The 60,948-nt window shown below is 33.6% G+C and overlaps 7 protein-coding genes across 8 annotated transcripts in view; 3 read left to right on the plus strand and 4 right to left on the minus strand.

The window, feature by feature from the left end:
• LOC130820286 (small GTPase LIP1) overlaps window positions 1-4,375 on the minus strand; it is a 7,090-nt gene extending 2,715 nt beyond the window's left edge. The window contains exons 1-3 of one of the 2 annotated variants that reach the window (XM_057685605.1): window positions 3,966-4,375; window positions 2,506-2,597; window positions 1,995-2,136 (exon numbers count right to left, since the gene is read on the minus strand). In XM_057685605.1, the coding sequence (XP_057541588.1) occupies window positions 1,995-2,136; window positions 2,506-2,597; window positions 3,966-4,068 (337 nt within the window). In that variant the 5' untranslated portion in view covers window positions 4,069-4,375. The remainder of the gene's footprint in view (window positions 1-1,994; window positions 2,137-2,505; window positions 2,598-3,965) is intronic. The other variant, XM_057685607.1, reaches the window with a different exon arrangement.
• Window positions 4,376-16,967: 12,592 nt separating this feature from the next.
• Window positions 16,968-21,171, plus strand: LOC130820745 (ras-related protein Rab7-like). The gene is made up of 7 exons (XM_057686245.1): window positions 16,968-17,273; window positions 17,379-17,405; window positions 18,129-18,228; window positions 18,395-18,541; window positions 19,177-19,257; window positions 19,741-19,904; window positions 20,618-21,171. The coding sequence occupies exons 1-7, from the start codon at window positions 17,218-17,220 to the stop codon at window positions 20,691-20,693; spliced, it is 651 nt and encodes a 216-aa protein (XP_057542228.1). The 5' UTR covers window positions 16,968-17,217; the 3' UTR covers window positions 20,694-21,171.
• A 1,401-nt stretch (window positions 21,172-22,572) lies between these two features.
• Window positions 22,573-30,070, minus strand: LOC130820746 (probable ATP synthase 24 kDa subunit, mitochondrial). The gene is made up of 7 exons (XM_057686246.1): window positions 29,886-30,070; window positions 28,590-28,683; window positions 28,305-28,449; window positions 26,156-26,266; window positions 25,873-26,019; window positions 25,082-25,204; window positions 22,573-22,900 (listed from the first exon to the last, which is right to left on the minus strand). Exons 1-7 carry the CDS (start codon window positions 29,922-29,924, stop codon window positions 22,837-22,839), a joined length of 723 nt encoding a protein of 240 aa, XP_057542229.1. The 5' UTR covers window positions 29,925-30,070; the 3' UTR covers window positions 22,573-22,836.
• LOC130821662 (protein BIG GRAIN 1-like B) lies at window positions 29,927-32,440 on the plus strand. The gene is given in 3 exon segments (XM_057687451.1): window positions 29,927-29,974; window positions 31,637-31,847; window positions 31,935-32,440. Coding segments are annotated over 3 exon segments (765 nt in total).
• Window positions 32,441-32,796: 356 nt separating this feature from the next.
• On the plus strand, window positions 32,797-39,251 carry LOC130820748 (protein SLOW GREEN 1, chloroplastic). Its single transcript, XM_057686248.1, has 5 exons — window positions 32,797-33,617; window positions 34,701-34,847; window positions 37,715-37,795; window positions 38,347-38,559; window positions 38,869-39,251. Exons 1-4 carry the CDS (start codon window positions 32,991-32,993, stop codon window positions 38,527-38,529), a joined length of 1,038 nt encoding a protein of 345 aa, XP_057542231.1. The 5' UTR covers window positions 32,797-32,990; the 3' UTR covers window positions 38,530-38,559; window positions 38,869-39,251.
• Window positions 39,252-39,282: 31 nt separating this feature from the next.
• On the minus strand, window positions 39,283-40,974 carry LOC130820747 (glucan endo-1,3-beta-glucosidase 8-like). The gene is made up of 3 exons (XM_057686247.1): window positions 40,637-40,974; window positions 39,882-40,458; window positions 39,283-39,804 (listed from the first exon to the last, which is right to left on the minus strand). Exons 1-3 carry the CDS (start codon window positions 40,972-40,974, stop codon window positions 39,283-39,285), a joined length of 1,437 nt encoding a protein of 478 aa, XP_057542230.1.
• Window positions 40,975-45,584: 4,610 nt separating this feature from the next.
• LOC130820749 (ubiquitin carboxyl-terminal hydrolase 17-like) lies at window positions 45,585-55,222 on the minus strand. The gene is made up of 11 exons (XM_057686249.1): window positions 54,544-55,222; window positions 51,379-52,156; window positions 51,193-51,281; window positions 49,301-49,386; window positions 49,052-49,202; window positions 48,830-48,944; window positions 48,581-48,738; window positions 48,323-48,407; window positions 48,017-48,229; window positions 47,707-47,768; window positions 45,585-46,696 (listed from the first exon to the last, which is right to left on the minus strand). The coding sequence occupies exons 1-11, from the start codon at window positions 54,816-54,818 to the stop codon at window positions 46,324-46,326; spliced, it is 2,385 nt and encodes a 794-aa protein (XP_057542232.1). The 5' UTR covers window positions 54,819-55,222; the 3' UTR covers window positions 45,585-46,323.
• Window positions 55,223-60,948: the final 5,726 nt, after the last annotated feature.

Genomic DNA, 60,948 nt, shown 5'->3' on the forward strand with positions numbered 1-60,948 from the left:
AAGATCAAAATGAATTTAACAAAACAGACAGTTGTCTTATTGCATTTTGTGCTGGAAAAATAAATAAATCAAGCCATATGATTTCCTCCATGGGACTAACATAAGTCCTACTCATGTGTACTGAGGACTTTGAAATTATTATGGTTGGATTGAAGAGTTAAAAATTCTTGAGATGTAGGCCTTGCTTTCCCATTTGGTAAATGGCGCATAATTAATAATGTAAACTGATCCAACCAAATAAGTCAATTTGCAGAACAAAATCCAACTTTTTGACTTTTGAAGGATTGAAGAAGCTAATAAGCTATTTTGATATTCCATTCAACAAATACTAGCAAGAGCGGATTTGACAACAAAGTGCTTCAAATGAGCAATTATTTATTCCAAATCATCCATAAAGGAGTCCTCTTAATAATGGTATTGACTAATTGGAAATTAATAACCCCAACAACCAAACAACCTTTATGCTATTTTGTAATCATCAAACAAATTGCTTCTCTAATATCTTATTTGTCAGTACTTGAACTAGAGTTGCTTTGTAACTGAAAAACAATTGAATTCAATATCGCTTTTACATTCCCTAAACAATTGAACTAAAAACTGAGTCTAACATCCTCTTTTCAGTTCTGATCCAAAAACTAAAGAATTCGTAAACGAACCACTCATAAATATCATCATATCCAACATAAAACTTCACATATAACATTTCTCAATCATAAAATCATCCTAATCTTTTAATATAATCTAGGAGAAGGTTTAGTTTCCTACTTTTGAGATGTGAATCTTGTCTACATGAACTAGTCTCGTGATTTGCTAAAAGAACCAAACCTTCCAGATATTGGAAAACGAAGAATAATTTATTGATTTGGCAAAAGCTAAATCGTCATACTTAGACTATATACTAATGTGGAACATGAATAAGGCGCAACGAATTTAAGAGGGAAACCCAATAGCAAACTATGTACATGCGTGAACCATTAAAAAGTTGACCAAGAATCGGGTCTTGTCTCAGGAGCATGTACCACTTTTCCTGAGTAAGATCCTGTATTGGATTCTCGTTGCCCCCTCCCTAGCCCTTTCTTTCCCTTCCCTTCGCATAACCTATACTCATAGAAAAAAAGTTGAGCTGAAATCATTTGGCGAGAATTATTACAAGGATAACTTCAAGAAGATAAACATTATTAACACCAAAAAGGCTCAAACTTGGATCAATGGTAATTGCAATGGTTACAGATATAATGTTTCAAAATAAATAAGAAAAGCTATTTACAAAGTTTATGTTAATGAATCATAATGTTCAGTAAAGCAATGGTGCAATCCATATAAGCATTTTGAGAAAACCAACACTTATAAACAAAACTTGTACAACTAATGACCAAGACTCTTACTACTGAATAATATGAACAATGTTCAGTATCCATATAAGAAAGCAAAGGGACATTGGTGGTGCCAACGTTCTAGCCCTAAGTATGAAAAGACAAAAGGCATACTGAGGCACTAAGAGTTGTGTGCCTCACCATGGGGGTGTTCACAGGATGCTTGATGAAAACCAAATTCTGGAATTTATTTCTTTAAATTAATTTGTAGAAGTCTTGCCCAACACAAAACCAAGGTCTAGAAGAACCAAATGTTCACCCAGCTCAAAACCAATTGTCCTTCTATTGCTCCTCAATAACAGAAGAAAGCAATTTTTTTCATTACTCAAATGAAGAAAAGGGCTGAGAAGGGTGGCTTCATCATCAAACAACACAACATTTTATTGCCCCAATGTCATTAAGTGGCTCTACTTAGGGTGAGGTTTTGAGCATTCGGATGTACAAAACCTTACCATTGTTATAAACTTGTTAGTAAACATCATCCGCAACTACACATACATAAGATGTCCACATGATTTGATGGGTCATTTTACTATTATCCATCATAATCCAAAACCAAAGAACTATAAATTTTGGACTTCATCATCAATATAAAAAAACATTTTTTATTACATATCTTACCATTAATTTGTGTATAGAAAAGAGATCGACAATCTTTATAACGATCATGACCTGAGATATCCCATAATTCAACAAAGAAATCTCTTTCAGCATCACCTTTAATGCTATTTGAAGAGCTGCTAGGACTTCCATAAGTAATGTGCTGAAAGGAAGAAAGAAAAGAATATCAACAATGACAAAATCTGGATTTCAAGTTTTACTAATTGGTTGAGTTCTTTGTTTTCTCGTTTCCTTTCTTTTAGTTCTTTGTTTTCATTTTGTAGTGGGTTCTCCTTTTATTTATTTATAGGCCCTTAAGTTATCTTTCACGTGTATCTACGTCTTTTTATCTTCCTCAAGCCGGGGGACTCCTTTGGCCGCGCTCTCCTTTGTGGGTATGAGTTGCCGCCGCCTTTCCCTCCCCAGACCCTGTCCTTAGTTTTCTATGAGCGGGAAACACTGTGTAGGATGATGATGATGACGACTAATTGGTTTATAATGCATAAAAAATGCCAAGGAAACTCAAAGTAACCTTCACATTTACAGAACATCCAATCGTTTGAGAAGGACGGGTGACGGTGGAACCCTTTGTGATCAAATGTACAAGAGAGGTTTTTCCCACACCTGAACAGAAGTACAAAATTAGTTCGAAATATTTCGTTTGGGTATGAACCAATTTGTATACTGGCATCAGATATTAATAAAGCCTTAATCTAGAATTTAAAATATCCAAACCAACGACTACTTTCACGGTTCATACCAATGTCACACGATTCGCGATTCAGTTTGATTCGTTGTAGGGATTCAAAAACCATTTCCTACGATCTCAACCCTAGTTTATTTTCCAAATTAATTTCCCCCTTGCTAGATTTTATTGTTACGAACAAATTTAACATCCAATTTAAAAACTGAGAATATCTTTTAGGTGTACAGGAGCCTAGCCTACTAATCAAAAAAAATGTATTATATAACCTAAGTACATCTACAAAGTATAGGCATACCCTCTAGGGGAAGAAACACACTCTAGTGTGGGACTCAAACTTTCATGGAATTCTGCCACACACTCATTAGGACAGACTCTTATACACGAAGCTCTTATAAGTCAAAATTGAGGTTAAAATTGAGGTTACAGCTTTGCTCACAACTCTTAAAACACATTACAACTCTTTCGATGTGGCTTGCCACAACAACAACAATGCACTTGTTTCAGAACACCCACTTGCTTCATTACTTAGCTTGGCTTCACTTGGCTACAAATCTTTGAATACATGTGAGAAGCACTCAAAACCACTTGTTATCAAACACGACAAAAATGACCAAGCACCTTGTCTACCATACTCCTTCATCCCTTTGAATTTACAAAACTAGACCAAAAAGCTTGCCACCATTTGGATCAAGTGTTGCAAACTCAAAGGATAGAATATATTATGTTAATGGCAGCTAGAAGGGCAGCAACACCATGATTTCAAGCTTCCTATAATGTCGGTGCATAAAATCCAACGGTTAAAACTATCCACTTCCTTCTAGACACTTTAAGTAGTATATCATTGATCTAAAATAGATGGCTGCAATTGCTAGGAAAATATATCTCTAGAGTTTTTCTTTTGCTTTCCATCATTTACTTTTTATACCAATTTTATTCATTAAACTGACATTTTAAAAAATGCCCAATGTTTCCAAGAGATGTAAACAAATTTATGTTTCTCATCATACAAATCACAAGAATAACCTCTAATTAAGTAGTAACCATTATGAATCAAGAACTCAAATCCAAACAATGCCCAAAATTTTCCAATAAATGTGAACAATTTCATATTTCTCATCGTAAAAAGTCACAAGAATCAACTCAAATTCAGTAGTAACCAATATGAATCAAGAAATCAAATCAATATCATCAAACAAACTAACAATGCCCAGATCATTATGTAATGAAGGTCATATAAATGAAGAATTGATCATTAAAAGTAATACAACGAAAAAGAAAATGAATACCTGAATCTCCAACAACAAGAACCCTAACCTGCCCACAAAGTGGCCCACCATTCTGATCCTTGCTATTACTATTATCTCTCTCACGATCTCTCCAAAACATCATCTTCCAAAAAACTCAAATTGATACCTCTCAATCACATAAAAAAATAAATAGTCTGTTTAGTAGATCAACTGCTGGAACCACAATATATCGAGATGACAGACCAAATCCCAGAAAATCAAATTTCATGAACTATTACATAAAGTTAATACCCATCAAATCAAAAGGATATATAATGTATTTACTAGAAAATGCTGTAGATCTGGGTATATGGGAATTTGCCTAATTATGAGGAGTTTGCACTAAGTAAAATCTTGAACATGAAGATATTGGGCATTTTACAGTGAATGTGAAATCACAATGGTAAGTTCCAGCAAAATTGTTTAAATTTAATTAAGCTTATTATATGGATTATACAATAATTAATGGTAGTGTGAAGAGATTAATGAAAGCTAGTAAATTTGAACCAAAATCCGATGAAAATAGTGGGTTATTTACTGAAATTTGACATTAATTTGGAAATGATTTTATTTAAAGCAATCAAAAATAAATTAGGTTAAACCCGACTGTTTTTACTAATTTGTATTTGCATAAATTTTCTAGTTTCACCAAATGTTTTTTTGTTGTAAATCACTCTTTATTGTCTATTTTATGCTTCCTCTGATTTTTAATAAATGCTACAATTTTGTTTTTCACGCTATTTAATGCACGATTTTAATCTTTAATATCATTAATTTCATATGATAAGAAATTCCAAAAAGTTAATATTATGAAAATATGCATTTTAAGACGAATCAAACAATATCCCACTTGACTATATTTTACATTATATATGGATATATATATATATCAAATAAGATCAGTTGATGAACAGTAGTTGCTACAAGAAGTCAGGTTCTATAGCAACTATTAAAAATCGGAGAAAAATTTGAGTCCGTATAAGTTTTTCTTTATTGAAACCTAAACATGGCATATATTGATCTATGTCCTTTTTATAGGATACTTCTTTTATATTAAAATTAAAAATAAAAATAGTGATAAGAAAGTATTTTTAAAAAACTCTTACTTGTTAGGTTAACCAAATGGATCGAATTAAAAAATACTCCCTCCTATTCACCTTAGGAGTCCCATTTGACTTTTCACGGATTTTAAGGAGGGTCAAAAGTGGGACCCTAAGGGTAGGAAAGAGAGTAGTATTATGGGTTTTTTAATGTAAGGAAGGAAAATTAGTATGGGTAATGGAGGGTATAATTGAAAATAGGTTAAAGTTACTAAGGGCATAAAAGTTATAAAACCCATACCAAAAATAGAAATGGGACAATTAAAGTGACTTGACTATAAAAGAAAATGGGACACATAAGCTGAATAGGAGGGAGTACTTTATTGGAAAATAATCAGACTTAAAATTGATCTAATTTAAAATGACTTAGCTGAATACTCTACTAGACTGATATGACGAGTTTAGTTGGGGAAGCTATATGGGTGGTGAGAGACTCAACTCCCAATACAAACGCTCACCCTATCATGTTTTAAGCCTAATCTCCATATCAATAAATAGTGTTATATTTCTTATATCTATATGACGTTGAACATTTAGAGTATATAGATCTAGAATTGTATATACCTACATACTTAGTATAGTAGATGAGACTAAAATAAATATATTACAAGTCCATTTAAATGCCTAAAGAAAAAATACAAAAACATAAACAGAAGAAAGCGACGACTCGTCGTTGGCTAAGCGACGACTCGTCGTTGGCTACTGGTGTAACAAAATTAGGCAGAGAGTAAAGTCGAGTCGGCTTTACAGGAAATGTCGAGTCGGCGTTTTGGGCGGCGACTCGTGGCCAGGCCTCTGTCCTGATTTTTCGTGGTTTTGTCAGTTTTTTCCAGTTTTGTTTGATAGTGTTGCTTTGATCAAATCACCATTGATGCTTAATTAACTTCTCGTTGGAAGTTAATTGGATTGCTTTGCTTTGATGAATCATTATTTTGATTCATAAATTTCGCTTGGTGAAACATATTTGTTTCAAAAAGAGGTGTTCTTTGATGCATTGCTCTTTTAATAGAGGATGCATAACAAGGGATAATCTATCCATTCTCCAAAATCTTTTCTGGTTTCCCTCTTAAGAATTCTCGTATTCTTGTTCTTTATCACATGAGATAATATTGAGAGAGTAATTGACTCTCTATCTCATCAAAGTCTTTAATCCATCACAACATTTGTATTTACTATTGCAATTTCCTTTGTGCAAGGATTTTGTTGTGTAGATTGTATCTCATTGTGAATTTCATTATCATTCCAAGCATCTTTGTAGAAGAAATATACAATAGGAAAGAGTATCAATGCCTTTTACTCATATCAAGTTTCCAATCAACTTCTTTGATTGTCACAACTCACAACCATATCTTCGTTGTTACTTTGGTAATTCAAGAAAAGTTTGGTGCCATAAACAAAGGATTACAAATAGTGGAAATTTGAAAAAAATAAGACGTTTTAATGAATTTATTCAAAAAACAAGCTTCGTTCAAATTTTATTCCCAAAATAAGCTTCCGTGGATCCAAAGCTAGGCTTGGTATATACTTGCACTTACTAACAGCGAATTAAAAGAAATAGTCAAAATTTTAGTCAAACCTCAAGTCGCTATTACTAACAGCGAAATAAAGGTTGATTGGTTAAACCCTTATGTCGCGGTTACTAACAGCGACTTCAGGCGTGCCTAAATACAACAGTCTTCTTGTTGATCTACAGCTTATTGAGGTACCTTTTTATCATAAATTTTTTAGTTCTTGTTGTTTTTAAAATGTATGTCATTTATAGTGGTCATATAATATCAAACTCTATGAATATGTCAAATGTACTTGTTATTTGCCATGATCTTCATAATGAAGTTGTTTGTTCATGAATTTAATGTAGAAAATGTTTGAGTTTAATGTAGAGAATGTTTGAATCCAAACCCTAAATTTAATCAATGTTGTTATATATGTATATATTTATGAACTTGATGGTGATGTTAATTTTGTACGTATTGTTGTAGAAATGGCTTCATTTCGTGTGACTGTTGTATGTTTTTGGAATGGTTCAAATTCGATCAAGTAGTAGCAATGTTAAGTATGTTGGGGGAAGACGTAAATTGTTTGCATGCAACTCAAACACGATTTGAATGAATTTAAACATCTTATATGCTCTAAGATTGGCATTGACACTACAAGAAGTACTGTTAATGTAAGTTTTAAATACAATATGAGTGGAGAATTGTTAGCTCTTTCGGTTGAGGATGAGGAGGCTATAGATGCAATGTGGGAGTATTCAAAGTCTACCTCTATTCCTTCTTTAGAGTTATATGTAGAAGAGGTACCCTAGGGAATCAAGATGTCAATGTTGTAGAAACAAATACATTCCTGAATGTAACTTCTTCTGCTCCTTCTCCTACGCCCTTCCCTACCCAAGAAACCCAAAATCCCATTATGCCATCTTCCTCTTCTTCTTCTAATGACGATACTTTTAACTTAGAAGATACAAATGAGCCTTGGGATGATGTTAATAGTGAGAGTAATGAATTCGTTGAAGCTCCTTCTGAGGACGAAGTGGGTGTTGATGAGGAGGCTCTAGCTAATGACATGACCTTAGGCAACATTCCAACAATCGTTGCTCCTACACCTTATGCACTAGTTCCCCCTCTAGATGACACGTTGAGGACAACTCTTGGAGGTCTTGGGTATGTGATACAACCTACACCGATGAAAGGGAGATTCAAAAGGGTATGATGTTTGATAACAAGGATACCTTGTTGGCCGCTGTTAGATTGTATCATATTCGTAGGAATGTTGAGTACTGAACTGAGACTTCGAATCAAACCGTGCTCACCTTGAAGGGTAAGAGAGGTTGTGCTTGGAGGCTAAGGGCTAGGAAGAGCTCCTATTCACCTTCATGGGAGATTGTTATATATAAAAAGAAGCATGGGGGGTATTAAGTATTGAAAATGTGTCAACTGGACACATTCATTTGACATCTTCCGTGATTAATAATGTTATTAGAAATTGTGTTGCTAAAGACCCATCAATTAAGGTCTCTGTGGTGTGAAAAATGGTGAAAGACCAATTTGGTGTCGAAGTGACCTATAGGCGGGCATGGTGTGCTAAACAGCAAGCCCTTCTCTCCATCTATGGAACATGGGAAGACTCTTAACCTTCCACGCTTCTTGAAAGCAATGCAAGTTTCTAACCCCGGGACTGTAGTTGAGTGGTTTTTTAAGGAAAATAATGATGTTGGTGTGTACGTACGTCCTAGTATTAAAACTTTCCAACGCGTATTCTGGGCTTTTAAACCAAGTATTGAGGGGTTCAAGTATTGCAAACCCCTTATTGCCATTGACAGATTACACTTGTAAGGTAAGTATCACGATACATTATTGACTGCGATTGCTCAAGATGGCAACAACGGAATCTTCCCGCTTGCCTTTGCTTTTGTAGAGAAGGAATGCATAGTTGCGTGGTCTTGGTTTATGGCGTGTATTCGTAAGCATGTGATGCATAGTTCAGGTTTATATATTATTTCTGATAGACATGCGGGCATTCTAGCAACAATGGAGGAGCCGGAATGGCAACCTCCAAATGCCCATCATAGGTTGCTGCATTTGTTAAGTAACTTCAACCGTCAAATGGGTAACGTGAAGCTGAAGAAGATGTATGGAAGGACTGCAGAGTAAAGACAATCACATAAGGTCATCGAGGGATTGAAGGCTATTGGTGTTGCTAAACGAGAAGCTCTTTTTTAGATTGATCAAGTTGGTGGTATGTGTAAATGGTCAATATGTCATGATGGAGGGTATAGGTATGGTGTTACTAACTTTACATTTTAACGATTTGTTTCTTAATTTGTTCTTATGTTTCGTTTACTTACTTAGATCTGTAATTCATAGCTTTGGGCGTGGGAGCACATTCTCATTGGGCAACCGATGAGGACTGTGGGACGTGGTGCATTTGCGCTACCAATTCTTCCACCCCCACATGTGCCGTATGGATCGTGGTGGTCCTTTGATAGACGTACAAGGACCCACACAGGATCTGGCGTGGGGTTCTACCGTGATCAATTCGATCTACTTTGAGCTGACCAGGTAAAGACTTCACTTACTAGTCTTGTAACTATCACATTGCGTAATTTATTAATTACATTTTCACGTGTAGTTTCGATGGGACCCTTACCCCACTGAGGCATACGCTGCATTGCCTCAGCACTCAGGGATATTGTCAAGGGCGTGGAGAGCCTCTGTACCTTTGATATGCTTCGACATAGTCGAAGTGCATCTCCCTGAGTGCGTACTGCGCCAATTTGGGATGGTACAGGGCATCCGGCCGCCTTGTGACACAATGGCAGATCTCCATCATAACTCACGCAAGGGTCGGGAGCTCAAGAACTGGTTGGAGATCAACTGGCGCCATATCGCTCGTTGGGATCACAGGCTAGAGCTGTTGGCCCAAGGTGCGCCGATCGAGGCTGTAGGTGCATCTACTTCGGTGGATTACATATTGTGGTTCCTCTCCATCACTCGTCAATGGATGGCACCACGAGGTATCATTGCGGCCGCCCAGTACGCTCCCGCAGCACCGACGATGACACATTTTGTAAGTATTCTTCAACGTTGATTATTATCCATAGAACTTACATGTTGTAGATTTCATTAATACTTCAGGCTTAATACAGGCACAGGGCATTGTAGCTGTCATCAGCTCCACCCAGGAGGAGCCTATACGGGAGATTGCCTAAGGCATACTGCTAAGAACACAGTTTTAGCACTTCATTCCAGAAGCCGTTGTGCCTGACACCACTATGGACGAGCAGGGGTCATCTCCTCATCATGCCGACGTTCATCTTAAGGAGGTAGACTTAACGTGCCCCGACTATGGTGTCGGGTTCTCACAGGGTGCTGGATCATCCCAGTATCAATCACCTCCCCTACCCGAGCGTCATGCAACGGTCTCTTACTATCGTAGGAGGCGCGTAAACCGTCACAGTTAGACAGGGTACAGGAGGAGGATTAGCATTAATATAATGTTTGTATATATTGAACATTAGTAACATTTTGTATATATTGAACATTTGTACATATTGAATATTTGTAACATTTGGACTTTTGGGTATAATTTTTAATATATATGTAGATGTACATATTTTTATCGTATTATCACATGTTTATTATGAATGAAATGATGTTAATTACTCAGAGTTTTCGGCGATGAATCATTCCGCCAAGAATTAAGTATGAATTTAATCAAAATCAAACAGACAATCATATTAAAAAAGGGAAAATGCTCTCGAAAATTCAACACAATTTCATTCATGTTCAACGAATCCATATCAAATTACATAGTTCATTCGTTAAGTTAAACCACCGCCGCTAACTAAGATTGCTTCTTCAACTTCCTCATAATCCTTTCAGTCTTTTCTTTCCTATGTTCCATATCATCTATTTGTCTTTTGAGATTAAATATCTCATCTTTTAGCTCTTATTTTTCTTTTTCAAGCCATTTGGTACCCTTCGGAGCAACCCACCTAAAGTAGGTGCAACCGAATCCTTCATCCAAGTAGAATGGACAAGCAATAAAATCACGGCCAGGATCGATGTCGCTCCAATCTGTATTAATCTCAACTTCATAACCACAATCACAAAGCTCTTCAATAGAATGCTCCTGTGACATCTACGGAACACATATGATATAATAACATAAGCAAACATTCAAAAATAATATTAACATTTATAAATTGAGAATAATACTAACATAATACTTTATGTTACCTTCAAAATCGATTAACTAGAACAAGAATGATGGAGTTTGGATACAATGAAGTAGAAAAATGATGGAGTTATTTATAGAACATAATAACAACGGCTATTTTCAACTTCATAATAGCTATTTTCAATTTTACAACGGCTAGTTTAAATCATACAAAAAAGTCAACAAAAGTCAAACCAGGTCAAGAGTCAAGTCGCTATTAGTAACAGCGACATATGAGCTGATCAGTCAACTCCTTAAGTCGCTGTTACTAACAGCGACTTGACCCTTGACTAATTTTTTGACCATTTGCTTTAATTCGCTGTTAGTAAGAGCGATTTTACACGGAGCCTAGCTTTGGAGCCAAGGACGCTTATTTTGGGAATAAAGTTTGAACGAAGCTTGTTTTATGAATAAATTCATTAAAACGTCTTTTTTTTCAATTCACAAATAGTGTAGATTTATCTTGTAAGACATTTGTAATACATTATTATTGTAGTATATGATATAAGTAGAGGTGTACAATGGAATGTTCAAAGAGTTTTGGGTATGATATTTTGGATCGATTAATTTAAATATTTGTATCTATGTCAATATCTAGATAATCTGATTTGTTTTTTATATGCAAGTTATTTCGAGTCAAGTCATACCCGTTTTCGATTAATTGGGACAATTTCAAACAACTTTGGATAATGTAAAGTTTGATTGATAATTTTAGCTGATAAATAAGACAAAACATACTCTCTCCTATTCAGCACATGTGTCCTATTTCCATTTTGAGTCAAGTTATCTCAAATGTCTTATTTTTATTTTGGGTATCTTTTTTTTTTACCATAATTGGACACTCTCTCCTACACATGTGGTCTCAATTGACTACAAATTGGACTCTCTCACCTACACATGTGGTCTCAATTAACTATAAATTGGACTATTTTTCTCTCCTACACATGTGGTCCCATTTGATTATAAATTGAATTATCTCTCCTACATATATGTGTTAAACCTAACAATAAATTGGAATCTCTCCTACATATGTGATCTCATTTGAATACCTAAAAATAATAAAAAGACAAATGACACAGTGATGAATATGAGGGAGTAACGAAGATAAAAGTTGAGAATTAGTACTATGAATGTGAATTGAGATTAAAAAGAATGGGGAATCATTACCAACTAAAGAAAGTGATTAGTTCTTATTTATTAAATTTTAACTTTTGTTTACTTCAAAAAAATTCAAAAAATTGTATTATTATGCATGTGTAACACCCCTGAATTTTCAGTTTCCTTACACGAAACAAGAAGTCGTGAAGGAATGGAGGAAATTTGGGTGTTACATAAAAAGAAAAGGGGAAGATACTTAAAATAAACGTTAAACATTAATTAAGAAGGTAAGTAAGTGGAAATTTCGGCAGCATGAGGATGTGACGAGAATATATAAATGGATAACATAACAAAAATAATCTAAGGCCTTTAATGCCTTCAAGAATACGTCACGACGGAAGGAATCATCGTTGGCTTCTCAAATCATCAATTCTAATGAGGATCGTGGTTCTAGTGTTAACGCATCGATCTGACGGATACCAAAGGAGTATTCCCACTACTATACATCCAAAAACTACGCAGCGGAATTATGGATCATACAAGGAGTCACATAGCCCCATACAAAAGAATTTATACAATCCCAAAGGAGAACTTTACAAGTAATATAGAAGCTACAAGCATTAGAAAATTTGTACACAATCGTTACGATCGTATTCCACTCTTTGCCCCAATGCAAAGCAAAAGAAGCTTCTATACCTGTCATGTCAAGCTATGATCCTCCAGCTGCTCAACATAATGACCATAGTCAGATGTGTCATAGCAGGAACATCATAGAGAGTCATGAGCAAACAACAACAAACACATACACGTCAGTAATTAATGAACTTATAACAATTTGAGTCATCGAACAAAACTATAGACAACAATATAGTATGGCAATAGCAGGTCTAGTCATCTGTCTAAACACCTCTATTTACTTATAATTCCTCTTTCAAACTACTATTCTCTCGAGTATATTCAAAGGTAGTGGATCCTTTCTCTATTCATGGCATAGTGACACGACCAAGGGCGTTATCGGCCATCCGGCGTCCATGGCAAAGTATGAGCCCATGCCCCCTCCAGCTGACCCTCTCGGGTCCTAGCTTCGGGAAAAACTAACACACTGGGGTACTAACCAGTGAAGAGGCCACCATATTGGGGTTTGTAAGGCCCGCATGGTATCGCCTCGGTCAAGGGGCGGTATCGGCCATCCGGCGCCCAGTGATCCAAGCATGCTCATACCCTCCCTTACGGTGGTCCCGTCAAACCTCACATAGGGGACTATTAAATCAACCGACATAATCCAGTTGAGTCACGCCAACTAATCATACATCAAGGCTCAATAAGAAGGAAATCACTTTGATACCACACACAACCATGGTGCGCTCTCTACTATTTAGAAATTTGTTCTCATAATCTCCTAATGTTTTCATTCTACTTGTCTATATCACTATTATGACTATACGCTAGCATAGTTTACTTTCTGGCGCTCTATAATTCTAATACGATGTATATAATCATGAAATATTGATAATACTTTGTAACGATAACATGATAATAAATTACTGCGTGTACGTACCTGCAAGCGTCACTGCACGACCACAATTTACAAAAATCACCCAACTAAGGGTCTACTTTCCTCTTATAAACAGGGAACCTATACAAGTTAGGAATAGAACTTATAAGTTCTCTTAACTACTTTGTCATACCAGCTAGAAACCAGAGTAACCACTATCATCCATTCACGACAAGTTTTCAATTACTTCTAGCACGTACGCATCTCATTCAACACCAAGCATAATCGTCAATTCAACAATAACACAAGTTTTTCCATCGACAAAGAATAAAAGGATTATGTCGACTGTTTCATTACGCCAACTAACTTTGAGTTATAACGGTTCACATCATAAGGCGACGATTCACACTTAATGTTGATGTAGTGCTAATATGACGACAAGGACGAATCTTAAAGTTATCATATTACAGTATTATTCATTATATTCTCTAAGGTTAGAAAGAACTAAAATCAAGACATCATAACAAGTGACTTTAATAATTCTCTACAGTTGACACTATGTTCATAGCCTTACTAATATCATTTAATTAATTCTTACCCATAACAAGATAATTACTTAGAGTAAACTTGAGAGGCTTACAATGGTGTAATTAGAAAAGGAGTGAAGACTAGATGGTTAACACCACGCGGCTGGACCGTGGCTGCTGGAGGCGGCAGCCTTCACAGCAAAAGGGGAGGAGCAGGCTGGCGGTCGTGGCTGCAGCAGACGCGGAGCATGTGGTGGCCTAGATGCTGGCCGCTGCTGTTTAGGGAAGAAATCGCAGCCCTTGCTGCTGCTTGCGAGGGAAACGAGGCGGCTGCTGCTGCTTGCGAGGAGAAACGAAGCAGCTGCTGCTGGTTGGGGAAGTGAGGAGGCGCAACTGGTTGGGGAAAGAAGAATTAACGCAGAGGAGAAGGGAGAAAGAAGGAGAAGGAGGAGAAGGAGGGTGACGACTCTTACTTGAGCATTTAGGGTTTTCACGGGTTTTATACTCGTTATTGCTATTATTATTATTATTATTATTATTATTATTATTATTATTATTATTATTATTATTATTATTATTATTATTATTATTATTATTATTATTATTATGTTTATTTATTTATTTATTTTTATCTCGATTAATTTCTTGCGAGACCCAACTAAGAGACTCATCTTCGCGGCCTCACACTTTTTAATAAAATAATCATTTTGATTCGAACCTCTTTATTTTAAGAAATCGTAACTATATTTTTGATATATATATATATATATATATATATATATATATATATATATATATATATATATATATATATATATATATATATATATATATATATAAGTTAACATTTAAATTCATGTATGCAAGAAATTTATTAAAACTAATTTCAGAAATAATTAAATATAATCGTAAAATCTTTAAAAACTATTAAAATATTAAATAATTACGTCATTAAAATCTCGGGGTGTTACAGCATGATTAACAAATGAGGTATATTTTATACTCCATTATCTTTCTTAGTACATAGTTTTAGTTCATCTATTTGAATGGTGAGTACCAAATATAATCTCATAATACAAATTTTTGAAATTCGAATTACAACAATCATTCAAAATAAATTTATATTAAATTATTTGTCCAACATATTACGTTAATTATTTTAAATATTGAGTTAAAATAAGATCGACTCACTGATAACTATGATAACTATGATAACTAACAGGTCACGTCATTTCATAGACCAAATTTTACTCCCTCCTATTCAGTTTATGTGTCCCATTTCCTTTTATGGTCAAGTCATCTTAACTGTCCCATTTCTATTTTTGGTATGGGTTTTTGACTTTTATGCCCTTAGTAACTTTATCATATTTTCAATTATACCCTCCATTACCCATACTAATTTTCTTCCCTTATATTAAAAAACTCATAATATCACTCTCTTTCTTACCCTTATAGTTTCACTTTTAACTCTCCTTAAAATCCGTGAAAAGTCAAATGACTCTTAAGGTGAATAGGAGGGAGTATAAGTTAAAATATGTCATTTAAATTTTTTAACACAATACAATACGACAAATTTCAACACTAGAGATAAGTTACGTACTCTGAAACCTATTATAATTAATTTGAAAATAGCATACTAGTGTATACTTCTTCTGTTCCGTTTTAGTTGCTACATTTGTATGGGCACGGGGATTAAGAAAAATGATTGACCTACACTGTAGCTGATTGTTTATTTTATAGAGTATAGTATTTTATTATTATTAATTGAAAAAGAAAAAGGAAAAATAGATTGTTAGGTTACTTTATAGAGTATAGTATAATAATATTTTATTATAAAATATAGAGTATAGAGTAGGATAAAAATAAGGATAGGTAAAACTTTAAATAATTGTTTTATTACTAAAAAGAAAATGTAGCAAATAATATGAAATTGCCAAAAATAAAAAATATAGCAGGTATTATGAAACGGAAAAAGTAGTACTGTAAATGGTACATGTTATTGGTAATACACCATCCATGACTGGAGACTGGAGTAATAATTAATTAGAAACATAAGAAAGTGGAGAAAGATCGGTTATGGAATGAAATGTCGCACTCTAGCCATTTGATCATAACACCCAAACAATGATTTTTTTAAAAAAACATCAACAAGAAAGAAAATCTGATCCCACATTAATTCGATTTTATATAATTAAATTTAACATTAAAAATAAATTTACAATTATATAAAATATATAATAGATTTAACATCCGATTTTAATTCAAACCAAAATATATAATTTAAAATCAATCTAATAACTTGAGTCAACCCAATAAATGACAAAACCTTATTTTAATTTTTAATTTTAATTTTAATTTTAATTTTTTCCAATGGCAATGACAACTCATAGATGTTTAAAGGGTCCTACAAATACAGATGTACCAAATCAAAATCCTTCAAAGTATGGTCATCGACTAAGTTATAAAGTTGAGGATAGCACGACCAACAAACAACTAGTACTACACAATCCATAATAATCAAGCCCCTCCTCTCATATTCAATTTTCAAAATTTAAAATATAATAATATTCTTCGAATTTACTCAACTTGCCTCATTTATTATTATATAATTCATTGCAATAAATTTTTCTGATTTCTATTTTTTTATATAACACCACCGTTTTTACTCGTTATATTTTTTCTTATTTTTAAAAATCCCACTACTTTAACCCATTATACTCAATTCTTAGTCTCTATGTCAGAAACAAAATAACCAAAATATCTCAAACAAACTATGTATTAATAATACAATTCATTTTGTATAAGATCATCTCACCATGAAACAGACCTATATATTTACTTATTTTTCTATTTAATCACTTTAAAATTATAATTAATCATTCTAACACACTAAATATACATGAGTTAACTCAATAGAGACAATCACACCATAAGATTGTATTTTTTTTGTATTAATAATAATGATAAATGGTATCACATCAACATTTGTGAAGTCCTTTAATTGTATGAGTGAGTAGCAACAACAACAAGAAGAAGCTTTCTATTGATCACAAGAAAGTCTACTTTTTAAGCCATTGCTCCCCATCTTAGCTTGTTCATACCAACCAATCCATAAAGTTACCCTCTTTTTTTTTTTTTGCTTTTTAATATTTAATATATTTAATAATAAATATCATCACCTTCCATTTATTTCCTTCATCTTCTTTGTTTTCATAAGCTTAAACCTACCTAGCCCATCAATATATACATACAACTATATTTTAAAATATATATACATAAATATATATATTTAGTTATATACATATATATATAATATGACGTCGCCTTTGCAAAGAACATTGCTTAAGGTTATAGTGCTTGGTGATATTGCGTAAGTTTTAATTTGTATTTCTTTGATTTTGTTTCTTTAATTTGTTTATAATAATGTTGCATTATATTGTATTAATGCTTGCCCAATCCTTTTCTTTAATTTCAGGGTTGGGAAGACTTCTCTAATTACAAGGTATCTATATATATTGAAAAAATTATCCACAATAATCTAATATTTTATTGAATTTTTCTCATAATAATCTTAACTTTTAATTAAACATGAATAATTTCAACTATAAGGGATACGCGCTAAGAATGCATTAAGATAACTTCTTACCAATACAACAAGTCATTTTGTATAAAAAAAATTAAAACGTAAATACAAAATAAAATTATGAGAAAATTGGAAAATAAAAAATAAAAAAGTGAAATCAAGTAAATTAATTTTTTTATTTTAAATTTTAACGTTTTTTGTTTTTATTTTTTTAACAATTAATCTGCAAAAACCAATCACCATTTGGACAACATGTTCTTGGGTAAATGATCCTAATATTGGAATTATTTATGGTTAATCAAAAGTTCGAATTATTATTGTAGGAAAATCAATAAAAATTTGGATTGTTTTAGGTAAATTTCTTATGTAATATTAAAATGCATATAATGACGGATTTTTTATCTTCTTGAGGGTTCGGCCTCTTGAAAATATTTGGGTCGTTTTATATCAAAATATTGTGTTTTTAAACATGATAAGGGGGGATTCGAATCTTAATCACCTAATTTTTTTGGATTATAACTTTAAACCCTGTTAACTTACGACTCAAAATTTACTACTATATAGTATATAATATTTATAATTTTTCATGTCCTTATTATTTGTAATGCTTGACTAATCATATTCTCACATAATTTATGGAAGATACGTGCACAAAAAGTTCAATCAGCAATACAAAGCAACAATTGGAGCAGATTTTGTGACGAGAGAGTTGCAAATTGATGGCAAACTAGTTAGCCTCCAGGTTAGTTTTGCTACTGAAAGTTATATTTTTCTAGCAATTTTAAAAGAACAAATACATCTATTTTAATTTATTTTTGTTAATTTTAAATAATTAACCATGAAAAACAAATGGGTTGATGGAAAATTTTGATTTGATATTTTATAAATAGTCCTAATACATTGGACAGATTTGGGACACAGCTGGACAAGAAAGGTTTCAGAGTTTAGGACCTGCATTTTTCAGAGGAGCAGATTGTTGTGTGTTAGTGTATGATGTAAATGTCCAGAAATCCTTTGAAGCCCTTCAAACATGGCGAGATGAGTTCATTAAACAGGTACCATCGTTAAGAAATCAACTTAATTAAAAATTTAAGATCATACATACTTTGTTAATTATGTCTCCTCATACGAGAATCTAAAAGCGTAAGTGCAACACATGTCCTCCTTATATATGCAAGGCCGACTCTATAAGGAGGAAAGAGGCGCTTGCGCCATGGGCCCATCACAAAAAAACTAGAACAAGTCTAACCCAAACCCTAATATACATTTATTTAATCACGAGACTCCTACTCTTTCACTTCTATAAGTAATAACTAGGGTCCTATGATTATTATCTTTGCCCTGGGCCTCTTAAAACTAAGGGTCAGCCCTGCATATATGATACTAAATATTTCCTTTAAATTAAGGAGTGAATGAGATTTAAATATATAACTATTTCGTTACATTAACTTTTAATATAGTTAATGAAATCAACTGAATCAAATAGTTTAAACTTTTGATTAATCTTCATCATATATATTTGAAACTATATAGGATCAAAGGAACACTAGATTGGTTTCCTTGTACTTCATTCTTATACGTATGGGTATATATATAATATATTCGAATTATTTCATATACTTTTATATTTTCAAATTATGTAACAAAAATCGTCTCAAATTAGAATTTGTGTTATTTTGAAAAAAATTAGACGGACATTCCAGACCCAAACAAGTTCCCATTCGTGATCATTGGAAATAAGATTGATCAAGATGCTGGAGCAAGTCGCGTGGTGAGTATGCACTATTTATATGCATTTTTTTGATTATGCTTTCTCTTTCTTTAGTTGCATACCATTCAATTGTATACAATTACATGATTGTTATGTTTATTTGAAATTGTTATTGATACTGATATGTTTGCGCAATGAAAAATAGTAATCTAAAAGGGACATAGTAATACTAAACTACTAGTCATAACTAGAGATGTTCAATGGGTTGGGCTCTCATTTTGAGCCCTTATCCAGCCCGTTTTTACTAGGGTTTTGTAAGGGCGAGGTTGAAAATAAATCTGGCCGAAAATGGGCTCTATTATAATTAAAATGAAACGGGTTATAAAAAGGCTTAATAAGAATCAGAAATGGGCATTTTAATAGATAACTTATTTATTATAAATGACAATTTTATGAGAATTATTAACATTTCTACGATTTAATTATTATAATTGACTCATAACATATTATTGTTGTTTATATTTGTGCGAACTTAATTATAAGGTTAAAGAGAAAAGAGCAAGAGAGTGGTGTGAATCAATAAAATCAGGGCCATTAGGTACTGAAATTCCATACTATGAGACTTCTGCAAAGGAAGATGTTAATGTGGAAGATGCCTTTTTTAACATTGCTAAAGCTGCACTCTCTCATGATCGTTCCCAAGAATTGTAAGTCCATGCTTTTTGCCTCCATATTATTCTCTCAAGTCTTGTTTGGATAGTTCGTCCCACACGGATAAATTAAAAGATGATATACATGCTTTATAAGTTATTAGAGCCCTTTTTCTATTGCCATATGATTTTGAAATTGTATCTTATTGGCTTATAAAATGTGTGCACTTCGTATTGAGATGATATATCCTTGAATTATCAGTGGTTCAGATATACGCAACCTTACACTTTTTAGAAATAACAAAGAGGTTGTCGTTGATTGACCCTTGGTAGCAAACATTGTTCACCAGACTTGCACACAAGCTTTCTTGTCTCACTTTGCTTTAATCCATCTTCATACATCATTTTTTGTTGAAAATACTCTACATGCGAGGAAGATTCCGCATCACTGAAATAGTGGGTTGTGGACTTACACATAAATCATAATGCTTGGTGGGTAATCTTCCTAATACCATGTGTTTTTGGGAAAGAGTGGACCTCATCTAGTGTATATGTGAGTCAAGGCTTATTACCCGTGGGTTTTTGGATCCAAGGCCATGGGTGCCCCGAGTGTGTCCTCACTCCTTACGAGTCACAAGTGGGCCCATAAAATAATTATACGATAAATTATCACAATCTAACACGTGAAGTGAACATTTTTATTTTGGGATAAATGGAAATTAATATCCAACCTTACACAAAACTAAATTCTTTTCATTTTTGTTTCACAGATACTTTGAAAGTATAACCGAGACGGGTTCTCTTTCGGAAATAGTTGAACAACAGAGCAGAGGATGCCCCTGTTAAATTAACAATTCATTATCCAATTTCATAAATGTTATTTAATTCTTTTTAATTTATTTGTACAAAATCTACTTGGTGCACCATAATCCAAAGTAAAACTAAAAATTACGGAGATTTTATGTCATGGTTATTGTATTGATCTTGTTAATTCTTGTGAGTCTTAAGGGGAGGTTGTAAGTGATTTATTTTGTATTTGAACATGTAATTCCTTGTGTTGGAAGGTGAGTAACCCAAAAATAATAGCAACTTCTTTGAGATTTTATTGAATTTTTTTTTTTATAGATAATACATGTCCTTTTGATTTTTTTTTAATGAGGGAGTATCAAACTCTATTATCTCCGGCTAGTCTCTTGAGATACCGTCTCTTTGAGAGACGTATCTTAAGCTCAGCCTATTAAAGACAAATGTCTACTTATTGTATTCTTAATGCCTACTTATATTATCCTAAATGCTTACTTACTGTATCTTTAATGCCTAATTTCAATATCTTAAATGTCTACTTACATTATTTTTAATGCCTACTTATAATATTTTATAAAACATATAATGAGCAGACCCAATTAGAGATGGTCTCTCAAAAAGACCGTCTCTCATAAGAATTTGTGCAAGATCTTAGATGAAATAGTAATATTACTCTTTAATTGAGACAATATCTGATTATGACTTTTTTTTAATCTCGATAATATAAAATACTTTTTTTTACCATAATTATTTCAAAAGGTGGAATGTTAAATATGTATATGTATATACAAGTTGATTTTAAAAAGTGGTTGAAATTTTTTAATTGTGATTGGTGTTTTTATATTAAAGGTTATGTAATATTAGTCTTATAAGAAGCAAACAGGTTACATTAAACCTTAATGTTGTCAGGCAAAGAATTAATGAAAATAAGAAAAAATTTATCTTGAAATGTTTGTTTTAAATAAGAATCAATTTAAAATAAAGTACAATTGAAATACTAATTCAATAAAAGCTTATGCATAAGTTTAGAATGTTGCATGTAAGCACTACACAACCTAGAGCAAGGAATTTCTCAAATTGATTATTTTTTCTTTTTTCAAATTTTTCTAATATTAAGTATTAACTTCTCAAAATTTGATTTTCTTTTATATATTTTTAGCCTTACAAGTGACATAAAATAAGTTAGACAGTTATTAGGTCTGATCAGTATACTAGGATTTAACTCGTTGAAAAGCTTTAATTGAAGCCCAATTAATTAAACAAGTTAGAGTCAACCCATAAAAGCATCGAAAAAGTTCAACCCATACTCAGCTTATTTTATGTCGGATAAATGTTATATCGAATTCGACAGCCCCAAGTCCTAAACCAGCCTACGTAGCTTGGGGAGAGAAAGAAGCACCAGTTTTGAATTTGAGGGAAGGAGTTGGGGCTTTTTGATAGAAGGAAGTTTCATTATATTAAAGTCATGTTCTCTTCATCTAATCTAATTTGAAGTTATTAAGTTCTGATTTAATCTGATCTAATCTAAATCTTGATTTAATCTAGTCTGAACTGATCTAATGTTATCTAATCTGGTCTGATTTATCTGATTTCAATAAGAATAAGTAATAAGTTCAAAAAATAAGTTAAAAGTGAACATGACCTTAGCCATGGACAACCAAATTGGACACAAAGCTATATATTATTGTGCATTAAAGCAACCAAACTATATTATCATCATCACCTGGCATCACCATCGTCATACTCGGTGTATGCGTATTTTGCTCATAAAAGCTACGATCCTCTCAGCCATAAATCCGTCTTCGCAACATATGGTTTAGATTACATATATACTCCAACTCCAATGCCTTTTTTGCTTTTGTACACTAGACTCTACACTGATTTGTGAAAATACCACAAAACGAATAAAAGACAACAGAGATTGTCATAATCAGAATTTCATTATTTCATATGCTCAAAAGATAGCATGATCAACAGATATAAACACATGAAAAATTCAATCAAGAACTATCCCAAAAAATGACTCGTGTCTGGTGCACTTCTCAACCAAACAAGATGTAATTTAGTTTAAAAACAAAATGTGACAAGGGAAGGAGAGCAGTACTCTCCATGAGATCAACAACTACAGCCTTCAACCCTCTCCAACAAGTTTTTTCCAGCAAAGTTAAAAGTCCAAAGTTGAATCTCAGATGAAATTTCGGATGTCCAATGACTTGGCATCAGCCATCTGCTCGTCTTTAAATTCCTCCCTGAATTTGCAAGATAAAGCTTAGTAAACTACAATGCAACGAAAATAATAGAAGTAGCAATAGATTTACAGAGTTATATCTCATCAATGCAGTACATTAAGATATAGCAATTAATCTGGCACTGGGCAACTTGACTTCGTAAAAATGCCATTTACATCAGAGGTTTATACTTCAATCATTTTTAATATTAATTGAAAACAGAAATTTTCATGTCAATCATCTACATGAATCGGTGTTTATGAAGAAATTTGTGGACCATAAAACGTTAATCAAAAACCGCACACATAATTGCTATCTGTATGACTGCTTACCACAGCAATTTGCTTACTCAACAAAATACCACTAGTCAAAAGCTGTGACAAGCAACAGGACTGGAAAACACCAAAAGTGTTTCTCATGTGTCAAAATTCTGAGCACGTGAGTCTTAAAAAAATAGTTATCCTAGTGCAGTTTAAAACTGACACATTACTTTTACGTAACGTAGGTGATCTGATGGAATGAAATGCAAGGAGAAAGCACTTTCCTCTAACACCTAATCCAATGTGCAAAAGCAGGGATACAATGAAACTTGGACCAAAAGCTCAAAAGAGCATAGGCAGTCAGGGTTTAATTATGGAGTTCTCAAATACAAAAAAATGATGTTCTAATAGAGCCAGAATGTCCCCTAAAATTTTAAACTAAAGGCATCAAGCAAATACAATAAAACTCCAAGAAAGCTATACAGCTATAGTTTAGTAGAAATCAGGAGTACAAACAACATGAAACATCAAGATCAGAACTTCTAAAAAGATGAAAATGATGAGGCATATCCTCACCAAGCAAATTTCAAGAAAATTGGGGCAAAACATAATAGATCAAAAATAGCTCCGAGTTCTTTAACTCATATGGTACAGAAAATAAAGTAGCATACTCTACCACAGTTGGTACAACTAGCAAAGATGGCAACAGTGGAAATTTAATGCATATACTATGATATACCCAAAATAAATCATATATTTCTCTTTCCAACTAAATTTGCAAAAGGTTCAAATTCATGAAGATGCAAAAAAATTGCCAGATTAGCAGAAAATGCAACCGTTTAAGCATTATTATCCACGTCCCTCGATACTCCAGGTCTATCATTAACATATTTGTAAGTGGTCTGCAATGAATATGAATGTATGTGGACACAAAGATATAAATTTTTGATTCATTATCAAAGATCAAAGATATGTAAAAAAGATGAAAAAGAGAGCAAATAGATGACAAACCAATGTTACCTGAAAGCAAAAATGATATGGTACGGGGAACGTAAACTGAAACATATAGCGTTAATTTAGAGTTTTAGAAACAAAGTATTTGTATGATGGGGTGGTTTTTGTATAATATTTTAAGCAGTTGTAGCTTGAAACAATTTTTCATTAGAAAATTAATCTGGAGTTTAAGGAATGAAGATTCCGAAACGTTGAGTAAGAGTTTCAGGGACGAAGTTTCCAAAACAAGATTCAGTGGGAAGTTTCCAGTTTTTGATAACTAGGTGACAAACACAGGGTGAGAACCATGGTGCAGAAAGCTTGTTTTTCCTCTCCTCATGATTGTGTTTGAATAGGGAACAAGTCAGGGACGAAGTTTCCGAAACAAGATTCATTGGGAGTTTCCAGTTTTTGGTTACTAGGAGACAAACACAGGGCGACACTGTGGTGCAGTAAGCTTTTTTTTCTCTCCTCATGATTGTGTTTGCATAGGGAACAAACACGTGTACAGACTTAAAACTTGTGCTCTTTCACTGAAGATTTGACTGAACAGAATTGAGCTCAACTGATCGGACTGAAATAAATATGAACCAAAATAGCCTTATTACTGCTCTAAATCAACTTATTTATACCGAAAAAGTACTGAATATTAGTAATAAAAGTTAGTACAAAAATGAAGTATTATACTAAAAATCGAATGTAAGTACAGAATTATAATACTATCTGAACTGAAATCATTCATACTAAAATAGTAATATGTGCTAAACTGCACTGATTCCAAAAGAATAGCCTCTTAATGGTTAATGAAGATATCAAACTTCTTAAACATTCACTACTAGCAAATGACAAGCAACAGTGAGACACAACAATATGAAGAAGCCATAAGCAAACAAATAGCAGCAACAAGGAATCCCGAACAAAGTCATAGATTAAGATGACAGTAACATACTTCTTTGCTTGAGTTTCCATTGCCTCTACAGCTTCCTTCTTCAACTCTTCAAGTTGTGCCTTTGCAATATTAAGCTCCAGCTTCTCCTCATATTTTGGCAAATCATTTTTATTGATTCCAAGCCTATTTTGAAAAGAAAATGATAAATTACACATGAAATTTTATCAACAAGAAAACATAGCATTACCCCAACGCCACATGGCTCCCACCTATGCGACTACGTGGGTTATGGGGTTGGAAAGTCAAATTTAAGCAACCTTACCCTTAAAATGACAAACATATTGTTTCCAAAGGACTCTGAATAGCAAATTCATGTGCAACTTCACACAAATGGTTCAAAAATACATTATCCAAATGTGCAAAATATCAAGCTGGACTTTGCAATTTCCTTTTTCAATATCGTTAACAGATACAAAACAAAAGGTCAAAGACTAAATAGATTCTAAGATTCCTGTAACATAATACCTAAATGACTGTACCCAATATTAAATGTTGAAATGATAGATTGTCCAAAAAGGTTTTAATACTCTTTACAAACCCTTGTACAAATTAAGCATGTCATTTATTGTGCATGAGAGGTTTTACATAAGGAAGCATCGCATAACAGATGAAATTGAAACTCCCCTATAATTAAAAGACCAGCCACGATAGATGAGCTAACCAACAAAAAAAGAGTCGAGTTTCATTAGACTCTAAGCAATTTTCTATAAAGAATTTTTTAGGGTAGGGGGCAGGAATAGTCAAGGCAATTGCAGTTTTAAATTTTTAAAACATTTTAAAGTACAACTTACTTCTTGTTGATCTTATCGAACTCTGCCATTAAACGATTCACTCCTTTGTCATCATTCCTCATTAGAGGTTTCTTAATTTCATTTTCAACTTTATCCAAGGCTTCAAACATCATGGCCTCTGCACCAAGTTCATCAGTAAGACCTCTCCTGCACAATATTATTATCAAAAATCGAATTAGTTCCAATGAATAAAATTTTGTTGTTTACCATAGACTAGATTGCACAAACCAAATCTAAAGCAACTATTTTTAGTGAAAAAGAGTAGGAGTAATATTGTTCATACTTCAGACGAATTTCCTTCAAAGTAAGAAGATAAGTACGAGCATCAGGAATACCCTGAGTTCGCGTTTGAATTGTGTATTGAATCCTCTGGGACTCTGAGAAGAGATCAGCCCTGCATTGTAAAATGGCTCAGAAAATGCATGATGAAAGCTTTACACATTATGCTGAAAGAAACACAGAAGCAGCAGCATAACGTAGATGAAATCCAACATTAAGCAAACAGACATAGCATGGCAATCAAGAGAAAATGAGAGATGAGACAAAAGAGCAAAGAAAAATCTATAGTGAAGCTTTTTTCTTAAGAACAGAAAAAGTAAAAATGAAAAAGATGAAACACAATGGTAATAGAAAATCCAACTCCCTTTAAAATAAAGATTATCAACTCCAAAAGGGATCATTTGGTTCATTTTTACAAAAAAGAAATAAAGAAATGAATAAGAGGTGAAAGCAATTAAAAAAGGGAACTTCAAGAGGAGGTTTGAACAAAAGACAAAACTAAAACAATACATGCACCCAAGTCCTTTAACCATTATGCAAGTATCTTGCAACTCTCCTCTCTTAACTAAGACCAACTACCCTAATTTGGCACCAACCGTGAGATCAACCTGTAAATCATCCTCACCCTGCATTCAGTCATCGGAAACACGACTTGCTTTCCTTGTTTTACAAAATTTATCGATGTAAATTGGTCAAATCCACCACCAATACTTGGATTTCAAGAGGTTGGAGATCCAAGACCGTATAATGATAAAATTTATACGATACTTAGCCTCCATTAAGCTATAGTTTTATATCTACATTTCAACTCTCTTTCTTCTACCTTAATGTATGTTGGGATTGGTGATTGTTGTGGCAGAATATTGGTTGTGTAGACGATGGGTTGGGGTTGGGGTTGGGGTTGGGCAGGGGCGGACCCAGCTAGGGGCAAGGGGGGGGCAGTGGACCCCCCAATCTGAAAAAAATAAATGAGCTTTTAAAAAAAAATAATAAAAATTACTCTAGCGACCAATTGGCGACGGATTTGCGACCATATTCCCGTCGCTAATTTGCTTTTCCATTTGGCGACGATTTTTTGCCCTCGCCTTTCCGTCGCCACAACCGATATCCGAAATTTTGACCCTCCAATTTGAAATTCCTGGGTCCGCCACTGGGGTTGGGGTAGGGGTAGGGGTTGGAGTGAGTGTGATGTTTGATTGCTTCCACTTGCAATAATGATATTGGGTAGCAAAGTAGTGATGGTAATATTAAAGGAAGTCTAAAAATAAGAGTTGGTGGTGGCAATAGTCGAGGACTTATGGTCTATGGTTGAGTCAATAAATGACATTAGAGGGTTCTAACGTGGTGGAGAAGGGGGTCAATGCCTTGGGACTTGATGTGAAGGGATTTAGAGACTTTGAGAATCAAAAGTGGGTAAAGGGAATGATAACACAATCAACCAAACACTCACTACGGAAAAATAAGGGTTCTTATTCCATTTTCCTTTCTTAAAACCCTAAAAAAAAGCACCAGATACAAGATTCTCTTATGCAGCACAGTCTCTTAGTTGAAAATCGAGACAAAAACCTCCATTTGAACCTATGACATCATAAACCTCAAACAATCAAACTCAAGAGTCAAGATCCCATTGGCTCATTGCTTCCAATCCCATTTATCCAACTCCTCAATGCATGCGATATTTGGAAAGAAGGAAGTTCCATAAGATGTCGTCTTTAGTGGACACCAAATAAAAAGAATAAAAGTAACAGAGGTTGAATCAAAAACAACCTAATACTCAAATCTAAACCTTTACATCACATTAACATAAAGCAAAACAAGGCCATGTCATAAAGTATCAGCCGAGTAAAGATTTTCAAATATATATTTTACAACGTAAAGGTGTAACAAAATAACATTTTAGTCTACTTCAAGTAGTACTTAGTTTCGGCTAATTTTAGTGGTACAAAAAACTTATCACCTCAAGTCGCATCACCATCGCGACCAAAACTTATTTTTGCACTATGCATATTGAAGATGCAAAGTACTAGCATTATGATTACCATTAATGCATTTATTACACTACCTTTTAGCCTAGAGCTAATATAACGTTAATAGTATTAAAAAAAACTTTTATGTAGAATTGTGTTTAGAAGTAATAAAGTAAAAAAATGTACTTTTCTCTTACAGTCTTCATGACCTTAGCATATTGTTGAACAGCAGCAGGATCATCTGGGTCTATGGTGATCTTTTCCTGGCGAAGTACACTAAGAGCTGTCTCAAACTTCTTCTTAACCTCCAAAAATATTCCTTTCAGCATCTCTTTTAAGCGTGCATCAAAATATCATAAAGGATAAGACATGTAAATATACATTTTCAGACTTCATTTCAGACTTCACAATACACCAAACTTGATAAAAAAAAATATCCGTTAGTACATTTACAAAAAAAAAAAGACTGACCATCTCCCTTGAGCCCCGTGGGAGCTGGTTTTTCGGCAAAGTAACGAACAGGAGTCACATGGTCCTTTGGTAAAATGTTCTGAACAGTATACAGCTGTCAAAAATAAAAGAAAATTTTATTCCATAAGCAAACAAGGGATTCTAAGTATACAACACTCCGAAAAAAAGTCAAACAAACAAGTAACTCCCCCCATAGAGTATGAAAAAACCCATAGATAGTAACAGATTGATTTAAATCACTATCAAGCAACTGAATAGTAAAAAAATTATTAGGGACCGGGGAATAGACGCAAACGGAGGAAAGGATGAGATGAAGAATGGGAGGATGAGGCATCCTCATTTAGATAGAATTTGGGGAGGGACGAATACGGAAAAGAGGAATTGGAAGGACGATTACCTTCACATTTTGCAAAACAAATCTCCCATGTCCCCAATAATGCAAAGTTATTTGAATAAGAACACATCACTCTTCCTTTGTCATCTCTACCCTCCTTTCCCCTCACTTTCCTTCCTCGAATGTTAGGACACATAGTATAGTCATTTACGGTTCAACTTCAAGGGATGTGTTTTGACTACCATTTGGTTATTAATAACAGCCCAATCGTGAAAACACAAACTGTTGGCGAAACTATAATAGGACAGTGATCATAATAACTTGCTGGTTAAACAATCTCTTATTAACCTAAATTTTCTCATCGTCGATAACACCATTCTGCTTAAAACCAAAACAATACCCCAAAAATTAGAGCGATGAATAGAAAAAAGTACTCCATAAAACCAACATTGTACACAATATGCACTAAAACAAATGCAAATGACCAAACAAATAAACACAGTATATTCAAGACCAATGTTTTATTGACCCTTTTCATAAATATTAGAAAGTAACACAATAAACTTCAAATCACCAGTTCATATATAATCCCCGACATCAAACATGGAGTTCATTTCATTATGTGAGCTGTATAATCGAACAAAAAACTTTCAAAAAACATTGCCACGGTGAAGAACCAATCACATTGGATTAAGAAGATAACTTTAGTAAATCAATCTACTGATTGAATCAATAAACTCAATCGAGTAACCATGAAACTAAGAACCATCCTCAACACATCGATTTGAAAATGTAAAGTTCACAAATATTAGAAACCTAAATCGAAAAAATTCTTGTGAGTCAACGACCAAAAGATGAAATTCAAATCGAAATCGAGAAACAATCAGAAATAAATAAAAATCAAGACGATGTACACAAAAGCGGAGAAATTAGAATCAAAAAGAGAAATGAGAGAGATATACCTGCTTGGATTTAGAAAAAATACGAGTAGCGAACGCCATGAATGTGGAGAAGTAAGCTAGAGAAGATGGATTGGACTATAAAAGTTAGGGTTTGTTTGAGATGGTCAGGGGCTGCGAACAAGTCGCGGACGAGGGACAGGAGAACGAAAAAAGGTGCCGATTGATTTGCCGATTGATTCACCGAACATTGTACCTCTAAATTTTTCGATGGTATTCAGCATATTACAATCGTAACCTTTTCTAATTTTTTCCCTCTAAAATCATCCAAAATTGTTAACCTTTTTTGTTTACCTTAATGTTTTAAATTGAAAAATAAAGGAAAAAAAAGTTAAAGATTTTTGACTGTTTTGGACGAAAATAATTAGAAAAGGTTACGGTTGTAAAACGCTCAATAACACGAGGATATCATTGATAATTGAAAAAATTTAAGGATACCATTGATAAAATGCAAAAACTTAGAGGTACCATTGATAATTTACCTGAATTTTTTCTATAAGACCATCGAATTGTATTTTAGTTGGAGAATAATTACTATTAGTTGTAATATTTGTATTTAGGATATATATTATATTGTCATATATTTGTAACAATCTTGAATCATGCATTTGGTTTTTTTGACATTATTTATCAATCACTCTTAATTTGTATATTATTCTTAATCTCAATTTCAAAATATAGTCAAGTGATCTTGTTTGATTCATCTCAATATAAATTTTATTAATATCAATTTTTGATATTTTTTAATTAGCGTAATTAGAGATATTAAGGATTAAATTAGTGCATTAAATAGAGTGTAAAATCCAAATTGAACAATTAATGTGAATTTGATTGAATTATGCACAAATAGAGATATCTAAGATTGAATTAATATGAAAGGAAAAATATATAGGCTAACTTTAATCATTATAACTTTAATATCAAAGTAAAAATTCATCAAAACTACGCAACAACTTAGAAGAACCAATAATAAAACTAATTAGATCATTTATATATCCTTCTATTTCCAATTTGTACTCCTTCCATCTCTCTCTTTGCCTTATTCGGTTATTTTACTTCTTCTGCTTAATTTTAATAATTTGTAAATGGACTCATAAATTTCTTTTAATCTATATTGGGTTATCCACACAATTCACTTATTTTTCCTTAAAAACCAGATTAATTATACATATTTTCTATTGGATTATCCACATAATATAATTTTTCTCTTTATTTATTTATTTATTTATTACTATGTATATATATTTTCTTAAAAACAATTCATTTTCTCTTTAATGCTAATTAAACTAGACAACATAATACATTTTTCGTTACCCAATACTTGCTATATTTCTTTTTACACGTAATTTGATATTAAATATCTTTATTTTCAATAAACAAAGAATAATAAAATAATATATTAAAAAAAATTAGATTTTAAAACGAATAAAACCAGATCTTATATGACTATACTATTTTTTATATACGTGTCAATTTTTTTTACCTAAACGGCTGAACATGAGTTATAATTACCAAAATAAAATTAAAGATAAATAGTATTATTAATAAAATGGATATTTCATGATATATCACCGAGTTTTTTCGAAATTCACCATATGCCACACGAAATGTTTTAATTCACCGTATACCATTGAGTTTTCGTACGTTAGCATAGAATACCATTAATGACAATTGCCGTCAGTGTGCCGTTTGTGGTAAATTAATAATTCACCATATACCATAACTTTTTTTTCGTCAAATACCATTTTCTTAAGCTTCGAAGAAATTCAATGGTTGCTATGAATTATTCAACTGTTAAGTTTAATTCATCTTCTTCTTCTAGCTCCTCTGATTCTAGCTCTGGAATCGGTGGATTTTCTTCTTCAGATACTAATTCCTTTTACGGATCTTCAAAATCGAAATCCAAGAGCTTCACATTAAAACCTATAAAATCGTCAATAAATCAGCAGGAATTATTTCAAAGGAATAATAATAATAATACTAATAATAATAATAATAATAATAATAATAATAATAATAATAATTATTATTATTATTATTATTATTATTATTATTACTCCGATGAAATTCCAGCTAAGAAGAACAAAGAAGGAGATCTTAAAAAAAGAGCGTTGAAGCTGTACGGCGGTTTAAAAAAAGTGAAACAACCGATTTCACCAGGTGGAAAACTCGCGAGTTTTCTCAACTCGTAATTCAACTCAAACGCATCCTAAAAATCGAAGATCTCATCATCAATAACCTCATCCAACAGTCAGAAATTCTGCACGTCAACACCATCAACAACATCTTCCTACTCCCGTTCATGCCTCAGTAAAACGTTGTCGTCCGCCGGAAGGTTCGAGAGACGGTCAGTAAGATTTTGTCCAGTTGATACCGTGATTTCCGCCGACAAAGAATACAAAATTGATCAAGGTTACGAACAAGAATTAAAAGTTGAGATAATGGAGAAGCATAGAAGAGTAGAGGAAGTTGCTAAGAAACTGTTAAATAATTATCACGAAAGAAAATATCAAAGCGACGTTAACAATAATTTGTGTAACAATGGTGCAATTTTTTGAAGAAGAAATACGGGGGGTCAATTTTTGGAAGACATACGTTGTATTTAGGAAAGTCAACTCTAACAATGGCGCCAGTTGAATGTGTAAGGGCATACTGATAATTTACCACAAATGACACACTGACGGCAGTTGTCATTAATGGTATTATGTGCTAACGTATGAAAACTCAATGTATATAGTGAATTAAAACATTTCGTATGGTATATGGGGAATTTCGAAGAAATTCAGTGATATATTATGAAAAATCCGTTAATAAAATATAACGATTTTTATGAACGAAAAAAACACCCAATAATTATTATTAGATTAAAAAGCTAGTCCTATTTTCTAGGCTTTAAAACCTACTAACCCCGTGTATCTAAATCAAAGGGGAAAAATTCAAGATCAAAATCTATGTGTTAGATTGGACCCATGAACTTGCTCTAAAGCAAAATATAGAGTGCCAATTGTCTTTCTCAAATAGGGTTGAAGTTGCACTTTCCAATTTTCCATGGTTACATCTTCATTCTCCATTGTTGATTTGTTGATGTTCATCTAGTACTTTCTCAAGATGGTCTTCTTGTCAACCAACTCCTTCTCTCTTCATTCACAAACCCACATTTACTTCTCCAAAACCCCAAATTATAAAGTCCTAATATCAACAAATCAGCCCTGTATATCATTCCCCAAATTTCAATCTATCACTGCATGTAATCCTGTTAAAATCTCTCAATCTTCAACTCCCACAACTTTAATTACTCATTTACTCTCTGCCCACAAAATAATCCCCCCTTTTTTGACTAAAAATGCTGTAAAACTTCTTATTGGTTCCTTAATTTTGGTGGGTTCACTTAGTTGTAGACCAGTTAGGGCAGTGCCAGTTGAAAATGGTGTAAATTTGGAGGAGAAACAAACCCAGAAAGAGAATGTTGAGGATGAGGAGATGTATGTGAAGTTAGTGGAACAAGAACCCAGAAATGTGGAAGCCTTAAAGGTTCTAGTCACTGTGAAGATGAGGTTAGGAAAGACTAAAGAGGCTGTTAACTATGTTGAGAGATTGATTGATATTGAGCCACAAGAGGTTGAGTGGAGGCTTTTGCAAGCTCTTTGTTATGAAATGTTGGGGAATTTGAGTAAAGCTAAGAAGTTGTTTCATGAAATTCTTAACAAGAGGCCTCTTTTGCTTAGAGCTTTGCATGTAAGATTTTGTTTATGTTATTCTTTTTGGTTTCCCTTTTATATCAATTGCTTTTTGGGAAGTTGGATATTTGAAATTTGTTCAAGATAATGGCCTGCAAATTGTCTTGTTTTCTTGGAATTTTGTAGGGGATTAGTAATTTTGGTAACATTGGCTGGATTGTTGATGGTAGATTGTGTTTGTTTTAATTGATTAATTTTTTTTTATTTAACTTCAGCTATGTATGAGGCCTACTGAGACAAGAGAACTTGAAAAGATGTCTGGTTATATGTTGTTGAAAACTTCTGGAATATGGGGAATCAGGAAATAAGCTGCATAAGTAGTTCAGTGGTTGTTAAGTTGAAAGTTTGATTCTGCTTTGAAATTTATGTTAAAAGATTGTGTTATGCATGAATGTCAGGATGATTATGCACAATAGTTTGTTTTTTAAAGGTTGGAAAATGAATATTCTTGATTATGCGAGTGTACTGTTTGAAATTGATTGGCTTCAAAAGCTCAAATTTCTTTCATTCGGTAAAGATTTCATTTTAGTTGTTTTTAAAAATTGTTTTGTTTGAAGAATCATGGGTTACCCTATTAGTTGAAAGCTTTCCTTTCACTATTTCGAAAGAGTTTGATTTTCACCACTGGTTGAAGTAAGTGCCCATTCGTTATCTACATGTGACCCATCGGAGAAAGAGAAGAGTATACATTAGTCATCACTTTATGTACTTGAAGTACCTCCTACTACTACCAATTGGTTTTAGTAGCGAACCTCCTTTGGTTGGTACTTTGTATGTGGGTTACCTTTTCTCTTCCTTGTTTGGGTTGCTTTGTTTAGATTGCAGGTCGCCCACACCCATTTTCTAAATTCTAATACCACCTAACTAAAGGACTATTCCTCTCTCCGTTTATTGGGATTCTCTAGCCTATCCTCGAATCGGAAAAAAGATTGCTATGTTTTGAGAGGCTTGAACTCATGTTCAACTTTTAATTGCTTTAAACTGAGAAGAACATGACTTAGAGGATGATTGTAACCATGAGTAACTATGTTATCAGCTAAACTTTTTCCGTCATTCTTATCTTATCTCTTCTACCTTTTAGGGTTTGGCTATGGTGATGCACAAGAATAATGAAGGAGCCGCAGTTTTTGATATGTTGAACCAAGCTCTTGAACTTGCTATCCATGAAAAAAGAGTAACTGAGGAGAGAAACATCAAGATTTTGATTGCTCAAATGCATCTTGTGAAGGTGATACTTAAATTACCCTTTTTCTTCTGCATTTCTTCCTCACTTTGTTTTGTCTTTTGTGCTTTGTGGCGTGCTTACCTTTTTTCTTGATGTATCTGCTCCAAAAAATGAGATCATTCTTAATATCAGTGGAAACCCAAGTAAGTTTCAATTATATCAGAATGTTAGATTATGACTAATGAAACCACTGTTGTCATTTTAACATCTCTATTAGTCACTGATGTGCTTTATTGTTCGTGTTCCTCTCCGGCTCTCCCTGTAATATGTCAAGATGGCACACATATTTCGATGTGTGATTTTTGGATGCTGTAAAGTTTTTAAAAGTTGCAAATAATCCCCTGGAAAATTATTAAGAGCTCTTGCATTGATCACTAACCATCAACTAGGCGACCTTTAAATAATTACTTAACTAAATAATTAAGTGATCTTAAAGTAATCTTTATTCTCTGTTCCTGTTCATTTGTTTTGGATGTAGGTGGGGAGGTGAGGTCAAAGGTGGTTATCTATAGAACATTTAGAAAATATTTAATAGGGCCTAGGCCACTGTGTGGCTTCAAGATTAATAGAACCCGTCCTAATTAACGTGGAAAGAGGCACTTAACCCTGTCAGCATCACAATGCTGCTGTCGACTTCAGCAGTAGTACATAACATCTTGTTGATTATCTTGTAGACGAACGGATTGATTTATTGTTTCTGATAGCTGCTAGTGTTTCAAGCACTGTTCTTGGGAAATGTTGTAATTGTGGAGTATTGATTTATAATTCCAACCAATGTCCAATAATAAGGAAGCCAATGTGACGTGATACAAGACATTAGTTGGGACCAAAGTTAGAGTTTTTAAAGTCTAATAAAAGGTCCGTAGTGCAACCAACAAATCCTATAGGCCCGAGGCTGAGTTGGACAAAATTTGGTCAAATTTGTATAAGGGAGACATATTATCTGACAACCCACGGGTTAAATCAACGACTCGTTGGTTCACGCACAAGATAAGCAAAATGGGCACAGTGATATTGATGACTCTCTGATCTTGAGCTACGACTTGTCGGCTGCTGGTTAAACAAATAGTCGGTTTTTTCTATAGGCGGTTTTTTCTTCATCCATTCTGCACATTCTCTTGTCAGTTAAGTCTCCAAATAGTCTTGTACGTATATCATTGCTATGGGAAATTATTTGCTTCGAAATAACCAATTGGAGCTTAATTATTCAACCACCAATGGGTGGTTATTTTACTGCAATATCAATTTTAAGAATACATCATAAATTCTCATGGAGGAAGTATATTCTCAAGTTTAGATTCCTCTAAGTTTCCTGAAATTCTCAGACAAAAAGTGAAGCTTTTGGACTATAGCCAACTCTAACGATTTCTAAGAAAGAGCTTGTTCAAACACTCTCACTCTCTCAGTCTTGGGCTATACTCTTGCCATGTTTAGTGTGATTGTTATGTCTCTTGAGAGTAGTAAAAATATCTTTAACCTGGGAACTTTGGGGTACTAACTCTTAAGTGCCTAACACACCTAGCCAAGATTACATCAAATTACATATTTTATCTTCTCAAAGGTTGTGTCCTGAATGTCAAATTTGAGATTTCATTAAAGTCATCTATATCAATGAATTCATCGTTGAATTTTGGTTGTGCCCATTTGCATCTTGGATTCAAATACATTGCAAGGTAAAAGTCCAATAGAAAAAGGACCAACAAATAGAGTTATTGTACATATTAGAAGCAACAATATTGGTAACAAAACAATGCATGTATAAAACTTAGTATGTCAGGAGCACAATTGCATGAAAAATAAGTGGAAGTGATAAAAACACCCTAACATGATAGGCTGGGGTTCATGCAAGAGTCTAACAAAATAAGGTTATAAGAAATATGCTGTTTTTCTACTTTTCGTAGTGTATACCCATTTTAAATTTTCAAGATCTATGATTGATGTTAGGAGGGAAAGTACGTTATTTTTACATAGATCCTTGACTGCCTTTGTCACCTCAGTCTGTCTCTTTCAGAGTACCCAAGTTAGTAAAATGCGGATCTGGAGATGCTAGCAAGTGAAGCAATAGATGGTGTTTGCAATCAGGATTTTAGAGTCAATTAAAAGTAGTCTCTAACTCTCTTTGTAATTACGACGGTAAGGCTGCATCACTTTGACATTCCATAACCCATTTAGCAGGAGCCACTTTATTGGCATTGGGGCAATTTTATGCTGTTGGAATTGTGAGAAAACAAAACAAGTTTTAGAGGATAGTATTTCTGTTTCAGGAGAGACCGCAAATGTAAAGTCTTGTGTAGTTGTGTTAAATATTGTTTGATCACAAGCTGGGGGAATTGTTGAGGTTCAGAGAGGGGAGAGTTCAGGTTTGTACTTGGGTACTGATGGAACTAAGAGTGAATGTTTCGAGTATCATATCAATACTCTTGCTAGAGGAAGATTGTTCATAACGATACACTATGGTGAATGTCGGTTTTAAAGTATGCATTTGCATGCAATTTTCTTGGTTCCAAAAAGAATCGGAAAACATCAACTCTTCTTCAACAACTTCTCTTGGAAGGGTGCACTAAACAAGAGACTTCTTTGGAGTTTGGATAAAACATGAAGTGGTTGTGACTTATGAGAGCATAAAGGTTATGACTTCCGATTTGATTTGAAGATGTCATGACCTTTAGCAAGGCTTTGCTATATAAATACCCGTGCAGATAACACAAGAACTCTGGATTTTCTCCTCCTTAGAATTGACACTGTAATGCGTCTATTCTTTTGAAAAATGCTTAAGAATATAGCGTCTTTGGGCTAGTATGAACTGCAGAGCTGTGGTTAATGTCTCAATTACCAAGGTTTGATCTCTTACGTAGTTGTACATACTGCAGGGGAACTTTGATGAAGCTTTGAATAAATACGGTGACCTAATCAAGGAGAATCCTCGAGATTTTCGGCCTTACTTGTGCCAGGTCAGTTTTCGCAATCATATTGAATTTTTCATGGTAGTTACCTTTAATCTATTAATTTCACCTTGCTTTCAAAGACTATTATGTATCTTCCCACCATTTTCCTGTCAAGAATGAAAATCAACATTGTACTATATATCTCTAAAAATATTTCTCCTAAATACCTGTAAAATAACTACGTACTTGTCCTAACATTGCATTCAACTTGATCATGCTTTGTTCATGTAACGTGCATGCTTGTGTATGTGTGTGGGTTGGGGTGGAGGGAGGATTGATTAGGGTTTATAAGACTAATCCTGTGTCTTTTACAAAACTTAACTTTTGAGGATTGGGATTGGCCACACATTTAAAAATGTTCTGAATATGGACTTAGAAACACAAATTATGCTAGTGTGCACTATAACTAATGCATTCCAACTTGTCCTCTGTGTTGTGTTACTATTAGATTCTCTAGGCGAGATATTTTCTGGGCTTGACACTTTGGATCTTGCCCCATGATCGCGTCTCTTTTAGATATTTGCTGGGCTTGATGAATTAATCACGTCATTTTTCAGGGAATAATTTACAGTTTACTGGATAAAAGGAAGGAAGCTGATGAACAGTTTGAGATTTATAGAAGTCTTGTTCCCGAAGAATTCCCGCAGAGAGGATTTCTTGAAGATGTTGTACTGGCAGCAAAAACTGAATCTAGAGAACAGCTGGAGAAGGAATTTAACACTCAATCTTCATATAAGTGATGACTGTGCAAACTTTATTTTGCATTCGTGGTAAAATTCTTCGTCTATGTATGTTCATGTCGATAATGTTGAGTCTTATTACCTGGAAATTGCTCTCTTTTGCTTAAATAGTGTAAACTGATTAATAGTGAGCTTAATGGTGAGAGTTGCATTTCCCAATGAAAATAAATGTCGACTATCATCATGTGTGGATCATACGAGTTTCATCCGTTAATGAAGTACAACCATCCTATTTTTTTGAACTCATGGTGATCAAGGAAAGGGTTGCGGAGATGATAGTGTGTGGATAGAATATTACGTTCAAATGCTCTGACCTTTCTCCATTGCTTTCTTGTACAGGTCCTTGGCTGAGTTTATTAAGGCCCTAACCCCATCCTCGTAATTATAGCTGGAGTAAGCAAATCCGTAAGTTGGAAGTTTTTATTTTTTATGACGAAATACCTGATGTTCACCAGGAAGCTGCAAGGTAACTGCCTGAAGTCCACTACCCATCACCTATTATAACGTTATGATGTACATATCATGAACTTGGCGCAACACAAATGCATTTCCCTCTTCCAGATAGTCCCGTAGACAGTAGCTTTAGCTAGTCATGAATATTTTCTCTTATAAATAAGAGTCAGATGTTCCTAGCTGGCTAAAGATGACGTATTCTACTACAATGATGTGTAAACGGTCGTGATTTTTGATTAAATTGCATGAGAAAATCTAGTAAGTGTTAATTGCCATGAGTCATGACTACATAGAAGCGCCTTACAATAATACAAACAACAAAAGTATAATTCCGAAAAGAATAGTTCCTGTTGGAGCCATGCGAACCCTAATTGCTGCACTGTCAACCTCTATCGGGAATAGACAGTCGTTTTTGGAAGCATTGCTGGAGGTGATTATACCAAGCCCATCGAACTGGCAAGCTTCGACACTCTGATAATTCATCTGATAGAATATGTTGAACGCGTATGAGATGTTACCATTAAGATCAAGGTCATTGCACGAGGAGCCATAGCCTAGCGGCGTGCAATCTGACCTTGAGCACGCGTAGTCTAGGGAGCTTGCTATCTTATCCTGGTTATTTGCATTCGGGTTGAAGATGCACCATTTTTGTTCTAAGTACTTGACCCCTTGAGCCCCTATTGGCATCTTGTCGGTGGTTTTGCCCGTAAAGTCGATCGCAAACTTGGGTTGTCCATCATAGCGAAAGATCCCCCAATGTCTCTCGAAGTTTCCGGGGGCTATGCTCTTCATGTTCTCGTCAAGCAGGCCGAAGAGGTAAACCTGAAACAAGTACGTTTCACAAAATCTTACTAAATTATCGAATAGAACGCTCAAGAAGGATAGTTTTAGAACAATACCTCCATTGCACCGGGCCGCATAGGGGTGCCCTTGTTAGAACTCAACTTTTTCATCAAACCATCATAGAATTTTTTGGCAATCTTAGGATTAGCTTTGATATGTCCATCAGTAGGCCATCCAATCTCACCAACTATAATTTTCATATCTCCATAACCATTCTTCTTTAAGGCCCAAACAAGAGTATCAAAGTTAGCATCAAACACATTGTTATAAGTTTTGCTGTTGTCGGTTATACTTTTTCCACCTCCATCAAAGAACGCGAAATCTTCTGGGAAATTCTCGTTTTGGTAGAGACTAAGGAAAGGATAGATGTTTACGATAAATGGTGCACCCTTATCTTTGAGAAAGCCTACGATGTCTAGCATGAGATCCTTGACATCACCTCGAAAATCTCCATTCGAGGGCGAGGTTGAGGATGACTCGTACACGTCTGCATTGAGGGGAATCGAGGTTTTGATATCTCCATGACCAGCAGCTTCAAGAGCCTTCACTATGTTCTTTAAGGCTGGGAATGTTGTTTCCATGAAACTATTGTTGTAACTCTCTAAGAATGGCTCATTCCCTACCGCCACATACCTGAAATCAGTTCGGTTCTGCATGTTAACGTCTCACCGACAAAGTTTGATCTCAAATGGTCACTAATGTATAATGGAAAACATAACCAAATTAGATCTTATTAAATTTGTCTCGATGCCTGATTTCATAATATCAATTTTTTATACCTTTTACGCTTAGACATGCGTACTATACGTACCTTATATCAACTCCTCCATCACGAAGATGCTTGGAAACGTTCTTCTTGACCCAATCTTCTGCATTATCATAGTCGTTCATCCGTTCAAGCATGTCATTAGGGATGGCAACCATAACTTCAATCCCAGTCCCAGCTAAGTGTTTTAAAGTATAGCTATCGGCATCGAAAAGCTTCACCTTCTTTATGCCATTGTCTTTCAACATTTCAACAACTTTTCCTGGTGGTAATGGATTAGACGCAATGTTACCCCAGTTTACACCTAGATTGTTAGCAGCACCATTGATCGTAGCCACTAGCACGAAGAATGTGCATAACCATATAGCCATGGCTCGATCCATGGTGCGTGACGTTCGAACTTGGGATTGTACAAGAAAAATATGGCAAAAAGAGAGAATATTTGCTGGGTTAGGGGATTGTAGAGAAAGCAATGGATTAGACTAGATTGTAAGAAGCATCTATGGGAATTGGGAGGGATGGTTGGGAGAAAAAAAGGCTTCTTGTTTAACTTATCTATTTTAAGCTTTTTCTAGCTTCTTACAAGTAATGATCTTATGTAATCAACTTTCTCACTTTCTATTTTTGGTGATTTTGGCTTGATAACTCTCAACCCTTAATCTAAAAATATAAGTTCCACTTGGTTTTCACATTATTTTGGTTATCTAGAGGTCCTTTGGTTTTGACATTAAATCAAGAGCAACGAAAGTTACAAGACGTTGAGGAAACGGGTACGTAAAGACTGATTGACCAATCCTATCTGAATTCCAACGAGCAATTAAATAGAGAAATGATTATTATTATTTTTTTTTTTAAGGGAAAATGAAGATGCTAAGGATGGAAGAAGAATGATTTTTTTTTTTTATTTGGGAGAATAATATTTTGAAAAGGATGGCAAACATTTTTGCTCTTAAGTTTTCTATTTTATAGCTCTTATCAAAACAAACAATGAAAAATACAAAATTATTTTTATAAGAAAATACTTTTTCCTAAATCAAACACTCTTCTTATAATATTTAATGGGAGTAATTTAAATGATATAATTTATGGCGTTGGAGACAGCACCAATAGGAAAAGGTATGGTATTATTATTATTATGTTAAATATAGAGGAAGATTATGAAAATTGTCTTTTGTACGTATCTTTTTATAATGAATTTTCATTAGCAAGTCTAATTGAACTATGAAAAAATGTTTTTGGGACGCAAAAGGAATTCAGACTATGTATACGCTTGCGTGAGCATGTAAGTGTCATACTTTGGTTGACTTTTTTTATCAATTTGTCTCTGTTTGCAGTTATCAAACCTGAGCTCTGGTGCTAGAGGCGCTTACATTTGGAAATTAGTTGATTTTGCTCTTATTTTGTGCTTTTTTTTTATAATTAATCTTATCTATTTCAAATTACCCACTTAATATACATAAATGTGTGTACTTATTAGTTATTACATATAATATATCTTGCTATTATGATTATACATAATGTAACTATAAATAATCATTGATCAGAATTTTATTTATGTGCTAGATATGTCAAGGAACCAATTCAATCAAAAACTTAAATATGATTGAGGTTCTAAGATATGTTATATAATCTAACACACTCCTTCTCACGAGAGCCCATTAGGCTAAAAGTGTGGATGCGCACATGCGCTGAATATTCCACTTTAAATGAGGGGTGGTTGAGATTCGAACCTGTAACCTCTTGTCACGCTAGCTTAAACTTATCGTTGAGGCTCTAAGATATGTTATATAATCTAACAAGATAAACTTAATTTATGTCTTAATTGGAACTTGTTGATGCTTTCAAAAGCTTAATCGACAAACTCGATTTTCTATTAAGACCATCATGATCTTATTTGTCACGATCGATCAACCTTGCCATTGCCAAATATACATATATAGACTTAACAAATTTGAAGGCACATCAACTTTTTAACTATGCCAAAGCCTAACTATAAAATAAAAAAGATAATGTTATAATGAGTCTAATAACTCTATTATGAATGATGAACATAGAAAGAATAGCTCAAATAAGCATATTAATATTTCTATATCAAGAGGATCGAATCTGAACTAAGTTGGAGTGAGTGTTACTTTTTTTAGACAAGATCATGAATTCGATTCTCATCGAGTCTTTCATTTCTCTTAGCCTAACATATAATAAAAAATGTCAGTATCAGTCTTAAACTATACAAATTTGTTTAAAATAAACAAAAAACTTAAATATTAGGACCAAATCAGAGTTAAAGAAGGCTTATAGTCAGATTCTTTTTCCTCGAATTTAAATTGGATTTCTTTCTCTAATTGAGTCGAATTAAGAACAAATTCAGATTAAGTTGTCTTTTAAAAGTAAAGTTTGTGTGTCTCTCATAAGATATGAAATATTGGCTTTGTGAAATTGCAAAAAAAAAAAAATGAAAATAATGAAGGCAATAATATTTATACTTTTCAAATGCCTTAAATAAAACATTTAAAAAGTCAAAGAATAAGCCAATATGAAGGAAAAATTGTGGAATACTTGAGAACTTAGAAGGTACAAAGTATTGTAATTAGTTGCAATGACTTTATCATAACATTTTGAAGGAAAAATTTCTTACGAGAAGGTGACATAGACAATTTTAAAGGAATATGAGATAGGCGTGATTTGTTTTAGTTATATTTAAGATCATAGATTATAGGACAATAACTATTTGTTTGGTTGTTTAATACTAAATGATAGTAAATGTCACTAATAATAAGGATTTGTATAGTAAATATGGTAATTAAAATTTGATCATAAATTTTTATTTTCATAATATTAATTATTTCATTTACAAATGAAAATACATTAGAATGAATTATATAAAAAAAAAGATAAAGATAATTGAATTACAAAAATCATGATAATTGTGTTAGTCAAAAGATTTTCCTATTAAATTACAGTATTAATTAAAAAAGACGAAGATTGACAAGACAAAACTTAAAAGGTGGCTACTCTTACAAGTTACAAGGCCCTCCCTTCAATCAAAACATTATGAATAAGGGCCATAAACTACCCCATGGTGCCACTGCCAACTTAAAGCAGTCGTTACGCAATATAACGATCTTATTTTGTGGAGTGTTGGTCAATTACTTTTGTGAAGTGTGCTATGATTTTCTATTGTTAGTACACTTACTTTGAGGCATAAATTCTTATTACAAATGTGTCAATACCCAATAAGCCCTCGGAAATTGTACTAATTCAAATGTTGAACAAAAAGGACAATCTGTGTAAAGACAATCTCATTAAGAGACTGCCTTTAGATGGGTCGACCCAAAAAAAATAAATAAATCAAAATTATAATTTACTGATTTTTGTTTAATTAATTAAATGCATTTACTTAATTGGAATCTGTACTCATCATTTGTCTGTCTTATTGTTACCTGCGCCAATTAATGTGGTAAACTGCTCATCATTAAACAAAAACACCATTTGAATTTTCACTGAATCTTTCTTTCTCTTCATACTCAAAACCCTTTTCATCTGGTTTTCATCTTTTCAAGCTCAGTTCACTATTTTTGTCATTCTACCATTTTCTTGTTTTTCATGACCCAATTTATGAAGTGGGTTTTATCATGACCCAATTTATGAAAAAAGCTTCATCACCCAAAAGTGGGTTTTATCATGTTCCAATTAATGAAAAAAACTTCATTAATCTTGCTTAGTTTCTTCCATTTTTTAGTTTTTCTCTTTCATCAAAAAGCTTGTTCAATTTCATCACTTAAATCAGGTATTTAAAATTGTCAAGCAAATTTATGTTTTTAGGTTTTGCATTTGGGTTTTTTTTCGTGTTTTGATATAAATTTTCAATTTGTTATTTTATTGCATTTAATATGTAATCTTTGTCAATTCCAGTCATGGATGATGATGATGATGATGATGAACAAACTTTAGGCTTTGTCATGGAGAATTTGAAAAATCTCATCTCATAAGGAAAGGAGTGTTGATGATGAAGATTCAAGCCTTAAACCAAAACGCAAGAAGACAAAACTATGCAATGTGAAAATGAAAACAGATGAAGGGTCTTAAGTAAATTAGATGTTCATAATACCTTTGATTCGTTCTAGTGTTTTTGTTTTCATGTAAATTGGCATTAGGTCTGATGTAAATTAACATTTATTCTTATATAAGTTGGGATTATGTTTATTGTAGATCGATATTAGATATGATATAAGTGGATATTAGGTTTATTATAAGTTGGCATTAGGTCTAATTTCAAAAAAATCAAGAACCAAATTTTAGCCTTTTTTATTCCTTCTCAAAAATATCGCAAAATTTAAAAACGATTGTGCTGAATATCGAATTCTTCCATGAAAGCATCCATGGTGTTTCTGCTGATAATATTAAAAGAGATGTTAATGATATTTATTGATAATATGGAACTTTTTTTAAAAGATTAATGCAATAATTACATATGTGGTTTTCAAGAGGAGAGATTAATAATATGCATTGGAATATGGAAAATGTCTTGATAAAAGAGCTCTGCTAGCTAGTGAGTTATAATGTTGTTTAAGTGTTTTTTTTATATATTAATAATAAAATCAGCATTAAGGGCATAGGCTTAAGGACCGTCTCTCAAGAGACCAGCTGCCAGATTAATCAGAAGTATCAAGCAGCTTATATAAGATAATGACTCGTCCACTAAGCCCTGAATATTTCCTCTCATCTGCTACAAAGTCTGCCCAGCCTGAAACATCTCAAATCAACTTCAAAGCTCAGGAGTAAACAGATATGAAACCATCTTGTTAAAAAAAAAAAAACAGATTTCCAAGTTCCAACTCAAGATAAGAACTGTATGAGAAAGCTCAGACTGTAAAGCGTACTAATGTACTAATTTTACCTTAGCCAATAGATTGTATCTTATAAAAGAGCATATATATAGATTATTATACCTGGCTAACAAAAAATTTGCAAGTAAAATGTGAATGTGCAAAAGTAAGATTAGAATTGGGGAGTATATAAAAAATTACATCAAGAAGCATATATGAAGTTACATTTGATACACAAATAGGCCTTTCTGTCAAAAAATATACTATAACTAAGCCTCCAATAGGAAAATTTTGTAACAACAAATAGGTTTTTATCCTATACAGTGACTTCAAAAAACTCCATCTCTCCACCCACTTAACTTAAAAGCTCAAATTTGAATAAAACCATTTGAACTTAACTTTACTCTGCCTAATTTAAGCGAGCAAAAGATGGAACTTAATTTTACCCAAACACTAACCTAGTAAATAAGTCCTACCATTTGGATGTCGGGTTGTTGAATTACAAAATATACAACTTCGCAGAGCATAACCTGTACTTCATATTTCGGGCAGTTCCAATTCCTGAGTTTGTACAGCCATTCAGTGGTAGTGATGGTAATGGGTCTGCGTCACAAGAGGAACCCAATGTCAACGTACATGAATCATGATGATGAAACTCCCTCTCAAATACGTGTTTCTTTTCCATTACCATTCTTGACGTGGCCAACCGAGAAATGGATTGTATACTTGGGGGGAACACATGCTCAAAGATGGAATTTAATTTCCATGGACTTTGACATGAGATTTCAATGGTTATGAAACCCATTACGATCGCTGCCAACAATTGATATCAATCAAAGTGCCGTCAAAAATCAAAAAATGGCAGCTCAAAGTCCTATCAAGTTGCCTCACAGAACCAATTGGAGCTCAGTGACCAGCAACACCACCTCTCCCAAACAGGTAATCGGAAAAGTCATCCATGCTTACAGAATCTTTGGTGCTTGGTGTACTACACGTGCCCTCTTCTGAGTAGCTGAACAAGGAGGAGACCTCACTTGATGAATCCACCCTTGGAATGCTTTCAACAGAGTGAGTAACCCACTCCTCTACAAACGACGGGTCCTTTGCATAACCACTTTTACTTGACTGACGCTGCATCACCAAAGGATCAACACCAACATCTGAACCACTATGCCTGATCTTAGGCTGAGAATGACCAGCAGAATCAGCTGCAAAATTCATCACACTAAGCTTGCCATCATAAAAACTCCTGACAGATGATGGCATTCTTGGAGTGTTCCTGCAGTAAATAGTTTCGAGATAAGTGTGCTTCCACCAAAAATAGTCTCAATTAGAAAACAATCGGATGCTAGAATATTCAAAGAGACAACCATAAGCAAGTTATACACAAATGACTATTTACTTGTAAGCATTCTCTTTTCTGTTTTTTCCTTTTCCTCTAAGAAATATGGGCTCTACAGTGAATCATATTATCAATGAAGTAAAAAGAAAAAATCAAATTATAAATACTCCCTCTTATTCTAATCAAATGTCCTGTTAGTTTTTTGGCATCATTCACTAATCACTCTTAGTTTGTATTTCGTTCTCGATTTATAAATTAAGACATAGTCATGTGGGATCTTGTTTGATTCGTCTCATTGTAAATTTTATTAATATCAACTTTCAATAATTTTAACAAAGCACAATTAGAATATTTAGAATTGAAATAGTGTATACAAGTGCAAAATCAAATGAGACATTAAATTAGAATAGGAGTGAGTAAAACTCAGCGGTTATCGTAATTTCATTGAGTTCCTAATGCCCTCCCTCTACTTCTACATAAACACAATATAGAATCAGGTTAAATTAAATACATCCTAAACATGGTGGAATTTTAAGTAGTGAATGAGCAAATTAATGTCTACTTTGTTCATTACATTTGTGTTCCCATAAAACTAACGAGAAAGCTCTCATTCTCATGCATGGTAAATCCAACAGAAGGTTAGATTACAAAGTTTGTTTCTCTTCCTCATCCTATTATGGCAAGTCCAGATAAAAAGCAGTAAAAGCAAACAATATCATCCCTTCCCTTCTAAATTCCATTCACATTAGGTCACTCTGAACTTCTCTACAATTTGAATTTGAAAATAAACTCCTACAAATATCAATACACAGGACTCCCAGAAAGTCCATTCAAAGTTGTGCTACAATATGCACATTAGCAACAGAAACATGAGTCCAGTAACTTCCCAATTCCCATCTACCTTAGAAGATGCCCAAAAACACAAGCTCATTGAAAAGAACATGTACCTTGCATAGAGAAGCATATAAGCCTCTACTGATAAGACCCTCTCCAGATCCACGCTAACAACCTGCAGCAAACCATTATCAACCCTTGCTCGTAAGGAAACATAAGGCATAAATGATACAAACTATAAAGCAGCATGCAACAACATTGCCAAAGTATCAACCCCAAATTCCAAAATATTGAGATTAAAAGGTTCCCATATGTGAGTGGAATATCAAAGACTGTAAAAATAAATAATCAAATTTTCAAAGAAAAGAATTGTCAAAAAGCAGGAATCCTCAGCTTCTCAGGAGTTAGCAAAAAGAGACATACCACACTGTCATCAATCTTGAACCACTCATCACTGTAAGTCTTCACGTAGCAAACATAATGACCAGAAAATTCAGGACTCGAGACATCCAAATGAACTACTACAGCATATAGACTGTATTGAGGGTCTTTATCACTTGAGTGACTCATATAAGGAGTCATGTTCAGAATTTCGGGAAACTTAACAGGTTTTCTTAACTTCGTAAAATTTTCCGCCTGGAAAAAATAGTGAAAAGATAAGCATGCATATCTAAAGCATATTTGCAGATATGAAAAAAGAACACTCCAGATTGCCATCTAGAGAATAACCTGAAATCGCTTAAGCATGATTGTAAGGATGTTTGGTGCTTGAAATACAGTCAACTTCTTCTTAGCTTTCTCATAAGATTTACATCTGCAGCATAATGACAAGCAAAATAATGAAATCTAAACATATAATTACAAGCATATTGCAAGGATAAAGGCTTTGGCATTGAGTATATATAACAAAAACCATACAAATATTTTTATTAAATTAAAAAATAAGAAAATAGTTAGTTGAGGAAATGTGAAAAAAATTTGGAGAACCTGCTGCAATAGTATTTGTTATCTCCCTCTAACATTTCAGAAGCCGTAAATCTTTTAAGTGCTTGTTCCAGAGTCCTGATATCCCCCTCTATCTCTACAGTGAGGTCCATCATCCTTTCATATATCTCTGATTTAAAGTGGCACTTCATGCATCTTATCTGAAATAAAACCAAAAACTTAATATTGCACAAGCAAAGTCAATACAGAAGTTACAGAATATCAATGCTCGCTCTCAGCAAAGAGTCAGACCTTAGAATGAAGATAGCCTACAAATGTCATGCCAACGAGAGTGCTTTCTTCAGCCACTGAACCTGCAAGTCCAGCTAGCTCAACACAAACCGACTGCATAGAATCAACAGCATACCTGCCATCTTAGCAGTAGGGGCAATAAATACATCCATGATTATGTTAAAACTCCATGTGCAGGAATACATGTAAAAAAGAATGTTATAGATGTCAGAATTTTCTCACCTCAAAAACTCATGGGCATCTTCTTCTCTTCCATGACCAAGATGAGTAATGTTAGAGAGGATTCGAATGGGGGATAGTGGAGTGTAACCTTCCTTTCCCTTTAGCATAAGATGTTCAAACTCACAAACAAAACACCATTTTTCCTTCCAGCCTGACAGAAAGAAAGCAAAAGAGAGAGTTCTTAAGCACAAAAGTCAAACAATTACAAAAGTATTTAAGTCCAGGTACACAAGAGGATTAGATACTTGCATTCTTTAGAATGAAGTCCTTGAAGGAGATACATTGTCAAGGGCCGAGTGTAAGCAAGGCATTGGAGCACAGCATTTGCATAGCAACTGCAAAACATTTAACGCAAAAATTCCATAAGAAGTTGGCTAATACTGGTCAGTGTTAAGCAGTCAAATCAAAACCAAATCACAGAGAATATTATTGTACTTTACAAGAACCACTAAGCTCCTCCACCCCCCCTCTCTGGCTGAAGAGAACTGTTTTTTGGCTATAAATTATGATGCAATAGTCAATACTACCACCACGTTTTCAAAACACAACATTTCTATGTTTCATGTAAGAACTTTTATGAAAAATGTTATCATTAAAAAAAACACCAGAGTAATGTACAATGGCCAATCATGCTGTCGGCACTTCTTTTTGATACTGCAAAGATGTAGCTTATTGCATTTCAAATCTAGAGTCTTTAAAAAGCATTGTTGATATTCTGGGGGGCCATGAGCAAGGTTGTATATACAACCCTTGCGGGAGCCCCATTAGAAGCATTTGGGTATAGATGTGCTGCAGATATGGAATATATAAGCCTAATTGTATACAACGAATGACAAATAACTTTAACGTTACCCAAGCTCAAGCTCTTGACTCTTAAGCACTGTATTGTTCATTTTCACAAAAGCGAAATTTATAAATGTATTAGTTAGTGGCATACAGCAGGGAATAACAAATCCCTCTTAGCATTCTGGATAGAAAGATAAAACAAAGGAAGTTCTTGAACTCAAACAGCTCCTATTCCAAGTTCCAACTCCACTCAGGTCACCACTCACCACCAACATCCCTAAAAGGTTTTGCCACCACCACAAAGCCCCCAACTTCACCATATACTTCCACGGTAACAAATCACGTGCTACATATGTATAGTAAGTACTATTCATCAACAAAATATGTCTAAATTCACTGTATATGTAAGACAAACGCAGTTAAGTGGGATCTTATTGGATTCAACTCATGATGTAGTTTTCAAATATCATCTTTTTATAATTTGTAATCAAGCACAATTAAAGAAATTCTGATTCAAGGCATTTCATTTTACAGGGTGTAGAGTAGAAATGTTGTACGTAATTTGCTACGGAGAAAGTATATTGATAAAATTAGGCGGTATCAACATCATAAATGCCACAATCTCATCCATCCCTCATCATCTGTCTCACAAAACCCGTCTGCTGGTAGTCTTCTTTTGCCATGTCTACCACAACTATAGTTCACTTGTACTTGCAAGAATGATCTCTCTTAGCTCTCACTTTTATTGAAAAATTGTAAATTAGTAACTTTTAATAGGGTAGTTTCCAAATTTTGAATTGAACAGGTACAATCAGACCTATGGGTAATTTGTAGGCTGTACGCTGGCAAGTGTTTAGATAGTCTATCAACACATGAATATTTATTTATTTCGCTTTGACTGGTGTATTCGGCATCTCTTTTTGACTGGTGTATTCGGCATCTCTTTTTGACTGGAATAAAGTAGTCAGCGGCCTCACCACACTAATTGTCAGTCAAGACATATCCAAAAATGCGTAGCAGTGGGCATAAGTAGGTAGGTGCAACTGTCAGTTTGGAGGCATTCGGTGGTCATTCTATTATTCTTTGAATAGAGAAGAGAAACACTTTTGTGAGCCAAACAGGCACATCGGGAATCAAGACCCCTTTTTTTTCTGACAGGGGCTACAAATCTAAGATATCATAAACTTATTTGCAACTACGTCTATATAAGACCAAGTGTGGTTTCCAATGTTGACAGGAAGAAGGAAGTTAACAATCAAGATGCATGAAGCCTTAAGCATCACCACTCAAGACTAGAAAATAGCACAACTTTTTTATTTCTGCATGCCAATTAAAAAAAATTATTCAGGAATTACCTGTTTCCACAGTTTGTAAGGCCGAATGGTTTCAATTCAACATCATTACAGGAGTATAGTTTCAAAAATGCATCATACTGAAATACTGCCTGCAAATTTAAGATTAACCACACATTAAAGCTTTGGGAATAGCAAAAGAATTATATTGGGGCCAAGAAGAAAATGAATGTGATAGTAAAGAGACACCTTATATTTACGATTATCCAATATTCCGATCAAACTATTATGCGGAGGGGGTTTCTTTTGATGAGAGGTTTTGAAAAGATGCACAACTTTTTGAAAAGACACTTTGAAGCCATTATATGGAATCTGGCTAGAACTACTACTGCTTCTTGATGGCAATAAACTTTTGCTAGAACTTTTACTGGCCAAAGATTTGAAATTCTCATGCTTGACTGTATGTGAAGGCTTCTGTCCCTCATCATCCACAAGTGGAACCTCTTTGGGTCTGGAAGAATCGATATTGTCAGGAACATTTCTATCAGAAGAATTGTCTTGTCTAAATCCTGGAGAAAGGTCTGTGTTCGAAAGCCTGGATTTTCTTTTGTCATTTTGTCTTGATTTTCCTCTGTTCAAATTTTTAACATTGAATCCCGACCCCGTTTTTGAATTTGTGTCAGATGTATTAGTCTTATCTTCTCTTAGGCCCCTTGAAGATTTGACGTCAGGGAATTGCATCCCATTTTCACTAGATAGACTTCGTCCATTATCAATGTCCAAAGAGTCGTTGGTCACGGTAGATAGACGAGGTACAGGGGAATCCGAAATTTCGCCATTCAGCTTACTATTTTTGTTTTTCTCATCCATCCTTGGAAAATCTTCAGCAGGGATGCAATTTGTTTCACGTTGCTGCATAGTTTCTGCATTATCATTTAAATAATCTCTCTCGAATGCATTGGACACTTGAGGATTGCATTCAAACTTGTGACCTTGTCTCCAATGGATTATTTGGCACTTGCTAGAACTGCAATGACACAAGTAACGAAATGAAAACCAGAAAGGTAGACATACACCACCAAAACAGTCCGGTACTCTTCTCAATCTCTTTCATCATGCCCCCTCACCCCCGCCAGCCACCCCACACCCCAATAACAACAATCCATCACCACAATGACATCCCCCCCCCCCCCCCCCCCCCAAAAAAAAAAAAAACTATGGGGTACTAGAGATTTTAAAGGGGCGTGGAGCAAAAAGACATGGAGTAACAATTGATATGGCCGAAGTCCAAATCATAGTGCAAAATAAGGGCACGTAGTATCATACCCACCGCATTGTAAAGATTTTTGAATTCTCGCATCTTTAGGGGTGTAAAAAGCCGCGTTTTAAGCAAGTGCAAGAGAATTCAACTAAAGTGATCAAAACTTATGTACACCTTCACAAAGGCAATGTCTATGAGAATCATAGTGCAAAAACAAGACCGTCTTTTGTGTTGTATAGGTGTAAAAAATCACGTTTTAGGCCCTATCAAGGGATCTCTACTTTCAGTCGTATTTAAGCATCATGATAATTCCATCACTTTTCCATTACCACAATCGTCACTATTAGTGCATTTTTGCACTATGGTGGCAACGCCATTACAAGGTGTATATCATAAACCCTAATTTCTAAATTGCTCAAAATGACAAGACCAAACAAGAGAACATGTAAAACGATTAAAAGTAATGATAAAGGATAACAAACCATTGAATAAGGGAATGAGCAAGATAAACTCGAACTTAAAAAATAAGAATGCTTTAAATTTTGAATTGATTGATATTTACCCTAAGGGGGTGTTTGGCATGTGAAAATGGGAATTATGAGACTATAGTTGAAACTTAGAATGAGACTTTAGGATGAGACTTGAGTTGAGACTTTGAAAATAAATGTCTCATGTCCTACTTTGGCAAATAATAAAAATAGATAAGGAATTAGATAAAAATTGATTATAATTACAAAATTGTCCTTATAACTCTTACATTTCTTTACTTTCATTAATGGCAAAAATGGCTTTTTATAAATTTTCTAAGTCTCAACCCCAAATATCACTCTCTCTCGAGACTTTTTTTTTTGTGGGACTTTCCCTTCCCAAGTCTCATCCTTTGCCAATTCCCAATCCCCTTGAACAAACAAGGAACATTTTATAATTTTACCCCAAAATCTCAATTCCCTCTTAGCCAAACACACCCTAATATCACATGGTTAACAAATTCAAAACCAAAATTGGCAGTCAAAGTTAAACACCCCAAATTCATAATGTGGATCAGCTAACACTTTCAAAACTCAAAACCAAAAAGGAAAAAACCCATGCCTTGTTTGTTGCTAAAGCCTAAGAAAGCTTAAAAAGAATCTCCCATTTTCATTTGACTATTTTAATACCCTAGACTCCACTAAAAGAGACCACAATCTGAAATTTACATAAGATGACCCCTTATGGCTACCTAAATTACATAAGATGACCCCTTATGGCTACCTAAACACACAGTACTCGCTCACATGAGGCAAACTATCACCAATCTAGTACAGTTAAGCATTTTCAGTTTCTCATAACAAAATTGCTCAACTTCATCATTGTCCCATCAAATCACAAGTTCAATATTCATATTATCCCTACAGGAGTCACAAACTTAAGTGTATCGTCTTCTATATGTATAATCATTTGGAGGAAATTTAGTCATGTTAGATCCCTCATCTTCAAGCATAGACGCACCAAATCGTCAATTTGATTTTTACAATACTAGGAACAGTGGAGCACCCATCACTTTGTTCAAATTCAGCCATCAAGAACACTGAGGCATACCACACTATTCAAATGACCAGTGCCGTGCCTGCACTATAAAGTAGACAATTGGGATACCTCATATTCCAAAGAACAAAAAATTATGACCAGTGCCACACTATTCATATTTCAAAGAACAAACAATTTCAAGAAATATTTAAGATTAAATCCTTACAACCAAAATTACACCTTAACTTCTACACCACATAAGCTCCACGTCACACCTAGCTACAATAAACTTATGAACGAAAAAAATTTACCAATTAATAAATTCACACCTTCCAAGTCTCCAATCTAATAGATCGCCTTTTCTTTTCCCTCGTTCATTCTAAATCACACTATATAAAAGTTTTCTACTCACTTTGCAACACCAAAGCATACCTGCATATCTTCTTGTCCAATAAACGCTTTACTTTATAAATTACCAGAAAAATCCGAGTTCATAACATAAATTGATTTGTCTAATGCTTAATTGATAACAATAGGCATGAACAGTGAAAACATTAAAATTTTCCGCAATTTACGGGAAAAATACTAAACAAAAATAGGCTAACCAAAGAAATCAAACAATCAAAAATTGAAAATTAAAAATTTACCAATAACGAACAGCTTTGCAACGGGAACACCTAGTAGAAGTGAGATTCGAACAAACAGCACACTCATAATAACGTGTTTTCAACGCAAAATTAGAATCATTATAGCTATTATTACTACTTAATTCTCCCTGAAAAGCATTGAAATTCGCCATTGTAGCTTGTGGAGAAACCAAAACGTCGACATTCTTCTTCTCCTCTTCATTTTTCAATGTCCACCGAAAAATAACCGTAAAAATTAACAGCGCCGCCGCAAAAAACACCGGAATCTGCAGCATTTACCCCGCGCCAAGGAGCAACCTTATGAGAAACCCTAGAATCTTAATCTCACACATAAAGCGGTCGATGTTTACGGATCAGTGACGTGGAGAAATACCAACCATTGATTGTATTGACAGCGGCGACGGCGACGGCGATGTAATAAGGGGGAAATCGGATGTAGATTTGGAAATGTATTAGGTTTAAACATCTGATGAGGAGTAAATTTGGATATGCAAAGAGGAAATGAAGAATGAACATGAAGAGGAAATTAGTTAAATTAGGTAAAGTAATTGCTACTTTTAATTTAACCTAATTTTTAAGCTGAAGATGTATTTTTCGATTTGGGGAAAAAAGGGGGGATTTCTTTAGTCGTGGTTAGAGAAGAAAAAGGTGGGGGTTGAGACATGAGGATGGTGATAAGATTACAAAAAGTCTATTATAAATTTTGTTCATATTATTTTAGATTTTGTTTATATTATTTTAGTGTAAATTAATTTAATAATAATAAATATTTTTTAATAATTATATTTGATTTTATTTGTTAATTAAAAATATTAATTATATTAAAATCTTTTTAAATTATTATAAACTAAAAAGAGACTAATGAAAAAGTTAGATTGGTTGATTATTTAAAGTTGATAATTTAATTAAATAGCTTGGGTATGACAAAAGCCCTACCAAACCAACCAAACTAATTGAGTGATTTTTTGTTTTGGAAAAAGAAAAATTGTTAAGAAACTATTTGAAACAAGCTCACTTTTATGAAAAACTATTTGGAATAATTTTTTTTGTCAAAAACTATTTAGAAATTTTAATTTTTTTGTGAAAGAGTACCTTATAATAGAACCATTTATTTTTTCGTTAATATTTCAAATTAAATAAAAAATAAATCAGAAATTAAAATACATCACGTGACAATGCCATCTTTCTTCCCAAAAGACATTTACCCCAAAGTAATAACATTGAACTATGAAATTAGGTTAGGGTTTTCGAAGCTTCCCCAACGCAGTATTATCTTCTCCAAACACACAATAATAAGTCTGCATTTTTCATTATCGCAATTTTCGCCTTTGATACAAAAGAGGTTAGGAGATGAACAATTTAAAGTATAGATGAAGAAGGAGAAATTTCAAATCTCCAACGCACCATTTTAATGGAGAAGAAGAAAGAAGATAAAGGAGTGTAATTTTTGAAATTAGGGTTCTATTGAGTTGAATGAAGATGTTGCTACTTCAGATGCTTTAATGACTGTTTCTTAAAATTAGTCACGTGACTTGCACATGACAGAAAAAACTAAAAAATGAACCGTTCAATTTTACTATTGTTAGAAAGTTTAGTATCCCTTTAAATTTTACAGCTGAAAATATCGTATAAAAGGTGATAATGTAACACCCCGACCCCTCGGACCGCTGGTGACTACTCTTGGAGACTGTAGACTAGCCCCACAAACCAACACAAGTCTTTTCAGCGCATTTTGGCCTCACTCGTGCGCACTCGGGAAAACTTCCCAGGAGGTCACCCATCCTAAGATTGCTCTCCACTAAGCACGCTTAACTGTGGAGTTCTTAGCAAATAGGCTCCCTAGAAAAGAAGATGCATCATGTTTATATGAGTAGTCTATTAATCCTTTTTCGAGTCTATTCCCACAATATTGCAAAATAAAAAAATAATTCCCACTTTCCTTAAAATGGGAAAGTAATTCCCACTTTACCGTCCACGTAGGATTATTTTGAAAATTTTTTTTTTTTATTTTTAATATAACCGCTACTTGAGGTAGCGGTTTTGTTTAGGGAATTAAAGAAAATCGCCAGATGAAATGGCGGTTTGGTAATTTTTTTATTTTTAATAAAAAAAAAATTTGGGTAAACCGCCACTTGAAGTGGCGGTTTTATACCTGTACAAAACGGCAGTATCTGTTCTTTTTCTTCGCTCATTTCATTTGCTTCCTTCCCTTCGCTGCTGCCGGTTATCTAAAAAAAAAAGTCTTCAATTCTCATTTACTTCATATTCACAATTCCTCTCATTTAACTAAATTAATCAACTACATTCTCATCTTCTCCTTCTTTACTTGTTCATATTCATCATCATTTAAGGTAATAACATAACCCTAATTTATTTCAATTTGCAAATTGAATATTTTGTTTATTATTGTTTTCAATTGAAGTTATAAATACAGTTGTTCCAGATCCCTCAACGAAGCGTGCAAAGGGTCGTCCGCGATCAACTCGTATACGGAACGAAATGGATGCAACATTGAAGCGTCCTCGTAACTCGTGTACCTTTTGTGGATGTAGTGGTCATAATAAGAAAACATGCCCTCGAAGGTCAACAAAGTATGTTTTTTTTTTTAATTTTGTAACAACATGTTCAATCTGATAATATTTAAATGATTTTAATAACACTTATGTATGTTTCAGCGATCATGGCGATGCCGGGCCCAGTAGCGGAGGTTGACGAGTTCACACCATCTCATCGACCGGTGTGCAAAACAAAAGGGGTCGGGGGTTGTAGTTTAACAAGCTTTGTATATTCTTATACGACTTGAACTTCTTGTATGAGTTTCCATAATTGTAATATATCTTTGCATTAGTTTCATCATTATTTTTTTCAAAACAATCCGGTTCGTAATTGATTATTATGGAATAGATGGTATTGAACTAGTTTAATGCATGTTGCGTTCACTATTTTAAAATGAAAGAAAAAAAAACTTAAGGCAAAGAAAAAAAAAAAAAAAGTCACAAGCAAACCGCCACATGAAGTGGCGGTTTACCTGGACCAAACCGCCACTTCAGATGGCGTTTTTGTGGTTAAGGCAAACCGCCACTTGAGATGGCGGTTTTATCTGGAAAAAAAAAATTTAATTTTCCACGTGGACGGTATTGTGGGAAATACTTTCCCAAATAATGCAAAGTGGGAATTATTTTTTTATTTTGCAATATTTTGGGAATAGATTCTCCTTTTTCAAGCTAAATCTAGGGTATTACACTCACCCCACTTAAGAATACAACGTCCTTGTTGGACCGTAACTTCAGGATCTTTTCCCCCGCTAGGTGCACTGAACACTATCAGCCACGGTCGCAGGGTTGTTCTGATACCATTTGTAACACCACGGCCCCTCGGACTGCTGGTGACTACTCTTGGAGACTATAGACTAGCCCCACAAACCAACACAAGTCTTTCCAGCGCACTTTGACCTCACTCGTGCGCACACGGGAAAATTCCCAGGAGGTCACCCATCCTAAGATTGCTCTCCACCAAGCACGCTTAACTATGGAGTTCTTAGCAAATAGGCTCCCTAGAAAAGAAGATACACCTTGTTTATATGAGTAGTCTATCAATCCTTTTTCAAGCTAAATCTAGGGTATTATAGATAATGAGCTTTATTGAATCATGAAAAACATATTTATTACTTGGAGAAGTTAAGTTGAGAAAATAAGAAAAAGGCTAAAAAGACTTATACATGCAGAGGATTTGAGAAAAAATCCGATGCTTATTCACTTTTTAATCACAACTTTTGATCCAAAAGTCAAAAATTTGTAAGACTAATTAATGGAGTTGGAAGCCATAGACTACAAGTTAATTCCAATAATCTATGATAAAACTCAAACTAGGAGTCGATTAGAAAGTTATAGACATTTGAAGATGTCAATATTGGGCCTTGTAGTCTAGATTTTATATCATTTATTATTACTTTTACGGCCCGTTTGGTGTATGGTATTAGAGGGCGGTAATGGTAATAAAATTAAGTAATAAAAAATTTGGTTGTTTGGATGCCTTCAATGGTAATGAATGGTAATAAAATAAGGTAACGAAATTACCAAAAAGGGCCATTTTGATTACCATCAAACAACCTGGTATTAGGCTGTAATGGTAATGAAATATTACTATGGTAATAAAATAAGGTAATGTTGTTTCGAGCTGAAGAAAAAAAATAATGAAGAAAAAAAGGTAATGTATGTAATTATCCAAAAAAATATTATTATTAAAAAAAGAATCATTAGATAGAATAATTTAGATACAATAATGCTTTTAGATACAAATATACAATAACGAAACTCATTATCATTTTTTATTACTAACAACCAAATGCAATCAATGGCATATTATCTTCCATTACCATTCTTTAGTCATGCACACCAAACAAAAGAATATTTATTACCAATTCTCATATCCATTGATTCATTACTATTGCCATTACAACATTTCATTCCCATTACTTCATTACCATCAACCAAACGGGTGGTTAGTATAAATTAAAGGGTGGTTAGTATAAATTAAATGAAAATCTTAGATTGAGTTTGTTATACGATTTCATTTGTTACAAAATGATAGATTAAGAAATGTTAAAACTATCAAAACAAACCTAAATGTTTTTTAATTTAGGTGAATAGGTGATGATATACAATCCTTAGTGTTGTTTATAAGAAGCTAAATGTAAAATATTTGATAAAAATTTTGTATTTATTATATAGTTTGTGTAAATTATCTGAAAATCATTGGAAATTAATTTAATGCTTTTTTACAGCTTTAAGAATTGTATATATTTTTTTCATTTGGTTAAAATCAAAATCTACCATATATTTAAATACACATTTCACACGTGTATATATATATATATATACAAGGATAAAGTTTGGGTTGTACATAAAATTAACAAATTATGTTTATTATCAATAATTTTGATTTTCCAAGAGAATTTGGTATAAAAATTAAGGATAATTATATTTTTCGTAGCTATTTAAAATTTCTAAGAAAGAATTAATGATAAAATAATAATATTTAATGAATAATCTAATGTTTTTAAAGCAAAAACAATATTAAAAAATGCAAGATTCTTTCTTATATATAGACTTTAGGTTATATTATACTCCATATATCATTTTCTTGGGTAATGATATTTACAATCCTTAGAGCTGTACATAAAAATTAACAAATTCTCTTTATTGTCAATAATTTTAGTGTTTCAAGAAAATCTAATTTAGAAATTGGAAAACAAATAATATTTTATATATTATTTTAACTTTCCAAGAAATAATAAATAATAAACTAAAAAATTGAACTATAATTAAATTCTTATATTTTCATAGTAAAAATAAGAAGTAATCACAGTCTTAAATAAAATACAAGATTCATTTTCCGTAATTTATAGGATTTAAACTCGTTTTTGTCTACTTGTTTTGTACAAGATTGAATTGAATTGCATGTTATTCATTCATGTGCTGAGCAACTGATTAACAAGTTCTTACTTCGCGATATACTTTTTTTTTTTTTTTTTTTTTTTTTTTTTTATATATTTTTTTTATTGAGATTACGCGATATACCATTTGGGGATTATACAAATTGTGTTCCACATATATTAGATTTTAGGTTTTAGAGTTACACTGATAACCACTTGATCGAGATTCTAATGTCATTATCAAGATAGGAGTTGGGGCAGATTACATCTCATTTGTAATTCATATATAATTATATTACTCATGATTTCGATAAATCCTTCGATTATCCTAATTAGTTAGAAAAATTTTTGACCGCCCATTTAAAAAGGATCGAAAGCATTATAATAGAAGGTAAGAAAAGTCGAGAAAGACATAGGAAAACGTAAAAGGAAGAAATAAAAAATGATTTGCATGATCTACATTTCTCTGAGGACCTAACTATACGGCCAGTTGGAGGCGTTTTATCCAAGTCTTAGATTATTGATTACTCTTTCGCTTATCAGTTGGTGATTTTGTTTTTGTTTTTGCCTTTATCATTTTACATAACATTTTTCTATTCGTTTTTACTTAATCATTTTTATTTAACCAAAAGCGCTTGTGGCTCAATGGATAGAGCATTTGCATGTTGAGTAGAAACTTTCGAGTTCAACCTCTACTGGGCGCAGGTTTCAGATGAGGGGTTTCTTGACGGCATGCATCCTCTTTACTCTCTCCTTGAGGAGAACATGTATGGTTTGTTCGTATCTTTCAGGAAAAATACCCCCACCCGGACCCTGCCTTGTGCGGGATACTAGAAATGTCCTTTCCCTTTACCATATTTTTATTTATTTATATGTATTTTATTCATTTATATGTTTTTGACTACTGAAGTTTTATCTGAGAATTCATCTATGCATCTTTCTCGAGCCGAAAGATTCTTTGATCGCACTCT

The sequence above is a fragment of the Amaranthus tricolor genome, chromosome 8, assembly GCF_026212465.1.
Source record: "Amaranthus tricolor cultivar Red isolate AtriRed21 chromosome 8, ASM2621246v1, whole genome shotgun sequence".
In the NCBI taxonomy this organism is placed as follows: domain Eukaryota; kingdom Viridiplantae; phylum Streptophyta; class Magnoliopsida; order Caryophyllales; family Amaranthaceae; genus Amaranthus; species Amaranthus tricolor.

Excerpts from the sequence above, each read along its gene's own strand:
- LOC130820746 (XM_057686246.1), bottom strand. The coding sequence starts at position 29,924 with ATGGCGTTCGCTACTCGTATTTTTTCTAAATCCAAGCAG. Across the intron at positions 28,684-29,885 it reads TTTTTTCTAAATCCAAGCAG|CTGTATACTGTTCAGAACAT; the intron begins GTATATCTCTCT and ends TATTTTTGACAG. Across the intron at positions 25,205-25,872 it reads TTCGATAAGATCAACAAGAA|GCTTGGAATCAATAAAAATG; the intron begins GTAAGTTGTACT and ends TTTTCAAAATAG.
- LOC130820748 (XM_057686248.1), top strand. The coding sequence starts at position 32,991 with ATGGTCTTCTTGTCAACCAACTCCTTCTCTCTTCATTCACAAACCCAC. Across the intron at positions 33,618-34,700 it reads TTTTGCTTAGAGCTTTGCAT|GGTTTGGCTATGGTGATGCA; the intron begins GTAAGATTTTGT and ends TCTACCTTTTAG. Across the intron at positions 37,796-38,346 it reads TTCGGCCTTACTTGTGCCAG|GGAATAATTTACAGTTTACT; the intron begins GTCAGTTTTCGC and ends GTCATTTTTCAG.
- LOC130820745 (XM_057686245.1), top strand. The coding sequence starts at position 17,218 with ATGACGTCGCCTTTGCAAAGAACATTGCTTAAGGTTATAGTGCTTGGT. Across the intron at positions 18,229-18,394 it reads GCAAACTAGTTAGCCTCCAG|ATTTGGGACACAGCTGGACA; the intron begins GTTAGTTTTGCT and ends TACATTGGACAG. Across the intron at positions 19,258-19,740 it reads ATGCTGGAGCAAGTCGCGTG|GTTAAAGAGAAAAGAGCAAG; the intron begins GTGAGTATGCAC and ends CTTAATTATAAG.
- LOC130820747 (XM_057686247.1), bottom strand. The coding sequence starts at position 40,974 with ATGGATCGAGCCATGGCTATATGGTTATGCACATTCTTCGTGCTAGTG. Across the intron at positions 40,459-40,636 it reads GATGGAGGAGTTGATATAAG|GTATGTGGCGGTAGGGAATG; the intron begins GTACGTATAGTA and ends AACTGATTTCAG. Across the intron at positions 39,805-39,881 it reads TGCGGCCCGGTGCAATGGAG|GTTTACCTCTTCGGCCTGCT; the intron begins GTATTGTTCTAA and ends TACTTGTTTCAG.
- LOC130820749 (XM_057686249.1), bottom strand. The coding sequence starts at position 54,818 with ATGCTGCAGATTCCGGTGTTTTTTGCGGCGGCGCTGTTAATTTTTACG. Across the intron at positions 48,945-49,051 it reads GATGCCCATGAGTTTTTGAG|GTATGCTGTTGATTCTATGC; the intron begins GTGAGAAAATTC and ends CTAAGATGGCAG. Across the intron at positions 48,230-48,322 it reads TCATGCTTAAGCGATTTCAG|GCGGAAAATTTTACGAAGTT; the intron begins GTTATTCTCTAG and ends TATTTTTTCCAG.